The 62265-nt window shown below is 45.4% G+C and overlaps 4 protein-coding genes across 9 annotated transcripts; all 4 read right to left on the bottom strand.

Moving 5' to 3' along the window:
- Positions 1-3625: 3625 nt before the first annotated feature.
- On the bottom strand, positions 3626-6315 carry LOC128116086 (zinc finger protein 664-like). Its single transcript, XM_052747352.1, has 2 exons — positions 6277-6315; positions 3626-6060 (listed from the first exon to the last, which is right to left on the bottom strand). The coding sequence occupies exons 1-2, from the start codon at positions 6313-6315 to the stop codon at positions 4675-4677; spliced, it is 1425 nt and encodes a 474-aa protein (XP_052603312.1). The 3' UTR covers positions 3626-4674.
- Positions 5948-21834, bottom strand: LOC128116085 (zinc finger protein 124-like). The gene is made up of 4 exons (XM_052747351.1): positions 21761-21834; positions 21368-21422; positions 8015-8141; positions 5948-7820 (listed from the first exon to the last, which is right to left on the bottom strand). The coding sequence occupies exons 1-4, from the start codon at positions 21832-21834 to the stop codon at positions 7756-7758; spliced, it is 321 nt and encodes a 106-aa protein (XP_052603311.1). The 3' UTR covers positions 5948-7755.
- Positions 21835-25938: 4104 nt separating this feature from the next.
- On the bottom strand, positions 25939-34105 carry LOC128115711 (zinc finger protein 709-like). Of its 2 annotated transcripts, none has more exons than XM_052746698.1 (4): positions 33919-34105; positions 30518-30644; positions 30266-30326; positions 25939-28091 (listed from the first exon to the last, which is right to left on the bottom strand). In XM_052746698.1, exons 1-4 carry the CDS (start codon positions 33919-33921, stop codon positions 26591-26593), a joined length of 1692 nt encoding a protein of 563 aa, XP_052602658.1. In that variant the 5' UTR covers positions 33922-34105; the 3' UTR covers positions 25939-26590. The 2 variants fall into 2 exon arrangements, with proteins under 2 accessions (XP_052602658.1, XP_052602659.1); XM_052746699.1 differs by lacking the exon at positions 33919-34105 and adding an exon at positions 31271-33572.
- Positions 34106-42355: 8250 nt separating this feature from the next.
- On the bottom strand, positions 42356-54806 carry LOC128115709 (leukotriene-B4 omega-hydroxylase 3). Of its 5 annotated transcripts, none has more exons than XM_052746694.1 (13): positions 54044-54802; positions 53397-53598; positions 50527-50671; positions 47889-48035; positions 47675-47802; positions 47398-47519; positions 45637-45907; positions 44415-44481; positions 44106-44235; positions 43357-43490; positions 43216-43280; positions 42962-43044; positions 42356-42609 (listed from the first exon to the last, which is right to left on the bottom strand). In XM_052746694.1, the coding sequence occupies exons 2-13, from the start codon at positions 53592-53594 to the stop codon at positions 42432-42434; spliced, it is 1668 nt and encodes a 555-aa protein (XP_052602654.1). In that variant the 5' UTR covers positions 53595-53598; positions 54044-54802; the 3' UTR covers positions 42356-42431. The 5 variants fall into 5 exon arrangements, 4 of the variants coding, with proteins under 4 accessions (XP_052602654.1, XP_052602655.1, XP_052602656.1 ...); XM_052746695.1 differs by having other exon boundaries at positions 47889-47942; positions 54044-54800; XM_052746696.1 differs by lacking the exon at positions 54044-54802 and having other exon boundaries at positions 50527-50791; positions 53397-53505.
- Positions 54807-62265: the final 7459 nt, after the last annotated feature.

The raw sequence follows: 62265 nt of genomic DNA, 5'->3' as shown, positions 1-62265 counted from the left end.
TTAGATGGGAAGGTTAACATTTGTTATTCTAGAGGTGAATGGAAAACCGTTCAAAACTGAAGACAGGTAGGCAAGTAGCAGAAAACATCAAAGCCATCCAAGAGAAAAATAAACATACACATAACAGAATGGATATAAGTCAATACAGAAATAAAAGTGGTTTAGGGCTGGGGAGATGACTCAGTGGTGCTGTGGGATGTTGTGTATGGCAAATGTGTTGCTCTGATTGGTTGGTAAATAAATCACTGATTGGCCAGTGGCCAGGCAGGAAGTATAGGTGGGACAAGGAGGAGAATAAAGCTGGGAAGCAGAAGGCTGAGTCAGAGACACTGCCAGCCGCTGCCATGACCAACAGCATGTGAAGATGCTGGTAAGCCATGAGCCATGTGGCAAGCTATAATTTATAGAAATGGATTAGTTTAAGATATAAGAACAGTTAGCAAGAAGCCTGGTACGGCCATACAGTTTGTAAGCAATATAAGTCTCTGTGTTTACTTGGTTGGGTCTGAGCGGCTGTGGGACTGGCGGGTGAGAGAGATTTGCCCTGACCGTGTGCCAGGCAGGAAAACTCTAGCCACACAGTAGGTTAAGAGAATTTGCTGTGCAAGCATGAGGAACTGAGCCTGAATCCCTAGTACACTACCACATAAAAGGTGGGGTTTCATCACAAGCCTGCTTTTATCCTCAGAGCTATAGTAGGTAGAGGTAGGTGATAGATCACATCTTCCTGACTGCCAGGCCAGCTCCAGGCTAGGACCCTGTTTCACGGAAGAAAACTGGTGTGCTAGAGCAGGAAAACATGTTCATAAGTCACTAACACATATACCACACATAATTTTTTGAGGTATTAAGATGTTGTTTAAAATTAAACATAGATTAACAAATTTAAAGAATTGGATGCTAGAAAAATGGTCCTGATGTCTAGCTTGTATGAATGTATCCAATATTGGTGTCACTATATGTGGCAGTTTCTTGGGCAATGATTACAAAGAAGTACTATTATCTTGTAGGTACATATGGACATGCATAATCTTACACATGTCCAAGCAATGTTACTCATGAAGGCAATAACTAATGAGGAAATTATTCAAATGATTGATAAAATAAGTACTAAGTTATAATATTTGACCATACAGCCCTGAAAAAGGACAGCAGATACATTCAATATTTTCATGATAAATTCTTAAGTGCAAAAAGCAAGTCACATGCCAACACTAACATGTTTGTAAAGCAAATTATGTGTGTGCAGGCATATGGATGTGTCAGAAAAAGTGCATTGCATGCCATCAGTCTTCCAATGCTGGTGAGTGCAATTGAATAGATAAAAATATGCTTGTTTTCCTCTGTTAGTCTAAACTTGTAACAAAATGTGTGATGTTTTCACATATTTCCTGTGATTCTTAGAAATCCAATATGCTTTCGTCAAATGTATGAAAGAGGACTATTTACAACATACTAAACTATGTTTCTTAAATTTATTTTTGTAATTAAAATATAAGATGAACCTTGACATATATAACATCAGAGCAGCTTGCAAAGACTTGACATTACATATAACTCATACAAATTAAGTCAACATCCACCAAATTAAATAAGCATAATTTACTGCCATAATTTTAGGCATTGTTTGTATAAAACCCATGTATCAGAAAGTAGGCAAAGTAGGATGTTTGGGTTGTTTTTTTTTTTAGATTTATTTATTTATTTATTATGTATACAGAAGAGGGCGCCAGATCTCATTACAGATGGTTGTGAGCCACCATGTGGGTGCTGGGAATTGAACTCAGGACCTCTGGAAGAGCAGTCGGTGCTCTTAACCTCTGAGCCATCTCTCCAGCCCATTTTTTTTTGGGGGGGGGGGTTTCGAGACAGGGTTTCTCTGTGTAGCTTTGCGCCTTTCCTGGATCTCGCTCCATTGACCAGGCTGGCCTCAAAAGTAGGATTTTTTTTAGAGAAAAGGAAATACTCTGAAGTGTGTAGAATAAAACTAAAAACAGTTTTAGAAGTTTAAATTAGATTTTTAAAATTTATTTAAAAATTTTTTTTTTTACATACCAACCAGTTTCCCCTCCCTTCCCTCCTCCCGCTCCCCACCACCTCCCATCCACTCCTCAGAGAGGGTAAGGCCTCCCATGGGGAGTCAACAAAGTCTGGTGTATCAAGTTAAGGCAGGACCAAGCCTCTTCCCTCTGCATCAAGGCTGAGCAAGGTATCCCTCCATAGGGGATGGGCTCCAAAAAGCCAGTTTAAGCACTAGGGATAAATCCCGGTCCCACCGTCAGGGCCCCACAAACCGCCCAAGCCATAAAAATTTTAAACTGTTTTTTTTATTCATGAAAAACAATGAGTTAGACATTCATGAGGCATAGGTAGATGGATCTCTGGGAGGTCAAGGCCAGACTGCTCAACATAGTGAATTTTAAGTTATCCCATGCTATACAGTGAGAGCCTGTCTCAAAAACAAAACAAAACAAAAACCCCAACAACAACAAGAGCAAAGAACAATGGGACTACAGCTAAGAATGTCAGACCCTGCCGTCAAACCAGTACAATAATCCAACATTCATAAAAAAAATTCAGTGGCCCATTAGTCACAGTGATGGAACAAAGTACTTTTTTGTTTGGTTGGTTTTTTTTGAGACAAAGTTTCTTTATGTAGTTCTGGGTGTCCTGGAACTTGCTTTGTGGAAGGGGCTGGCCTTGAACCTAAAGAGGTCCACCTGCCTCTGCCTCCCAAGTGCTTGGGGCTAAAGGTGTGTGCCATCAATGCCCGGCATAACAAAATATTATTAATGAATATTTTTATATTAAAATATCAATGGGCTGCTAAATAAAACACAGAATCAAATGAAAGATAAAAACTAACTCATGTAAAAAAATACACCATTCATTAAACTTACACATTAGTTCTGCAACACACTTGACAAAATTATTTCATTATACTTTCCTTTATTCTCATGATTTGCTTTTGAGATGAAGGTTTCACCTCCTGGGAGTAAGGTATCCTTCTTCCACTTCACCCACGTGGATTAGTGCTAACTTTCTACAATAAAAATTAGAAATCTGGACATGGACCTTTAAAAATGAACTGCTGTTGCTGCTTGTGGAGGCAGACACCTTACATGGAAATATCGAGAAAGCTAACACCAGCAGACTACCAATTCAGGGTCAACTTGGAATAGTAAAATATGACATTTCGTTCACAATATGTATTTTTTGGATAATGCAAACAAATAAAAAACCCCAAAACCCAGTATGCAGTCCGTCATATTGCTGGCATTTACCAGAATGAGACTGAGGAGTTTTCAAGGGACTTGTCCAGTATTTGCTTTCACACTTGATACGTCACTGCTTTTTGTTATTTTTGTAGCAGAAAATTAGATCTGGACTGTTTGAACATGTGTGCCAATAAATACCAATTGTCTCTCTTTCTTTCTCTTCTTTTAGTTTTTCAAGGCAGAATTTCTCTGTGTCGCCATGGCTGTCCTGGAGATCCGCCTGCCTCTGCCTCCTGAGTGCTGGGATTAAAGACCAATTTTACCACCACCTGACCACAATTGTCTCTTTTTTTTTTTTTTTTTTTTTTTTTTTTTCCGTTTTTCGAGACAGGGTTTCTCTGTGTAGCTTTGCGCCTCTCCTGGAACTCACTTGGTAGCCCAGGCTGGCCTCGAACTCACAGAGATCCACCTGGCTCTGCCTCCCGAGTGCTGGGATTAAAGGAGTGCGCCACCACCGCCCGGCCACAATTGTCTCTTTTAATCAAACTTGTTTGTTTCCCCAACCTTACTATTTCTCAATTTTTTGTTTGTTTGTTTTTTGTTTTTTGAGACAGGGTTTCTCTGTGTAGTTTTGGTGCCTCTCCTGGAACTCACTCTGTAGCCCAGGCTGGCCTCGAACTCACAGAGAACAGCCTACCTCTGCCTCCCGAGTGCAGGGATTAAAGGCGTGCGCCACCACGGCCCAGTTATTTCTCAATTTTTGAGTTGAACCAAAAAATGTTCCCACATGTTTTCCAATGATGAATTCTCAAGATTCATTCTTCTAAATGCTATGAAAGTGGTAATGAAGACTTCACAAATTCTATATTTTAGAATTAACCTGTACTATATTCATGTCTGCAAAAGAACCTGGGATAATTGAAAAATCTGGACGATTTCTCATGTATGAAAGCTTTCTCTCCCAAATATTAACTTCAGTGTCTGTTGGGGCCCTGAGAGAACTAAAGGCTGTCTACATTGCGTGCACAAGGTTTCTCTCCAGTGTGAGATATTTCACATCTTCTTCACAACGAGAAGATTGCAGACGACGTTCTCTCGTTGCTTGCAGCCTTTCTCCAGTGTGTCTGCTCCCATGTATTTGAAGGCAACTACTAGTACTAAAAGCCACATTGATTAAAAAAATAGCTTTTCAAGCCTGGCAGCGGTGGTGTGCACCTTTAATCCTAGCACTAAAGAGGCAGAGGCAGGTGGATCTCTGCGAGTTCAAGGCCAGCCTGGTCTGCAGAATGAGTTCCAGGACAGCCAGGACTACATTGCAAAACTCTGTCTCAAAAAACAAACAAACAAACAAAAACTTATCTCTCCACTATGACATTCTCCCACATTTTCAGCATTAACTTTCGCTCTCCTGTAGTTTGATTTCTATAAGAGCTAACTAAAAGAAGACTTTCTCTTGCTACTTACAAACATCTTTATTTGTTCTACTATGAATCAGTGCATGTCTTCCCAAACGGTATGATGTCAAGAAACCTTTCCCACACTGCTTACACACATAAGGTCTCTCTCCAGTGTGAGTTCTTTCATGTATTTCCAGTTGATTAGAAGCTATAAATCCTTTCCCACACTTCTTACATTCATAGGGTCTCTTGCTGCTGTGGATTCGTTCATGTATTTGAACATAAAAAGCATAACGAAAGGCTTTCCCACATTGCTTACATTCATAGGGCCTCTCTCTTTTGTGGATTTGTTCATGTCTTTGAACATAAAAAGCATAACGAAAGGTTTTCCCACATTGCTGGCATGCATATGGTCTCTCTCCAGTATGGATTCTTTCATGTGTTTTAAGGGTACTGGAATAACCAAAGGTTTTCCCACAGTGCTCACACACATAGGGCCTCTCCCCAGTGTGAATTCTTTCATGTGTTTTTAGAGAACCAGAACAAGTAAAGCTTTTCCCACATTGCTTACAAACAAAGGGATTCACACCACTGTGAATTACTTCATGCTTTTGCAATTGGATCAAAAGCCTAAAGGCATTCCCACAATCCTTACATACATAAGGTTTTTCCCCAGTGTGAGTTCGTTCATGTACTTGAAGGTTACTAGAAGTAATGAATCCTTTCCCGCATTGTTTACATACATAGGGTTTCTCTCCAGTGTGGATTCTTGTGTGTCTTCGAAGGGAAGTAGAGCGAGAAAAACTTTTCCTACACTGATTACATGTGTAGGGCTTTGCACCACGATTACATACAAAAGACTTCTCAACAGTGTGAGTTATTTTATGTCTGATAAGGTAACCTAACCTAACAAAGCCTTTCCCACACAGTTCACACACATAGGTATTTTTACCACAATGAATCTTTTCATGTGTTTTTAAGAAATTGAGATATGAGAAGCATTTCCCACATTGCTTACATACGTAAGACTTCTTTGCTTGGTCATGTTGTTCATAGCTTTGATCAGGTCTGAAACAAGGAAGGTCTTCTTTGTAGTCCTTATTTTTAGGTTCCTCTCCAGTGTGAGCACTTTTGTGTGTCTGAAGGGACAGAAGAGGACTGGAGCTGCCCCCAAACTCCTTATGTTTATACAACTTCCATCCATATTCCTGGTCTTTATGAGGTTTGTGTCCTACCTGATGATTTAGGGGTGCACCTAGAGATGAATGGCCAATGCTTCCTTCTCCACACACATGCTTCTCACATGTGGAAAGTCCTGGAGAAGATTTCAGGTTCACAGGAGGCTCTGGAATACAGCTGAAGAGTTCTGTACTCTGAAGACTTTCTTCATATTCACAGAATTTCTCTATCAGTTGGCTGCTACAAAACAAGTGGAGAGTACATGACTAAGACTTGGTTTATTAATGACTGAACAAAAGGAATGTTGATTTCATGCTGAGAAAAAGTTTGAAACATGTTTGGACTGCAATGTTTTCCAAGACCACTTGAGGACAGTTAAAAGAGAAACAATGGTATTCATGTATGATGGGGTATATCACCTTGAGAACATTAGGTAGTCCCATAGCATTTTAACACAAATTTGAATCCACAATATTATACACTTTCTGGATGTACTTCAAATACACTGGATCCACCAGCATATTGGAGATACCAGCAGGGTGGAATGACCACTGGGGACAGGAGCAGATATGGTGTGATGCTGGCCTGAGCCTAGGAGACACCAGCAGGGTAGAATGACCACTGGGGACAGGAGCAGATATGGTGTGATGCTGGCCTGAGCCTAGGGGACAATCTATGTGTGCTACCAGTGGTAGACCTAGAGAAGTGGAGCTGACTAGGGTCTTGGGAGCCCAGAAACAGTGAGTCTCCACCAGATATGAGACATTAGATTGTTTACACTGTCGGAGGCTGAGTTTGCCTTGATTTGATTATTACTATGATTTGATTATTACTATGTTCTTCCTCTTGGAGTATGAAATTACGTAACTGACTTTTTGTACCTACACTTCAAAGACTCTTCACTTTTTTTTTTTTTTTCCTTCGAGACAGGGTTCCTCTGTGTAGCTTTGTGCCTTTTCTGGAACTCACTTGGTAGCCCAGGCTGGCCTCGAACTCACAGAGATCCACCTGGCTCTGCTTCCCAAGTGCTGGGACTCTTCATTTTTTAAAAAGATACTTGGATTTTAAGGGAACTTCGACTTTTAAAGTATTGAAATATCTTAAGACTATTTCTTAGCTTTTTTAAATTAATTTTTCTTTTCTTTCTTTTTTTTTTTGGTTTTTGAGATAGGGTTTCTCTGCATAGTCCTGAAACTTACTCTGTAGACCAGGCATCCCTCTGTAGACCAGCTGGTATTGCTGGTATTAATAGTAACATGACATCATGGAGACAAACAAAAAGGACAGCTAATGGCTTAATATGGGGTGTTTGTGTCTCACGTCGACAAGGAGTCAATTGTGCTGGTATTTTGTCAACTTGACAAAACCTAGAGTCTTCGTAGGGAACTTCAATTGAGAAAATGTCCCCATCACACTGGCCTGTAAGCAACCTGTGGAGCTTGATTGACAAGCAGTGTGGAAGTGCTTAGTTCTCTGTGAGCAATGCCACTCCCAGGCAGCTTGTCAGGAGGTGTATAAGAAAACAAAGTAAGCAAGACAGTGAGCAGCAATCCTCCATGGCCTCTGCTTTCTGTTCATGCCCTTGACTGCCTGCTTGAGTTCATGCCCTAATTTCCCTTGACTGCAAAATACAAGGTGAAATTAACCCTTTCCACATCAAGTTGCTTTGGCTCATGGACTTCATCCCAGCAATACAAAACCAAACGAAGACACTCTGTATGGCATAAAGTTTGTATATATGAACTACGATAACACATCACATATGACATCATCATATTCTAGTTGTCCTCAAAATTGAAATGTTTGGGATGTACTATTGCTGATGCTTAACACACGAATTTTAGGAGAGAGTTTCCTGAAAGTGGTTTGATGCTGGATATCAAATGCATCTTTTTCCTCTTTGTAAAATGTTCTATCGCACCACCAGCACTCTAGAATATGGTTATCTTTTAGGAAACAAATTACCTTAGTTTTCTCCAGAGATTTTCACACTCATTTACAACCTTCTGGTTCTCCAACTTGTTTCCTAAAATGCAGAATCAGAGAAATAGTTAAGAATTATTATTTACAGAAAAAATAGATAACACCTAAAGTGAAGGTATAAGTGATCTGACACATGCACCCCCCCTTCCCCTTCCCATATTCCATTTCATACATCAACACTGATAAGCTAGAAACATTGTCCTATAATGGGCTAGAAAAGGCAATGCTCATGTGTACCTATAGCAGCCAGGTTCCTCAAGGTTTCCTGCATCACATCTTTGTACAGCTTCTTCTGGGATGGATCCAGCAGAGCCCACTCCTCCTTGGTGAACTTCACAGCCACATCCTCAAAGCTCACTGACTCCTAAAAGCACACACATATATTTCCCGGAAAGTGAGCCTCATGGCACTGGAGATGCACACAGAATTAATGAGAAGTTGACACGACACTATGTTCCACAAGTTGTCTTGGTCATCACACTCTACTGCTCATATAGGCTAGGATTCCTCCAAACACAAACTGGAGCTTTCTGGGAAGGAAACATGAAGATAGCATGAGCTCTTGTGCACACCACTGTGCTAGTTTCTCTTTCTGTCCTGCATCTTTCTAACAACTTTCATCACAAATTCTGATGGTCTAATACCCTCCAGGGAGTCAATATCAGCAGTCCTTAGAATGTGTGTGCTTAGAAATGCTGGACAAAACAGTCTCCTGGTATCTGGGAACTGAGATCTCCAATGATTTCTTCCCCCCATAGCTATAAGAAGTCAGGTAAATTTCTTACAGAGTTGATGACAACTATATCTCAAGTTAAAAAAGCACAAGAACAACATCTGTTCTCCCTGGAATAATCTCATAGGCATCAGAGAAATATTATCTGATTAAACCTGAATATTTTCTCTCACTGATGACTCTTTATCACTTAGTTTGGTAGACACTACTTATGCATTTTTTTATTTACTATGTGTGTGCATGGGGGTGGATGAGCATGCTCCAGTGCTCTTATGGAGGTCAGCAACAACTCGTGGGAGTTGGTTCTCTCTTTCCATCTTAACAAGGGTTCTAGAGATTGAATTCAGACCATCAGGGTTGCATAGTAAGTGCCTTTACTGCTGAACCATCTCAGCAGACCTCTAGTTAATACTTACAACTTGTTAGGAAGCTGAGTATATCTCCTGTGGTTGCACTAAAGGCCAGTATTAGAAAGTATATAGCTGGGTCCTCTGGACCATTCTTAATCAAACAGCAAACCAGACTCATGATGAATAATAATTTATTTCATTTGTGCCTTAAGTTGATTTCTATTGCTATGATAAAACATGATCAAGTGCAACTTGGGCAGGAAAGTATTTATATGGATTACAGGTTATAGTCAATCACTGAGGGAAGCCAAGGCAGGAGACTCAGGAAAGACTTGCCCACAGGCCAATCTGGTGGAACCAGTTCAACTGAGATTCCCTCTTCTCAGGATGTCAAGGTCACAACCAACTGAACCATCTCACTGGCCCATCACACCATTTTTATTTGGGAATGTCACTGAACTATTAAACAATGGAAACATGTTCTTAGACAAAGCTCTAATTTAACAACATGTCACCTCTATAATCTGTAAAACATGCTTTAAAGTAAAATACTTGATTTAATCTATTACCTGCAACTAATATCTGTAATAAATGTCTAAAACCAGTCCCCTACACAGGGCACTATGCTCCCTCATTGAAGGTGGCCATGTCAGAAGAGCAGCAGATGGCACTTGAACTTTGGGAATTCAGCCCACCAAGAAGCAAAACACTGATAGGTGAATCTGATAGGCAAGGCCCCGAGGGCTTTGGCTCCAGAATGTCTCTTGCTCCAGCTGTGCCCTTACATATTTGCCACTGCCTTTTTCTCTGGTATCTGGTATGGTGTGAATGGGTGTGGGGGATCCCCACTGCCCTTAATATAGTGTGATTATCTCATGGAAAGATTCCATTCTACTGGGCCTTTTTACCTGTGGATTATTATGAAGATAATTTCCTCTTAAGTTGTACTGTTTAACTGAGGTAATGATTTTATGCAATAATAGTTGTTAGTTTAAACAGAATTTTGATGATTAAGAATTTCTAACAAATACAGTAAGGGTTATTATAGAGGTTAGTTTAGTTTAGTGGGAAAATTAATAGAGGTAAAGGTAGGATATAGTGTTCTCCCAATCCTTGATAAAGTAGGAGCTGCAGAGTATACAAAATAGAACCAAGGAAGTGTCACACAGGTAGGACTTTTGAGTTTCTTTGGAGGAGCTGTATAGACTGTGGCTTAAGTTAATGACTGAGGAAAAGAGTCCGAGGCGTTAGCTCAAGTTCTTTTTGATATTGGGAATTGTGTTCACAGGTTTCGGTGTGCACCATAGCTAAAACAAACTTTTTTTCTATACACCTGGTCTTTTTTTTTTTTTTAAAGATTTATTTATTATGTATACAGTGTTCTGTCTGCATATATGCATGCAGGTCAGAAGAGGGCGCCATATCTCATCACAGATGGTTGCTGAGCCATCTCTCCAGCCTTTAAACACTTGACTTCAGGTAACTAGAAAACAAAGAACTGGATGGTTAGTTGGACTGGACTCTAAAATAAAGTGAAACTACTAACCTGTTTTTCTGGCAATTATAAAAACTACTGCCTATATAAACAGTTATTCCTGAAAGGCTCCTGATTTATGAGAAGTCTAAAAGATAAATGTTTAACTGTATGTGGGTTCTTAGGGATAATTTGTTTTTCACCTGTAATATATAAAATGTTTAATCATATGAGGGATATGGAAAACATGCTGTTTTTTACTTATATTCATTGTAATCACTCACTTAAAAAATAGAATGTAACCACATTGTAATTTTTATATGGCTTAGAAAATTTTGCTGGGGTATATAAGCTGTAAGGGAAAAAAAAGGAACAAAAGGAAGAAATCTGGAAGTTGTGGAGAAGTCATCAGGAAAGGAAAAGAAAGGAAATGTCAAGGTTGGAGAATAGAACAGAAAAAGAATAGAGTATAACAAAGACTAAAAGAAAAATAAAAAGAAGAAGAACTTTATCCCTCAGAAAATAAGCTTGTGTGTTTCTTCTCTCTGACTCTGCATCTTATTCCCAGTCTCTCTGACCTGCAGAAGGCTGGATCCTCTGTACCTCCTAGAAGCCACAGGTTGCCAAGTAAAAAGCCCAGTGACAGATGTTAGTTACTGTTGGTCTGAGCTGTCCCCAAAGCCCCTTCTCCCCAAATGAAAACCCCAAACAGGCCCTCATCACAGCTCTTGGCTGCCCACTACATTGTTACTGCAGAGGTAGAAAAGTCACTACCACCCTTCACTTCCGTGAGCCCTGAGAGCCACAGTAACAACCAGCCTGGAATATAAGTCCATGGTGTGATTGCATCAAGGTTATAGGGTAAGAGATCACATTCTGATTGAATTTAAGGCCCACTCCACACAAGGAAAAACATATCTGTTCCTGTAAATCTGACCCAGAGCTGGAGAATTCACAGTATTAATAATACTAATTTACAAATTGTAACAATCTCAATATCTATCTCTAGACTCATAGATAAGTGCAACACTTATCCTTGTGAGAAATTTTTCTGTGTGCAGTGGACAGTGATTAATGCAGAAAAATTCACCACTTGTGAAAGTGAAACAAATAAGTGTCTACGGAGTGCTCAGGTATAAACAGAACATCTACATTATACCTCTATCTCCCACCCGGGTCCTCCAGGCTCACGAAACATTGATCAGTAAAGGACAGAATGATTGTAAAAGTCAGACACTGGGCTGAAACAATATCTTCTAGACATGATAGGACTACAGCATAAAATAACAGCAATTATGTTCATCTGCAGGAGATGAAGCCAGTCAGCATTTTCAGCATGCATGAGGGATAAGCTGATAAACCACTCACCATTGTTTGAAGAGTTATGTCTCTTGGTAAATCAACTGTGCTCCGGAACATGGCCTTTGAACCTTGTACATAAGAGCAGCAAAAACTAGCAGGGTGGTGGTGTTCCACTAACCCCAGTGCTCTGGAGAAAGGAAGCAGGGGAATCTTTGTGAGTATGAGGCCAGCCTGGTCTACACAGCTAGTTCCAGGACAGCCAGGGCTACACAGAGAAACCCCATCTCAAAAAACAACAAAACAAAACAAAAAACAAACAAAAATAACCAAGCAACCAACTAACCAAATAGATAAATAGATAAACAAACAAACCAACCAAACCAAAGGGTTACTGCATGTTTTTAGAGATCAGTGTTGCATCTAAGTTGTCTACTTAGTTTCCATTAGAATTCCTGTCTTTATCCATACAAGGTTTAGGTTAAAGACTAATTAAAAATTTTAAAACAATCAAGTTAACACTGTAGCATAAAAATTGACAAATCATAGCTCTAACTAAAAGTTTAAAAATCTTTGATTAGAGAATTATCTTTATGGCAGCTATATGTATATAAATACTGTCTACATGTCCATATTATTCTGTATACATAGTATCAAATTTGTTTATGAGTGAGTGCAGGTGGAGAGGCAGCTCAATTGTATCTCTCCAGGCCCAGAAAACACAAATTTAAAACTCAATGTGGCCTTCTTGGGGTAAACTACAAAGGGAATCCGATGTCTCCAGGCATATGTTAGGGACTGATGTGGTCTTCACATTATACAATTCAAAGAGAAGTTATGAAGTACACATACTTGTATCTTTTTGATAGGGTGGCATCTTTTTGATCATTATCCCAATGGTCTTTGTCTTAGTATTGGTTTGCGAGATGGTCAATACAAATTCTTATCATTTAAAAAATAAGCTAGCTTTTGTAGGTCATCTTTCTCCAAGTTGAAACATTCTCTCCAAATTGAAATATTTGCCCCAAGGAGGAGGCTTCACTAGCTTCAGGTGGTAAACAGCAGGTAAAACCAAAGATAACATATCCAGAAAGAGTAAAAACTTGGAAGATTGCTGCAGATCCCTACCAACAGGCTCAAATGGAGTAAACAGTTCCTGGGTATGGAGCCTCGGCCCAGCCAAACTGCTGGAAGGCATGTTGGGACTATGGAGCTACATGGAAACTGAGTAGAAGAGTCGAAGGGTGGCAGTGGCTGAGAGACAAGATAAAGATTTTCCCCTTAGCTCTTTAACTTTACTTATGTCCCTGGTGTATATCTGTTCCAGCAGATTTCCATTCAGTTAACAGACACTCTCCAGAAATCAATTGCGGCGTGTAAACTGCTCCAAAGAGACCTACATCATGCTAGCCCCAGGTAGTATACTGCAGAATCAGCCAGACCCGGACTTGCAGAAAGCCACTGTAAACTAGTCCAGCCACTGTGATTGCTTGCTGTCTCTTCAGGCTGGGTCAGCCCACCAGCTGCTTCCAAATGCACCCTACCATTGCCTGAATCTCCTCCCTCCCTCTCCCAGGCTTTGATCAGCATTCTGGACTTCCTGGGCCCCCAATTTCAGCTGAGAAGCATTTACAGAAGAGATTACACGTACTCTTACCATTAACAAAAGGCTGGGATGTCAGATCCAAAGGAAACACCAATACCCAAACTCCATAAAACAGTCCAAGGAGCTCAACCTGGACAACAGGAGCATTTCTGGTGATGAGATCAAAGCCAGTATTTCTTAGGAACTTGGGAAGCCAGTTCCCCTCTACCAAAAGGAGGCGTTTCCCTTACCTCTGGCAGGCGTCTGGCTGCTTGTCGCACCGATTAGCATATGAAAGGCATGCCGGTGTCGTAAGTACCTGTTACACATTTCAAAGTCCAAGCTAGCACCTGATCCCCACCACCTCCCTTATCCTAAACTTCCTGCAGTTCATGGGCTTCCCTTCCTCAACTGAACCTCTAAACCAGCTATTCTTGCAAGGAATTTTCTCTCTCTATGCTATGATCCCGCTTCTCTCACTATGGTCTCTCTATTCTGTAACTCTGTTATTCTCCCCTCTCTCTCAGATAGCCCTGGCCATGTCCAGTCTGCTGGCCATGTTCAGTCTGCTGGTCACGTCCAGTCTACTTTCTCTCCCTGCTCTGAACTCTTCCAGATGCCCCAGGCTGTTCTTTCTCATGTCTACAATAAAAACCTTCCCCTTAATCATACCAGAGAACAGTCATGTGTCAGTTTACGCAGGAATCTCTGCACCTGCACTGCTAGCACTACTGACCTGGTCCCTACAGACTTCCCCTTAGGCCTGCCTCCGCTCTCTGCCTGTGACTTCAGGACAGACTGTGATCTCTGCAGCCTCTTCAACCATTTCCTAGCCATTCTGTAACCTGAGCTGTCTATCATTGTGTGATCTGCTGGGTAGTGTCAGTGATCAAACTGGGATAAAGGGCAGGAGTGGTAGTGCACATCTTTCATCCCAGTACAGGAGGCAGAGCCAAGCAGCTCTGGGAGTTCAGTGCCAGCCTCCTCTACCTACATGGGGAGTAGCAGGGCAGCTAGTACAAAATAGTTACACGGTGTCTCAAAAAACAAACAAACGAACACAACAACCATACTGGGATATATGGGCAAGAGTGGGGGCACGTAAGTTTTAGCCCCAGTACTCTGGAGGCCCGGCGGACGCGGACGGACTTCCCTTGTTTCAAACCCAGGACAAATGACCAAGGAGCTTATTTAACACATCGAAGGGGACCTGGCCGCCAGGTTCTCCCAGCATCTCACAGTCTACCTGTTACAGGGCCCTCCTGCCTCACAGTCCACGTCCCCTACCCAAAACTCAGCAGCCCTGGGGCTGGGTGCCAGTCCCTTCTTGCCAGCTCTCTTTGTACCTTCCCATCTCCTGGCGGCTGCACCTGGTTCCCCTCTCTCCTTTCTCCCTTCCCCTCCCCTCTCTTGTCACATGACTCAAGGGACCTGTCCACTCCGGACTTTACCAGATGTCCCTGGGTCTGACTCTGGCTATGCTTTCCCATCTATAATAAACTTTCTCCCCCACCACACCTAGAAGCAGTCATGTTTTCATTTTTTTTTCATTCAATTTCCACAACAGTGTTGTCTACACAGGTAGTTCCAGGCCAAGCATAGTGAGACTTAGTGAAAGATTTACAACAAGCCCCCATGGTCAGGCCTGTCTGCATATGCCTGGCGGACACTTCCGCCTAGCTAGGTCCAGGTCCAGATAGCCATTTCCGGGTCAGGGCATCTCGCGTGACCAAGATCCATGACGTCCCACTAGCCACGTAAGTGCGCAACGTGGCCATGTGATCTACGCGCTTGCGTGTAGTAGTGACGCTGATCTGTCCACGCCCAGCCTTTAAAATCAGGCGCCATGTTCCCGGTTCCTTCTTCTTCTCTACACACGTGTTTCCCGCAGGCCTGTTCACTCTCTGTCCCTTTAATAAAACTCTTGTTAGCGGATTCTGTCGTGTTTCGTGGCATTTCCTTGCAGGGTAAGCACATAACGCAGCCGAAAAACTAACTTTTTTGGTGCCGTGCCGAGCGGGCGCTTCCGGGCGCCCGGCGCCTGGGAACCCGTAAACCGGGGACTGCAACACTCTGCTCCGTACGCGACAGACCGCTCTCCATTTCGCCTGACCGCAAAAATTCCATGCAACACCGCTTTCTCCGATTGGTGAGTCCCCCCATTTTTCGGCCAGCGTAAACGGTTTCCTGAATCGTCCGGCGCCTCACCAGTATTCTTGAGACCGGGGAACCCCCGACCACGGTCTTCATTGCCTACGGTCGGCCCCTATCGCAGGCCTGAGATTTCTAGCCCTCTCCCACGTCTGCAGCCTGAGATATTTCTCGCGTTGGAACCACCGCCGTTGGGTGCGTCCTGGGGGCCACGTGGTGCCAACACGTTCATCCAACTTGACGAAGCGGCAGACGCTGTCCGGGTTCCTGGGGAATCCTTTCCTCGCGTGGCAGGGGTCCCTGTTTCTGTGGCTGACAAGCCAAGGAACAGCTTGTGCCCAGTATCTGTCCTTGGCCTTGGGGACGCCTGGGGCCGTCTGGTCCCTGTTTCAAGTGTGGGAGAGAAGGCCACTGGGCCCGGGCTTGCACCGCCGGCCCACGAAGGGCACCGAGAAAGCCTTGTCCAAACTGTTACCAAAAGGGTCACTGGTCAGCTGACTGTCCTAATGTCCCAAGCGACGCAGGAACGCCAGATGAAGACCACCCTCCAGCTGACTTTGTAGGCTTGGCTTACAGCGAGGACTGACGCTGCCTGGTTTCCGCCCCGGCCACTCCCATCTCACACAGGGAACCTAGGGTAATTATAAAGGTCAATGGGCGCCCCATCTCGTTCCTTTTGGACACCAGAGCTACCTACTCTGTCCTGAGAGAGTTTTGGGGGCCCACCTCTCCTGCTCGTCTCCCTATTGTCGGGGTTGGGGGACAGCCTTATCTACCTCATCAGACACCACCACTCAATTGCATTTTCAGAGGCATCCCTCTCACACACACATTCTTAGTGGTGCCAAGCTGCCCTGTACCTTTAATGGGGAGGGATCTTCTAGCTAAGGTAGGAGCGTCCATTTCTTTCGCTCCACACATTCGCTCCATCCCAGACGCGCCAGCAGCTCCTTTACTTCTACTCCTAGCCACTCACTCTTCTGACTCTAACAATTCTTTTCCCCTACCAGCTTCTCAGGTAGACCCAAAAGTCTGGGATACCCAGAACCCTTCTATTGCTAGACACCATCAGCCTGTTATTATCCAGCTACAAGATCCTGCAAGGTATATCACCCAAGCTCAGTATCCTCTCTCACTCCAGAGCCTGAGAGGACTTAAGCCTATCAATTCTGACCTTCTCAGGAAAAAGCTGCTCCGCCTAACTTCTTCACCTTTTAACACTCCCATTCTTGCAGTTAAAAAGTCTAACGGAACCTACCGCCTGGTTCAAGACCTCCGGCTCATTAACTCTGCAGTGGTCCCTCTCCATCCTGTAGTGCCTAACCCTTATACTCTCCTGTCCACTATCCCTTCAGGAACCTCTCACTTCTCAGTTCTAGATCTCAAAGACGCCTTCTTTTCTATTCCTCTCAGTCCTCAGTCTCAAAATATCTTTGCTTTTACCTGGACTGACCCTGACACCCACCGGTCCACACAGCTGACCTGGACTGTTCTGCCACAGGGATTCAGAGTCAGTCCACACCTATTTGGTCAGGCTCTGGCCTCTGACCTGCTTTCTCTGTCTCTCCCTGGCTCTAAACTAATACAGTATGTAGATGATATTTTACTCTGTAGCCTATCCTTACAGGTTAGCCAAACTAACACCTCTGCTCTCCTAAATTTCTTATCCAGCTGGTGTTACAGGGTATCTCCTTCTAAAGTTCAGCTGTCAACTCCCCAGGTCACCTATTTAGGTCTATCCATTACTCCAACTCACAAGGCTATTACTGTAGACAGGAAGTGTCTAATCTAGTCCCTCACAGTCCCTTCTACTAAACAGGAGATTCTGTCTTTCCTAGGAATAGCGGGCTTTGTACGGTCCTGGGTTCCATCTTTTTCTCTCCTTGCTCGCCCCTTATAGGAGGTAGCTCAGGGCTCACCACACGAGCCCCTCCTTCATCCTGTCACTAAACCTTTCCAAAAGCTCCAGCAGGCTCTTCTTCAGGCTCCAGCGCTCCATCTCCCAGACTTAACCCGTTCCTTCTCCCTCTATGTAGCAGAGAAAGAGGGATTTGCCCTGGGAACTCTAGGGCATCAGCTGGGACCCTCCTTTGCACCTGTAGCCTATCTGTCAAAGAAGCTAGACCTTACCAGTCAGGGCTGGGCACCTTGCATCCGTGCCTTAGCAGCTGCAGAGCTCCTTATTTGGGAATCAAAGAAGCTAAGTTTTGGGTCATCTATTACTGTTTTCTCTCACCATAATCTGTCCCATCTTTTAACTTATAAAGGCTTACAAACTTTACCTCCTTCCCGAGTTCTTTCTCTCCAGGTGGCATTACTAGAGGATGCGATGCTTACTTTCCGGACCTGTCCACCTCTCAATATTTCAAGCCTCCTTCCTCAACCTAATACTGACTATTCTCCTCATTCCTGCACTGAAACTTTAGAAGAGCTGCTACCTCACCCTTCACACATACAGGAGGGCACATTGCCTCAGGCTACTTATACCTGGTACACAGATGGCAGCTCCTTCTTATATGAAGGGACCCGTAAAGCGGGTTATGCCATAGTGTCAGATACTGAGATAGTAGAGGCACAGGCATTACCCACACACACCACCAACCAACAGGCTGAGCTGATAGCTCTCACCCGTGCCTTCCAATTGGCACAGGGACAATCTCTAAATGTTTACACAGACTCCAAATATGCTTTTCATATCCTCCTGTCCCACACTGCTATTTGGAGGGAGCGTGGCCTTCTCACAACAAAAGGGGGATCCATATCTAACTCAGGCCAAATAATGGCCATGCTGGAGGCTTCCCACCTCCCCAGGGCTATAGGAATTGTCCACTGCCCGTCTCATCAGACCGACAGCTCCATCATCTCTAAGGGAAACAACCGGGCTGACCAGGCAGCCAGGACAGCGGCCCTCCAGGGCTGAGTCTCACCTCACCCACCACAGGGAATCCATACAGTACAGCCTACACCCTCACAGGGAATTCCAGACACTAGACAAATTCTTTCCTATCTACACCAGCTCTTTCATCCTAATAATCTTGCTCTGTCTCAATTCGTAAAAGCTCACCTGCAGCCCACCGCTGAGGATCTACAGTTCTTAAGACCTATTACTGCCTCTTGTGAGATCTGCCAAAAAACAGATCCCAATACCAAGTACAGGAGTCAGCCTTTTCCCACCCACCAGGCTAGAGGTTCCCTTCCAGGGACTGACTGGCAGCTCGATTTTACCCATATGCCCACCGTCAGGAAAGTTAAGTATCTCCTCGTGATGGTGGACTCATTTTCAAATTGGGTGGAGGCATATCCGGTTTCTAATAAGCGGGCTCAGACAGTTGCAGACCTCCTTCTCTGAGAAATTATTCCTCGGTTTGGAGTCCCTGCTTCTCTCCAGTCTGACAATGGCCCAGAATTCACTTCTCAGATTTCTCAGACACTAGCTAAGGCGTTAAATATTCCCTGGAATTTCCATATCCCATACCGTCCTCAATCCTCAGGAAAGGTGGAGCATACCAACCGGTCTTTAAAAACTATTCTTACTAAGATGTCACAGGAACTTCATCTCGACTGGGTAAGATTATTGCCTCTAGCTCTCCTCAGGCTCAGGGCTCTTCCTAAAAAGCCTCTTTCAATCTCTCCGTTTGAACTAATGTATGGAAGGCCAGTTCTAACACCAGGTCTTCTATCCAACCCTCCAACTGTTCCAGACAGCCTGTTAACTCCTCTTTTATGTCACCTAAGGTCTATTCTATGGAGCTACGCAGACTGTTCATTACCTCAGCCGTGTGACAATAATTGTCCACCTCCAATACACATTGGGGATCAGGTTCTTTTCTTCCCTCCAGGCCAGCGCCCTTCACCCCTTTCCCCTAAGTGGCAGGGACCCTTCAAGGTAATTCTTGTGACTCCTACAGCTGCTAAACTCGAGGGTTTTCCTCACTGGGTCCACCTGTCTCATCTAAAACCTTTTATCTCACCTCCATCCCAGAAAAATCTCTCTTCATATACAGTGAAACAAACAGGACCTCTCACTCTCAAGCTCCAGAGGACACCAGGATCCACTGCCTTGTCACCAATTCCAGAGGAATAAGGTATCACCCCTTCATTTCCCAACCAGGGCCACACAGAGCCGGAGGCAAAAAGGACCATCAAAAATATCCAGGCGGTAAGGAATAATGTAATACAATAATCTATCATTGTTCAATACTCAGCACCTGATCACCTGCGTTTCCTAAATGCTAACCTAATAAGGGAAACCGGTGCCTTAAATAAACTACCTCTAATAAGGCTTGTCTCAGATAGAGATTAAGCAGAGTACTAAGGCCAGATCTACCTCAGGTAAATATCACATGTCTCTATCTGGACAGACCAGATCTACCTCAGACAAATGCCAACTCCAAAATAAAATAATAATGATTCTTTCTCTCTAAGCCTTTTCTATGTCAACAGTATCTTGTCAAACAGAAGGTTCCTAGCCACAGCACGGAAGGTTCCCAGCCACAGCACGGATGGACAGCCGCAGAACGAGGGGATGGCAGAACTTCATTCCAGGACCTGCCCACCACCATCCTAGGACTTCACAAGATACCCTCTCATCCCCCTGCTCCCCAAGAGCCAACCAACGCCCACTATTCAGCTGGAAGCAGTCTTTGAGAGAAACGTCGCCCCCATACCCAGTCAACCACAATTTTTTCTTTTTTTTAAAAAGAAAGAGTCAGGGATGAAAGATTTACAACAAGCCCCCACGGTCAGGCTTGTCTGCATATGCCTGGCGGACACTTCCGCCTAGCTAGGTCCAGGTCCAGATAGCCATTTCCGGGTCAGGGCATCTCGCGTGACCAAGATCCATGACGTCCCACTAGCCACGTAAGTGCGCAATGTGGCCATGTGATCTACACGCTTGCATGTAGTAGTGACGCTGATCTGTCCACGCCCAGCCTTTAAAATCTGGCGCCATGTTCCCGGTTCCTCCTTCTTCTCCACACACGTGTTTCCCGCAGGCCTGTTCACTCTCTGTCCCTTTAATAAAACTCTTGTTAGCGGATTCTGTCGTGTTTCGTGGCATTTCCTTGCAGGGTAAGCACACAACGCAGCCGAAAAACTAACACTTAGTCTCAAAAAAGAGATGGAGAGATTGAGAGAGAGAGAGAGAGAGAGAGAGAGAGAGAGAGAGAGAGAGAGAAATGAAACAAAATAAACAAGAACAAAAAACAAACAAGATAAAAGATTGGAATAAAGCACTTGAATTGCCACTGCCCAGGTAGAAAGCAAAGTCAGGCTTATTTGACAAATTACCAACAACAATGCTGGTGAATTTGAGTAGTCAATAAATTCTCACACTGTAACCTGCCTGGCAAAACTGAGGATATTTTAAAGACTGAAACAATGGACTCCCACCCCATCACCACCACCCCGCCCGCCCCCAAATGAGAATTTCTTCAGGAATCTCATGCTGAAAGAAGGAAAAGATGCCAATCAAAGGGGGGGGGGGTTGTCTCTCAGAAAGAGATTTCACACCCTTCTAACACCTTGTCAGACACCCTGCTGGGAAGAAGCTGAATCCCAGCAATGACGGTCTTTGGAGGGCGGGACCACACCTTGACCAGCACTGCAGGCATTTGCATGTCCTTGGTCCTCTAAACTTTCTCACTTCAGGACCCTGAAGACAGACTTAGGGGCCTCTCTCCATTGTGCATTCACTGAATGAATCTTTTTCTGTTTTCCACTAATTACTTGGCTCTCTTTATTGGCTTATTGAGAACAGGCCTGACTTAGGGCACAGCTTGGGAATGTCAAGTTCAAGAACACAAATGTGCCTATTTGTTGCTCATATAACAGCCTCAAGGCTCTTGGGGTCATTGTTAGACAAACGATGTTACAGGATAAGCAGAAAGGGAGCTGAGGAGAGCTTCTTTGGACAGTTACAGCATCAAGCCACAGGCAGCCATGTTGAAGCCCTGAAGGGAGAAACAGCCTTCAGTTCCTGAGGAGTGAGGGAAGTTACCTGCTCAAAAAGGTTTAGGGTGGGGACAGGAATAATCAGTGTTCCCAGACCTAACCTAAGAACAGGCAGTGTGAAAGAGCAGTGGGGTGAGAACTCTTAAAGACCAGAGCCCAGGAGCAGGGTATGGTGGTGCACCCCTTTAATCCCAGCATGGGGAGCAGAGGCAGGCCGATTTCTGAGTCTTAGGCAGCCTTGTGTACAACACGGGTTCCGGGACAGCCAGAGCTACACAGAAAAACCCTGTCTCAAAAACCAACCAAAAAACAAACAAACAAAACAAACAAAACAAAAACAAAAAACCCGAAGACTAGTGCCTTGACTCTAAGCCATCCTGCATCTAGTTATGACAGAGGGAAGGCAAGTAAGAGTCCACAAAGGCTTGGTTTTCCCCACCTGAAGTGCAGTTGCTCCTTGGATGGGTAAAAGCCTCGGGTCATGAGGAATTGTGTCGGGCTGTGCAGGGCCATAGCCCCTAGCCATAAGGAATTGCTGAGCCTGACCATTCATTCCTCTTCACCTGCAGAAACAATATGCCTGGGTCCCACCCTGACTCCACTCCCAGCTTTAACTTCCTGGCGGCTACTTAGGTATAAATACAGACTCTCTAAATGCACTCAACCTTCATCCCGGAAAGGTTGGGGTCCCTTGCTGTCCCAATAAAGTGGTCTCAGCACGTTGTGATCATGTCTGGCTGCTTTTCTGTCTCATTTATTTTTACGTTGAGACTCACAGGTGCTCTGGGTGGCTGCGCCCTGAGACACTGCATGGGATGCGGCGAGCTTTTGGGGAGAACGGGCCAGTGACCAAACAGTCACCATCCACAAAGATTCCAGTTCCTCACTTTAGCACATGAGCCCCAGTTCAACTCCTAAGACTGCCCACTCCCAACCCTCTGGTGTCCAGACTGAGAGACACGGACTGCGGGCGCTAAGCTAACAGACACGCCGCAGCACGGAGCCGTCAGGTAAGGACAGGACCGCGGCACTGCCTGCTGGTCCAGCTCCACCACGCCGGGTCTGAGCAGCGTGGCCCCGAGGAGCCAGACAAGGCTCAGCTGCATGCAGGAGGTCAAGTACCCATTACCGCCTCGAGATTACTGCTGCCTCCTCCCCATACCTGGGACGAGTCAGCATGCACCATTTCCAGCCTTTGGGTGTCCTGGTGTCCGTCTGACGCTCCTGAAGTCAGTGAAGGCGACCTGGATACCCAGGACTGGGATATGGGATCTACTTCCAAAGAACACACACGTGTCGGAGAGTGGGGGAGGATGGGGAGAAAGGAAGGAAAGTAACAGACCTGATAGGGGCAGATTGCTTCACCTATGGAGCAAACTCCTTGTTGGGCAGTACGTGCATTCAAATAAGACCGTGATAGGCTAGCAAGCCTTAGGCCCGCCTCCTGGAGCTCCGGGGACAGGAGAAGCAACTTTCACTGAGTAAGGTAGAGATCAAATTACAGACTCTTGGCCTCTCCAGATCCCAGAATCCTGCTGTCACCCATGCCTGAGCCCCATGAAGGGCTAGTAAGGGGTGCTGAAGAAAGCTGGAAGGTGTGAAGGCAATTGTAGACCTTGGGGTTGGGTGGAAAACGCCTTTCAGAGCTATAGTCAGCGGCTGTATCTGCCTCCCTGCTCTGGGGCTGTTGTGGTCTCCCTCAAAGACCAAGTACCTTCCAGGAAGATGTCAGGGCTAGATAAGCATCTTTGTGGTAGAGCCTTTGCTGAGCAAATGTGAAGGCCTGGGCCCAGCCCTCGACCCCATTACACCTGCATTAAAAATAAGACAGGAATAAAACTGAAAACAAAGTACCTGAAACAAATAGTCATTTTTAATTATGTTTACGTGTACCTGTGTGGGGGTTTGCTCGTGTGAGAGCAGTACCCCCAGAGGCTATTGGATGGAATCCTGTGTGTCATCCGTGCTGCTGTACAAAATGTCGTTCCTTGTTGTGGTGAAAACAAATGTCAGGGTTAAAATGGATGTTAGGATGCTGGGTTGAGGAGCTGGGAAGATAGCTTGGTGACTAAGAGCACCTGCTGCTCTTGGGCAGGAGCAGACTGCTGTTCCCAGCACTCACTGCTGTTCCGTGGCAGCTCACAACTAAATCTATCTCTAAAGCAGTGATTCTCAGCCTTCATGTTGTGGTGACCCCCAACCATAAAGTTATTTTTATCGCTACTCCATAACTGTAGTTCGGCTATTATGAATCATCATGTAAATATTTTTGGAGATAAAGGTTTGTCAAAGGGGTCACAACCCAGCATCTACTACCCTCTCTGGCCTCTGGGGGTTACCTTCACACACATGTCCATACTCACACATATACATAAATAAATGTAAAAAAATAAAAATTTTGTTACACCTATACACAATTAGATATGTAAAAATAATTTTCTAAATGTTGGTTGAATGTGGCGAGGTTAGGGACACTGAAGAAAGAAGTAGGAAGCCTTGCTTCTGGACATAAGGTTGCCAAGCTGATCTCAGGAGGAAAGCCAAGCTGATCTTGACGGTCTCAGACTGGCATGTGTGAAGCTCACCCCACCCGGGAATCACACACAGGCACTGGTGTCCTTTCACATGTCCCTGCACTGTTCTAGCTAATTTTATGTCAAGCTGACACAGACTAGAGTCATCTGAGAGGGGGGAACCAAAGTTGAGGAAATACTTGATAAGACTGGCTGCAGGCAAGCCTGTAGGGCATTTTCTCGATTAGTGATCAATGGGTCAGGGCCCACCCCATTGTGGGGCCCTGGGTTAGTGGCTTGGAAAGCCAGGCTGAACAACAGTGGGGAGCCAGCCAGTGAGCAAATCCCCTCCATGGTGTCTGCATCAGCTCCTGCCTCCAGGTTCCTGCCCTGTTTGAGTTCTGTCCTGACTTCCACTAATGATGAACAATAATATGAAGTGTAAGCCAGGTAAACCCTTTCCTCCCCAAGTTGTTTGGCTTATGGTGTTCCATAAGCACTCAATGCACCTAACCGCAACAGACTAAATAGTGGGAATGGATTTTTTTTTTTTTGGTTTTTCGAGACAGGGTTTCTCTGTGTAGCTTTGCGCCTTTCCTGGAACTCACTTGGTAGCCCAGGCTGGCCTCGAACTCACAGAGATCCGCCTGGCTCTGCCTCCCAAGTGCTGGGATTAAAGGCGTGCGCCACCACCGCCCGGCGGAATGGATGGTTTTAAAAAGCTTCCACCTTTCCAGGAAGGAGAACAACCCAGACAAACCAATAGGCAAGGAGGTAACCAAGTCAAACTGGAGCAGTGTCCAGATGGTTGAATGCCCATTTGTGACTAAATAAACTTGACGCTGCACTTAGGCATTTCCACTACTAGAAACTAATAAAATATGTGTGATAGGGTTACTATATTCAAATATCTTCCTAAGTAGACTAGACAATAATATGGTGTGGGGGATGTTTGCTCAAAATGAAGTAATGGGAAAATGAATATTCTTTTGCCTTGTATTTTTAACGAGGACATATACTTCCTGTCAAAATACTACTTCAAAATGTGATTATAGAATAAGACAGGAGTGTTGTAGTGAATGTGAGGTCATCCTGGGCATCATAAGAATCAAGTTAGCAGCTATTACCTAGCTATAGCCTACTTCAAAGAAGCCAAGAGGTGCTGGAGAGATGGCTCAGTGGTTAGGAGCACAGGCTGCTCTTTAGAGAACCTAGGTTTAATTCCCAGTCCCACAACATGGAGGCTCAAAACCATCTGTAACTCTAGTTCCACGGGGCCCAGTGCCCTCTTCTGGCCTCATCAGGCATCAGGCACACATATGCAGCACAGACATAGATGCCGGCAAAATACCCACTCATGAAATAAATCTTTAAAAGTTAGAGGGGAGGGGCGGGGAAGGAAGACGAGAGAAAGAGAACAGGAGAGGTGCTAAGGGTTTGGGGGACACAGTATAATACAACTGCCTTCTGAGACGTGTAGCTTGCCTGGTGTGCCGCTATCCACTCAAACTTGTTTAAATCGTCCGTGAGATTTCTTCTGGGTTCAACTGTTAAATTCTATGATTAATAAGACATAATCCCCAAAAGGGGAACCCAGTTTCCCTGGGAATATATATATATAGTCAATATATATATATATATATAGTCCAGATGGCTCTGGAAACTTGGAATCCTTCTTACTAGCTTCCCAAGTAGGATCTCATGCTCATGCAATCACACCCAGTAATAAGTGATATTCATAGCGGATCTCAGCCCAGGGCATGGCTGATCACCCAAGACAGCACACAGACTCAGTGGGTGAGATTGTCACATTAAAGTCAAGTATCTCTTTTAATGAAACTTATTTCCCAAACCTTGCTGTTTCTTAAATTTTGAGTTGAACCAGTGAATGTTCCCACAAATTTTCTAATGCCAAGAGTTCTCTCAATACACTCTTTTTAAGTGCTGCCAAAGTGATAATGGAGACCTCACAAATTCTTTACTTTAGGCTACCCTCGATAAGTTCTTTCCTTTCTACAAAAGGATGACTGAATGATTTGCAAGATTCCCTATATGTCTTAGTCACTGTACTATTGCTGTGAAGAGACATCATGACAAAGACAAATCTCATAAGACAAATCATTTAATTGGGGGCTTGCTTACAGTTTCAGAGACTTACTCCATTATTATCATGGCTGGCACTATGGTGCTTGAGCAGTAGCTGAGAGCTACATCCTGAACCACAGGCACAGAGAAAGAGTGACTGGATCTGGCACAGGCTTTTGAAACCTTAAAGCTGACTCTCAGTGTCACACTGCCTCTAAAAAGTTCACATCTACTCCAACAAGGCCATATCTTGTAATTCTTTCAAACAGTTCCACTCCCTGGTAATTGACCATTCAAATATATAAACATGTTTGGAGCATTCTTACTCAAACCACCATATTATATTTGAAGGGTTTCTCTCCAAAATGACTACCACAATGTCTTTTGAGGGCCCCTAAGAATTAAAGGCTATCTACATTGTGTGCATAAGGTTTCTCTCCAGTGTGAGCTATTTAGCATCTTCTCCACAATGAAAAGAATGCAGAAGACTTTATCACATTACTTGCAGATTTTCTCAAAGCGCTTTTCTCCGTGTTTACTTCCATGTCGTTGAAGGGAACTTCTAGTATTAAAAGCCACATTGATTCAAAAGAACTGCTTCTCTAGAAATTTGACATTTTCCCATGTTGTTTGATTTATGTGAGAGCTAACTAAGACAAGACTTTCTCACGTTATTTACAAACATCCTTATTTGTTTTACTATGAATTGGTGCATGTCTTCGCAAATGAGTGGAACTCGAAAAGCCTCTCCCACATGTCTTACATTGATAGGGTCTCTCACTGCTGTGGATTCGTTCATGTACTCGAACCTCAAAAAAGCGACGAAAAGCTTTCCCACATTGCTTGCATACATAGGGTTTTTCTTCACTATGCATTATTTTATGTTTTCGAAGAGAACTGTCAGAACTGAAAGCTTTCCCACATTGCAAACACACATAGGGCTTCTCTCCAGAATGATTCCTTTCATGGCTCTGAAGGGAGGAAGAAGAAGCTAAATCCTTCCCACACTGCTTACACTTGTAGGGGTTCTCTCCAGCATGCATTCTTTTATGGAATTGAAAGGAACTGTGATTATTGAAAGATTTCCCACATTGCTTGCATACATAGAGTCTCTCTCCAGTGTGAGTACTTCCATGTCTTTTTAGGTTACCAGAACTACCAAAGGTTTTCCCACAGTGCTTACACACATAGGGCTTCTGACCAGTGTGAATTCTTTCATGTGTTTTTAGGGAACTGGAATAAGTAAAGCCTTTCCCACATTGTTTACATACATAGGGATTCACACCACTGTGAATTACTTTATGCTTTTGAAACTGATACCAAAACGTGAAGGAATTCCCACACTGCTTACATACATACGATTTTTCCCGAGTGTGAGTTAGTTCATGTGATTTAAGGTAACGAGAAGCAGTGAAGGCTTTCCCACATTGCTTACACACATAGGGTTTCACACCAGTGTGAATCCTTCTATGTATTCGAAAGTAAGTAGAATCAAGGAAGGTTTTCCCACACTGCTCACACACATAGGGCTTCTTAACACTGTGAATTCCCATACGTCTTCGAAGACAAGCAGAACGAGGAAAAGTTCTCCCATTATGATTCGGCAGAAAAGGATTCTCGCGTGTGTCAGTTGTCTGATGTCTTAAAAGGTTACCAAACCGAGCAAAGCCTTTCCCACACAGTTCACACACATAGGGCTTCTTAACACTGTGACTCTTTTCATGTCTTTGTAAAGGACTGGGGTGAGTGAAGCCTTTCCCACATTGCTTGCAAACGAAGGATTTTTTTGCATGGTCATGTTCTTCATTCCTTTGGCCAGATTGGAGACAAAGAAGGTCTTCTTTGCAGTCCTTATTTTTAGGTTTCTCTCCAGTGTGAGCACTTTTGTGTGTTTGAAAGGACAGAGGGGAACTGGAGTTGCCCCCAAACTCCTTATGTTTATACAACTTCCATCCATATTCCTGGTCTTCATGAGGTTTATGTCCTACCTGATGATTTAGGGGTGCACCTAGAGATGAATGGCCAATGTTTCCTTCTCCATGCATATGCTTCTCACATGTGGAAAGTCCTGTAGATGATTTCAAGTTCACAGAAGGCTCTGGAATACAGCTGAAGAGTTCTTTACTCTGAAGACTTTCTTTATATTCACAGAATTTCTCTACCAGTTGGCTGCTGCAAAACAAGTGGAGAGTACATGACTAAGACTTGGTTTATTAATGACTGAACAAAAGGAATGTTGGTTTCATGCTGAGAAAACGTTTGAAACATGTTTGGACTGCAATGCTTTCCAAGACCACTTGAGGACAGTTAAGAGAGAAACAATGGTATCTATGCATGGTGGGGTTTGTCTCCTTGAGAACATTTAATATTCACCTATCATTTCAACACAATCCAAATCTTATGTACATTTTGGATGTAAAATAGCATCAATCAAAATCATCTTGGTTTTTTTTGTTTTAAATACTTGCATGTCCATGAAATAAGCTGACAATAAGTAATTCCCAATTTGCCCTTATGGCTGGTGGATAAGTCAATACAACATTAAGTTTCAAAACTGTGTCCATTTACTGTGTTTGTAGGTGTGCATGTGTGCTATGGTATGAGAGGAGCTCAGGATAGCTTTCAGGAGTGCTGTTTCCTTCCATGTCAGTGAAACAGGGTCTCTGTTAGAAGTGTAAGTATTATAGATATATGTCATTTTATGTGGGTTCTGGAAATTAAACTCAGGCCATTATGATTGCATGGTCAGCCCTAATACCAGTTAGGCAATCTTTTGGTTCCCCTGTATAACATTTGAAATGATGAGGTGTGCTCTGGTTAGTTTTCTGTCAACTTGACACAATGTAGAATCATCTTGGAAGAGAAATCTCAGCTGAGAAAATGTCTCCTTTAGATAGTCTTTAGGCAAATCTGTGGGGGCATTTTTGTGATCATTCATCAGTGTAGGAGAGACTAGCCAACTGAGGATGGTACAGTCCCACCCTTACCTCTGGCACCGGCTGGTCCTGATTATATAAGAAAATAGTCTGAGCAAGCCGTGGAGAGCAAGGGTCTCTGTCTCAGTCCTTACCTCTAGGCCCCTGCCCTGCCTTGAGTTCCTGCTTTGATTTCCCTTAATGGTGAACTGTGATCAGGACATGTGAGCCAAATAAACCCTTCCCTCTGTCTACATAGGAGAAAGTGGAGCCTCAGTTACAGTGGACACCACAGCATGTTGGCGATACCAGTAGGGTGGGACAACCCCTCAGGACAGTGCATGATGATGTGGAACTGGCATGAGCCTGGAAGACTATCTGTGTGTGCTGCCAGTGGGGGAGTTGGGGAAGTGGAGCTCTAAAGAACTTGGGAACCCAGGAGACGGTGTTTCAATTCCAAATGTGACACACCAATATGTACACTGCTGGAAGTTGGTTTTAATTCGCTTTGATTTTGACTATGTCCTGGTTTCTTCACTCCTCGAGAAAGAAAGCATATAGCTTGCTTTTTTTTTTTTTTTTAATATTGTCGGGACCCACCATTTGGTAACTTTTGACTTTTAAAAGAAACACTGAGTTTTTAAGGGGAACTTGTACTTTTAAACTGTTGAAACTTCTTAAGACTGTTAATTGTGATCTCAATATCAACATGACATGCTGTGGACAAACAGAAAGGACAGGTTATGGTTTAATACTGAGGTGTTTGTGTGGAATGAAGACAAGAGCGCAATTCTGCTGGCTAGTTTTGTCAGCTTGACAAAACCTAGGGAACTTTAGTTGAGGAAATGTCCCCATTGACCTGGCCTACAAGCAAGCCTGTGGAGCATTTTCTTGATTGATCATCAGTGTGAAAGTGTCTAGTTCACTGTAGGCAGTGCCATTCCTAGGAAGGGGGTCATGAGGTGTATAAGAAAACAAACTGAGCAAGCCATGGGGAGCAAGACAAGAAGCAGCAATCTCCATGGCCTCTGCCTTCAGGTCATGCCCAGAGCTTCCTGCTTCAGCTCATGCCCTGACTTCCCTTGTTCAGGGACTGCAAACTGCAAGCTGAAATTTACCCTTTCCATTCCATGTTGCTTTGGCTCATGGACTTCATCCCAGCAACACAAAGTCAAACTAAGACACTCTGTATGGCATAAAGTTTGTATATATGAACTACGATAACACATCACATGTGACATCATCATATTCTAGTTGTCCAAGACTGCTGTATTTGACATCTTCTAGTGCTGATGTTTAAGACAGAAATTTTAGGAGAAATTTTTCTGAGATGAAATTGGTTTGATGCTGGATATTAAATACCTCTTTTATGTCTTTGTAAAATGTCCTTGCACAACAGCACTATAGAATGTGGCTTGGGAAACAAATTACCTTAATTTTCTGGAGAGATTTTTATACTCATTTACAACCTTCTGGTTTTCCAACTTGTTTCCTAAAATGTAGAACCAGAGAAAGTTAAGAATTATTATTTACAGAAAAAATAGATAACAGCTAAGTTGAAGGTATAAGTGATCTGACATACCCCCTCCCATTCAGCTTCCCATACTCCAATTTATACATCAACACCGATAAGCTAGAAACACTGTCCTGTAATGGGCTAGAAAAGGCATTGCTCTTGTGTACCTATAGCAGCCAGGTTCCTCAAGGTTTCCTGCATCACATCTTTGTACAGCTTCTTCTGGGATGGATCCAGCAGAGCCCACTCCTCCTTGGTGAACTTCACAGCCACATCCTCAAAGCTCACTGACTCCTAAAAGCACACACATATATTTCCCGGAAAGTGAGCCTCATGGTACTGGAGATGCACACAGAGTTAATGAGAAGTTGACACGACACTATGTTCCACAAGTTGTCTTGGTCATCACACTCTACTGCTCATTCAGACTAGGATTCCCCCAAACACAAATGCTAAAAGTGAATTAGAGCTTTCTGGGAAGGAAACATGAAGATAGCATGAGCTCTTGTGCACACCACTGTGCTAGTTTCTCTTTCTGTCCTGCATCTTTCTAACAACTTTCATCACAAATTCTGATGGTCTAATACCCTCCAGGGAGTCAATATCAGCAGTCCTTAGAATGTGTGTGCTTAGAAATGCTGGACAAAATAGTCTCCTGGTATCTGGGAACTGAGATCTCCAATGATTCCCCACCTTCTCTTTCCTTCTGTTTACGCATATTTAGCTCCATTTCCTCCTCCCTAAGAGAGAACAACCTTCTTCACCTAACCTCTAGAGAAGCTTGCGGATCTACCACGAGAGGCCTACTCCTTATGGCAACACTCCTTTCGCATACAGGCATGGCCTAGCTCTATCACAAATTTGCTTTTTAAAACAACATTTGGGAAAAAAAAAATACAGCCAAGTGTAGTGGTGCACACCTTTAATCCCAGCAGAGGCAGGTGGATCTCTGTAAGATTGAGGCAAGCCTAGTCTACAAAGGGAGTTCCAGGACGGCCAGGGCTGTTTAACATAGAGAAATCCTGTTTCAAAAAAGCAAAAAAAACAAACAAAAAAGGACAATGACAATTATGACAGAGGCCAAGACCACTCACTCATCCCTTTTCAGTGAGTTTGGCCATATCAGAAACACTTGGAAAATTAGAGATTTATTTTTAGTCCTAAGAATCATAGAATTTAGAGGAAGCATTCCTTGAATCTGTGACATTCCTAGGCACCAAGAGGGGAAAGTGGGTGGGGACTGCTCTTGGTTACTGTTGTATAGAATATCACCTTTGTGACAGAGCCTAGCCTGCGTTCTTGACCTGATTGGTTACACGTAGAGCATCAGGGCCAGGAAAAGGGGACTGTTTACAGAAGAACAGCTTGTTTACCTAAGTAAACACCCACCACCTGCCAGAACACCAAGACACATTAGCCATATCAATAAGTAACAACACCTGAAAATATAACAAATCATAACAGAAACGCCAGACACAGGAGCTTTTGATCCACAACAGATGGAACCCCCTTCCTGAGACTGTAAAAGACCAAAGTGTGGCAGGCATGAGTCATGACAGGGTCAGTTGTCAAAAGCCAGGAAACTTCTCACCAACCTGCTAACATGTCCCCCACCCCAACCTTGCTCCAGCAGTTTCTTCATGGCCAAACACTCAGCCCACTTCAGACTCACCATCCGACAGCCTGCCCTCCCAGGGCAGATGCATTCGGCATCTCTGCACCTGCACTGCTGGCACTTCTGATCTGGTCCCTACAGACTTCCCCTTAGGCCTGTCTCCGCTCTCTGCCTGTGACTTCAGGACAGACTGTGATCTCTGCAGCCTCCTAGCCATTCTGTAACCTGAGCTGTCTATCATGTGTGATCTGCTGGATAGTGTCAGTGATCAAACTGGGATAAAGGGCAGGAGTGGTAGTGCACATCTTTCATCCCGGTACTTAGGAGGCCTCCCTAGATCTCTCTGTCCCTCTTTCCATTGTGCATACTGACTGATCCTAAGAAATTCACTTTCCCAAAATTTGGCATTTAGACAAAAGTCAGCATTACCTCAGGAACTTGATAAATAGTTCATACCCGCTAAAACTTGAAATCCTCATTATTGCTGGCATCAGGATCCTATGGCTCTTCTCATAACATATGCCTCTGGTGGCTATTACCATACCAAGGTCTATGCTAAGCTCTAGGCTCCTTCTATTCCTGTTCACAAGTTATATACTTCAAAGCCCTCTATCGCAGCTCAGAGGCTCCCCTCCTCCCAGACACCTCTTCCCTTAAAACCCTGGAACATTATCTCCCTTAGGCTCTCTGCTTTCCTGAGAGACAGCCTGGGCAGTTTGTAATGAACGTTTCTTTCTCAGAGCAGCTGTTCTGGCTTCTTTACTGCGACCATTTCACCCACATACACTGAACGTGTCTTTTTCTGCTTTTCACTAATAACTTGGCTCTTTTTATTAGTTTACTGAGAACAGGTGGCTGGGTGTGACGTGGGGCACAGGTTGGTAACGCCAAGTTCAAAAACACAAAGGAACAGTTGCAGGGTAAACAGAAAGGGAGCTGAGGAGAGCTTCTTTGGACAGTTACAGCATCAAGCCACAGGCAGCCATGTTGAAGCCCTGAAGGGAGAAACAGCCTTCAGTTCCTGAGGAGTGAGGGAAGTTACCTGCTCAAAAAGGTTTAGGGTGGGGACAGGAATAATCAGTGTTCCCAGACCTAACCTAAGAACAGGCAGTGTGAAAGAGCAGTGGGGTGAGAACTCTTAAAGACCAGAGCCCAGGAGCAGGGTATGGTGGTGCACCCCTTTAATCCCAGCATGGGGAGCAGAGGCAGGCCGATTTCTGAGTCTTAGGCAGCCTCGTGTACAACACGGGTTCCAGGACAGCCAGAGCTACACAGAAAAACCCTGTCTCAAAAACCAACCAAAAAACAAACAAACAAAACAAAAACAAAAAACCTGAAGACTAGTGCCTTGACTCTAAGCCATCCTGCATCTAGTTATGACAGAGGGAAAGCAAGTAAGTGTCCACAAAGGCTTGGTTTTCCCCACCTGAGGTGCAGTTGCTCCTTGGATGGGTAAAAGCCTCAGGTCATGAGGAATTGTGTCGGCTGTGCTAGGCAATAGCCCCTAGCCATAAGGAATTTGCTCAGCCCTTGCTTGACCATTCCTTTTCTCCTGCTGATATAACATACTTGGGTGTGACGAGATTTTAGGAGAAAGACGAGGTAGTTATGGAACCAGTGCCCTAACCCTCAGCATCCACGCAGCTCCACCTCCACCACCCCGCCCAACCCCGCACAGGAGCCCCTGCCCAACTCCTAGGGCTGGTTCCCCACGACCTTCTGGCGACACCGCCCAGACCGCAGAGACGCGGGCTGCAGGCGTCCCACTGACCCCATACACCGCAGCAGCCAGCGCTCAGCCGCGGACAGGACCGCGGCTCTGCCGGCTGACCCAGCAACATCTAATCGGACCCGGAGCCAGAGGAGACTCAGCTGCCTCCAAAGGCCGGTTCCCACTGCAGCCTCCAAACGCAGCATCCCCCTCTCCACATGCACGATGCCGGCCGAACCTACCATTTCCAGCCACGGAGTGTCCCGGTGTCCTCCTGCCGCTCCTGCTGTCAGTGAAGGCGACTTTGATTTCTAGGCCTGGGATTTAGGACACACTTCCTAAGAAGACAAACATGCCTAATGTTGGGGGTTAAGAAAACAGACCTAGGTCAGGCAAATTCCCTCACCTAAGAAGCATACTCCTCATTGGACAAGTCAGGCACTAAAGTAATAACCTTTATCCTGATAGGCCAGCAAACCCTTGGCTCAGGTCCTGGCGCTCTAGTGACAGGAGACACAAGTTTTCCTAGGCGAAGTAGTGAGGAAATTACGCGCTCTAGGCTACAGCTTTCTGTCTCTATCTGGGGGAAAGTGCATTTAAACGTAATTTGTCCTGGCCTCCACTTGCTAATAGCAGTTCCTATTTCTTCCGCCTCAGTGAGGTGACAGCAAGAGTTTAGAGAATTCCAGACTCAGTTGCCACGGAGACAACTCAAAAGAGCTGCCTTGAACAGACTGGTCCCACTGTATTCGGCTGGAGGGCCTCATTAAAGGAAATCCCCTGTCCCCATAGCCTCACAGCCCATTAACCCACCACCAACCTGCCCAAGACTTCAGGAAACATTCTACCCACAGAATTTACAAAAACAGGCAATCTGGTTTGCCTTTCACCCTGCAATTTACAGGGGAAAAAAAGACAGAAAGACAGGCAGCCAGGCAGAGGAGAGGAGGGGAGGGGAAGGGAGGGGAAGGGATTGGGGGAGGGGAGAGGAGAAGCGAGAAGTAAAGAAAAAGAAAACCAGTTTGTCCAGAAAACCAGGTTCTGGGCCTGCTGAAGCCAGGACCACCCCCTCCCTGCTCTCCACTGCAAAAAATTGATTCTCAGCCCCCCCATGGTGTGTTCAGGTTTGGAGGCCTCAGTTTCTCAGACTAACGAAAGTCTGCTCTCGCTGTACATTAATCAGAATTCTTTAGTATAACAGAACACACACATACCTATATGTATATGCATGTGTATGTGTATATGTGTTTATATACATGTATATGTATGTGTGTATTAGGGGATTTCTTAAAATGATTTACGGGCTGTGGTCTAGCTAACCCAACAATGGCCGGCTATGAACAGAAAGTCCAAGAACCCAGTAGTTGCTCAGTCCACAGGCTGGATGTTTCAGTTGGTCTTCGGGAGATGTTGAAATCACGAAGGAGGCTCCAATGCCAGGGAAGGCTCCAATGCCAGTGAAGGAATGGACTTGTAGCAAGTCGAGAACAAGCAGGCAAACAGCAAAAGCTTCCTTCTTCCATGTCCTTATATAGACTTCCAGCAGAAATGCAGCCCAGATTAGATCTGGGCTAAAGATCTGGATTAAAGACACGTCTGCCTGCCTCAAGATCTGGATTAAAAGCATGTCTTTTCTCAGCTCAAAAAACAAAGAAAGAAGGGAAAAAGAACTAGATTATAGGTGTGCTTTTCTACCCAAAAGATCCAGATTAGGTGTAGTCAAGTTGACAACCAAGAGTAGCTATCACACGATGTTTCAAGGTCAAACTGAGTCTATTCTTTCATTTTCCGTTGCTAACATATTTCTTATTACATTGGCATTTTCTCACCTCGGAATTTGGAATGACAGAGGTTCTCAAGGCTTTCTCAATGCCATAGTCAACAGATAACATAAAAACACACACACAAGCAATGGCAATTATTCCATTCCATTCCATTCAGGCAATTATTCCATAATGGAATTTATAGTGAAAAACTGGCTCAAATAATAGCAAAAATCCCCACACATTAAAAATTAGACCCTTAGATGTGGTGGTGCAGGCCTTTGTCCCATGCACATGTGAGGACTTGGGACAGTCCTAAGCTCAGTGAGTTCAAGGCCAACCTCTTCTACCTAGGTAACTGGGACAGCTAGAGTGCCATAGTTAGACCTTGTCTCAAAAAAATAAAATAAAATAAAAATAAAAAGTTGTACTGCTCAGTTTGACTGCATGATTCATGATGTTGTTATGAATCATGACCAGACTTTAGCTGGTCCCCAGACCTTCACACAACTGAGTCCATGTTGTACGTACCATTCCGGCTGTAAAACTCAGCATGTACACAGTACCACCAAAGTCCATAGTTCTGGGAGAGTCTCTAAATGTACTACCCTTGCTCTTTGGCTAACTGTTTTTGTTAACTGAAGTATATCAACATAGGACATGGTTTTTATACATAAAAGCTCACCCTGAAAAAAGGCTTGGGACTATACTGGGATCCCAAACACCTAGTGTAGTCACTGGCTGTCTAATAAAGACTCTCTATTAGCTTAAACTCATGTTTGAGCAGTCTTCTCTGGTGAATACCCCACCACAATGTCTCTTACAAACATTTACAACTGACCTTCCAATGAATGACACGAGGCACCTGACCCTAAGTGACCAGTGTAAACGGACTAAATGGGGACTGGAAAATCCAGCCTCTCTTTGCAAATACAGGCCCCATACAAATGGTCCAGGCAAAGACTAACTATCCTCTCCCCCAACTGCTGTAAAAGCCTTCCCTATCCTCTCAGTAGTGCACTGGGTTCTGTCCTCTGGCCGTCAGCTGGGGCTGCACAGCAGTGTATTTAATAAATTGTCCAATAGTCTACTTTTCTCTTTGTTAGGTCCAAAGAATCCTCCCAAGATGGCAGTGCTGGTAACAATGTCCTAACAGAAGGACTTTGGCTGAGTAAAAGAAGGAGGTTTATTGGATAAACTAGCCTTGTTTCTGTTTACCAGAGAAACAGATCTCCTAAGGCAGGTTTCTGTTTGTCAGGAAGATCCCTTAATCCATCCCAAAGATCAACTACCTTGGGCAGGAGCATCTACTTCCCAGTCAATCCTAACAACTCCAAGACCCCACATGATGGCTGCCATAGAACATCTGCCAGCTTTCACTCCATTTTGCTTCTGTCTCCCCACCTTTCCCCAACCCTGAGAGATGGCCTTAGCAGTGGGACCACCGATGAAGCTTTCTTTCCACCACGAAGTGGTCCACTTTGTGGTCTCACCGCACCCAGGCTTCAAAGCAGCCCGCATGTTCCTGGCCTGTCAGAATTGTCCACTATGGGCCAAATAGAAGGTGCCAAGGTTAAAAATGAACCAAGAGAGAAAAGAAGGAAATACCTGATGTCATCCAGATAAGTGGGCTATTAAGAAAAAAGGAAAATCCACACTCACAACGTCCCCTTCCCAAGTTGAAAGACAAGATTAACATTGAGAGGCAGAGCCAGGCGGATCTCTGTGAGTTCGAGGCCAGCCTGGGCTACCAAGTGAGTCCCAGGAAAGGCGCAAAGCTACACGGAGAAACCCTGTCTCGAAAAACAAAAAAAAAAAAAAAAAAAAAAAAAAAAGATTAACATTGAAACATCCTAGAGAGGATCACTGGTGAATGGCCAAGGGCCATAGGGATGGGACTCTAAAAGGTTGAAACCTGCTCTTCTCCCCAGTTTCAGAGGTGGATCTCTATCTCCAAACCTACATAATTATCAAAGGGACCTTCTCTCTGTGAGAAAAAGTCAGCCAGTCAGGTGTAGCAGTGCACACCATTAATCTCAGCACTCAGGAGGCAAATGGATCTCTGAGTTCAAGAGCAGCCTGGTCTATAGAACTAGTTCCAGGACAGCCAGGGCTACACAGAAACCCTGGCTCAAAAACAACAACAAAATAAACAGAAAAAAAAAAAGAAAGAAGTCACCAGAGGAAAAAAAAAAAAAGAAGAATAGACTCAGTTCAACCCCAAATAAAAGAGAGCAGACTTTTAAGAGTCTGAGAGTATGGCAGCCCAAAAGCCTGAGCTCAGTGTCCCAGGGTACAGGAGAGTGAGCCTGGCTAGGCCTGTCTGTAGTGGAGAGGAGGGATGGGAAGGACCTGACTCCACCAGACACAGAAACTGCTTTTTATTTTTGTAAACTGCAAAGTGAGAGATATGCCAGGTTTCAGGAGTTTTTGGATCTCTGGGCTCCAGGCACACGATGTAGCTGGTTGCTTTCCAGGAACTCCATGGACAGCACACTTTTGAAGCCTTGGGCCTGTCACATGGCCCTGGTTTAGGGTTGAGGTTTCCTTTAAACATTCTCACCTAAACTTGGGAATACAGACACCTTTTCTCCACAGGACCCACACTGTTGAAGGCTTTCCCTAAGCCTGGCCTTCACAGGAACTGTGCTTTTCAAATCAACACACTATCCAGAAAACACCACCACCCCAGCAGCCACCACTTCAGTCATGTCTGCACCCCAGTTTCCTGTGTCCCTACTTCCCACACATGCTCTACACACAGACACTTGTGTAGACACAAAAAGTTCAAAAGTTAAAAAAGCCAAAACCAAGGAGCAAAATTCCCCTCTTAAGAGCAGACAAGCCCCGAGGGGTCGGAGGCTGATCCAGCAGTTTGTGATCGCTTAGATAAACAGTTAGTGCCTGGTTCATGAGGCAGGGCCTTGCCTCAGTTTGAATACTGAAAGACACCAGTCAGTCCTCAGGTGTGAAGACTGTGTGTGCATGGTACAGGGGCTTGGAGATTTATGGGGTGGAAAGGAGTGGTATGAAAGATTAGATTTACAGGTCAGTTCCCTTCACATCTCAAAGTGACAGATACCAGCCGGGGAGCAGAAGCTTCCACAGGTGTCATCAGTCAAGTCAACTTTCCTGTTCACGGGTTCTCATCAGTCAAGTCAACTTTCCTGTTCACAGGTTCTCAGTCCACTGGAGGGAGGCTCTTCGGTTCTTTTTTTGAAGGGGTGTGGGGTGTGGTGGTGGTTGAAATGGTCTCTCTCCACAGTCCTGGCTGTCCTAGAACTCACTCTGCAGACCAGGCTGGTCTTGAACTCATAGAGAGAGAAAGAGAGAGAGAGAGAGAGAGAGAGAGAGAGAGAGAGAGAGAGAGAGAGAGATCCACCTGCTTCAGTGAGTGCACGAGCCATCACTTCGTGGACCAAGGGCCATTCTTATTCAAACCACCACACCCTGCTTCTGTTTTCCATCATCCTCCTTCAAACATCTGCTGAGATTCAGAGCTTGCTTGCCCTGGAGTTCTTCTGCTAAACTTTAATTAAATTATCCTCCACCTCATTTGCATCCATTCTTTACGTTCTTTTATTAATGAGACTAAGAACCCTGAGAGGGGATGCCAGTCTCAGTGATGGACTCAAATCTTTCTAAGACCACAGCCTAAAATAAAGCCTTCCTGCCCGAGATTACTTCAGTCCCATATCTGGTCACAGGGCTGCCTTGAACATTCCTATACATGTTTGTGTTGCACACACACCCAGTCGACCTTCAGGATAAAATCCTGTGTCACTCTCCTTGAGCTGACAAGCTGTTTTCCATAACAGCTGCAACAGTCGAATTCTCTCTAGAAAGGTGTCAGGGTCCCAGTTACTCAACATCCACCCCAATCAACACTTGCTGCTTCCGCTTTCTGGATGCCAATTTTCCTGGTGGGTGTGAATTGACCTTTGTCATGGTTTTCTCTACGTTCTCCCAATTATTAAGGACATTGAACACCTTCCTAGGTACTCTGTAGCCAACTGAATAACATCTTAAAATAGGACATTGTATGTATGTCATTATTAGGGGCAAATAAAAATACATACAAAAATACGGTTGTAGGGGTTAGAGAGATGGCTCAACATCTAGAGAACACTAGCTGCTCTTCCAAGGACCCAGGTTCAATTCCCAGCACCCATACCCAGTTCCAGTAAACCTGACACTCTTTTCTGGCTTCTGTGGACACTGCACAGATGTGATGTACAGACATACATGCAGGCAAAACACTCATGCAATACAATAACAACAAAATAATTTAAAATATTGTTATAAATAAACACTAAAGATGTGTCTGAGAGAGTATTAACAATGATTACTTAGTATATTACATTCACATGTGATACATTTCTGTTTTGCATCTTCCTTCTTTTATGGGAACGTATTTGAATAAGTATTTGAAGTGAGAAGCCTAGAGGCAAAAATCACAGATGTGATTTTCAGAAGAGAAAAACATTTTTTTTTTTTTTTTGGTTTTTGAGACAATGTTTCTCTATGTAATAGTCCTGGCTGTCCTGGAACTCACTCTGTAGACCAGGCTGGCCTTGAACTCAGTGATCTGCCTGCCTCTTCCTTCCAAGTTGCTGGGATGACAGGTGTGAGCCACCATTGCCTGGCCAAAAACATACTTTTCTTTATCTCTTTTTGAGGCCAGAAGTTAGACCTCACCAAGCAGTCAGGAAGGGGGCTCCTAACCCTGAAGGCTTCCCCTCAATGACAATCCCTTGCCCACCATGGTTGGTTCTTAGAAAAACTACAGAGACCCGGGTGGCTGTGGTGGTGCACACCTTTACTCCCAGCATTTGGGAGGCAGAGGCAGGCAGATCTCTGTGAGTTCGATGCCAACCTGGGCTACAGAGTGAGTTCCAGGAAAAGCTCCAAGGCTACACAGAGAAACCCTGTCTCAAAAAAACAAAAACAAAAACAAAAACAAACAAACAAAAAAGAAAAACCAGAGATGCCTGGTGTGGTGGCACACACCTTTAATTACAGCTCTTAGGAGGTAGAGGCATCTGATCTCTGAATTCAAGGCCAGCCTGGTCGGCTGAACAGGGAGGGGCTGGGCTGTTACACATAGAAACCCTGTCTCAAAAAAACCAAACCAACCAACCAACCAACCAAACAAACAAACAAAAAACCTCACAGAGTTGCATAGCCAATTGCTCTTGGCAGTTCACGTCTGTTTTCTCTAGGGTCCCTGACTCCCTTTGCTAAGTGGACAATGGAAAGCATGCTAATTGGCAGCTCATGACTACATCCCCTAAAGTCACTCTCACTTTACAACATCCTTTTTAAAACCCTAGGCAGGATCCAGACAGCTGCAACTTCCCCTTGGGACTCCCCTCCTTACAGATTTCATTCAGGGACTCAGGATAAACCAACTTAGCCTTGGCCTCTGGTCACTATTGACTGTTCACCCTCTTTGTGTCAATCCCAAGCCCATTTGAATCTCTTCAACAGACTTCTTTGCACTCAAGGAGACCATCTGCATCTCATTTTAAAGTTGTATTTATATTTTTATTTTAAATTATGTGTATGTGGGGCTGGAGAGATGGCTCACAGGTTAAGAGAGCTTGCTGCTCTTCCAAAGGTCCTGAGTTCAATTCCCAGCAACTACAGGGTGGCTCACAACCATCTGTAGTGAGATCTGGTGCCCTCTTCTGGCCTGCAGGGATACATGCAGGCAGAGCACTGGATACATAATAAATAAACAAATCTTTTTAAAAAATTATGTGTGTCTCTATATATGTAGAGGTTGTTGAGAGGTTTTTTTTTGTGTGTGTATATGTGTGCACATGTGAGCACAGTTGCTCACTGAAGCCATAAGAGGGCATCAGAACTTCAGATCCCCTGGAACTGGAGTTAAACCTGAGGTAGGTGCTGAGAACCAAACTTGGATCCTCTGAAAGGGCAGTAAGTACTCTTTGTCACTGAGCCATCTTCCCAGTCCTTACATCTCACTTTTTAAATTATTATTATTACTATTATTATTTTATTTATGTATTTATTTTGAAGCAGGGTTTCTCTGTGTAGCAGTCCTGGTTGTCTTGGAACTCCCTCTATAGACCAGGCTGGCCTCGAACTCAGAGATCTGCCTGCTTCTGCCTCCCAAGTGCTGGGATTAAAGGTGTGCACCACCGCTGCAGCCCGGCCTTCATGTTACATTTTATTTGTTTCGTTGTGTTGTTTTGTTTTAAATGCAGGGGCATTAAAAGAGAAGAGATGGAATACATTGCTTCCCACGTGCTCAGCAAGGGCTTTATCATTAAGCTAGCCCCACTGTGAGGGGCATCTCCAGATACAGCCCTTGTCCGTAGTGAAAAAGGAGTGGATTCCAACACCTCCAGTACCCATTAATTACCCGCAATCCTTTGCTTTCTTTCTTACTAAGGAAAAACCTGAAGACATCACTGCATAACACCCTAGAAGAGCCTAGCACAATGACCCACAGATTTGTAGTGTCAGTTTGCAAGGCCGAGGCAGAGCTTACTTTAAGACCAGGAGTTTGAGACTGCTCATGGTGACATAATGAGACCCTAACTTAGGGGAAAAAAAAGAAAAAAGACAATGAAAAAAATGCCAGGCTTTAGACTGAGTAAGCACAGTAATTTATGCCCACCCCTCCAGAAAAAATAATTCTGAGGTGAGAGAAGGCAGGTCTATCAGGTGATTAAAACGGGGGTCAAAGTAGTGGAAATGGAGCTGAAATTTAACCTTTTCTTGGCTTCCTACGTCCAGAGAGTAGTCCAGCTTGGCTGAAGGAGAATACACCTTCACTATAAAGGTCAATTAGAGAAAGGGTCTTTGGCTCAGACACCAGCCGGCCTCCCTCACCCACGCACTGGATCCGTAGCGACCCCTGCAGGCGTTCAGTAAGGTTCGGGTATGGGTGACAACTCTGTTTATTCTGGGATCCGCAGAGGTAGTTGGGTGGGTAGGGTGGTCCCAGGCCAGGTGTAGGGTTACTTTGTGCCCCTGCTCAGCGGCTCCACCCGCAGCCACAGCCCGCCCTCTGCGCGCAGGATCAGCTCCGGCTTCCGACGCGGTTCCTTGTGGTCCGGCAGGACGCGGAAGCGCAGCAGGGTGAGCGCCAGCGCCACCTTCATCTCGCTCATGGCGAAAGTCTGTCCTATGCAGTTCCTGCGGGAGGGCGGGGTGGGGACTCTGACTGTGCCCGGGACCCAGTTAGGCACCGTAGGACCCAATCTGACCCGGTCCCTGCGGCGCCTGATCAGCCAGAGGGGCAGGAGGGACAGCGCTTGGGTATCCTGCTTCCCCAAGCTCTTGCAGCCTCAGCTCCCAGTTCAAACCAGGGCGGGGCTCTGAGCACAGAGTAGCAACCCTTCACCTTCCAACCCCTACTCTCCAGACCTCAGCAAATAACCTGAGTAGAGGTCAGGAAGGAGACCCAGAACCCGACCGCCCCAATTCCCCACTATTTCCACTGTCAGCCCTAGACCCCACTCCATTAACCCAAGCCCGCTGCTCTCACCTGGGCCCCGCTGAGAAGGGAATAAATGCCAGAGGTGACCTGTCTTTGATGTTTTCAGGGTCAAAGCGGAAGGGGTCATAGACCTGCAGAAGACATTGAGCCAAGGTAGATGAGTGACCTTCCAGTACAACTAGGAGCAGAGTCCAGAGTGTTCTCGGGGAGGTGAGGTCTGATTTCCTAGATCAAAGCCACACCTCTTCCCCTAGTATCCCTACCACGCAATGTGGGAAAATAGGGGATAAGACAGGCAGCACCTCAGGGTCCGGCCACACAGATGGGTTGTGATGAATCCCAAAGATGCTGATGAGGCAGACGACACCTGAGGGAGAAGAGGGAGTTGTACCGACAAGCCTGTGCTGCCTACCCTGGACCCTCCTTCCCTATCCTATGTGCACCTTTAGGGATGACCCGGCCATCTGGGAGCACAACGTCCTGGGTGCAGCATCGGGAGATGACAGGGACCGGGGGATGCAGCCTCAGACTCTCTTTGATGCACATGGTCAAGAAGGGCAGCTGGCTCAGGTCGTCCCTAAGGAAACCCTTTGAACTATTACTCAAGGAGCAAGAGAGAGACTTTTGTAAGTGTGTGTGTGTGTGTGTGTGTGTGTGTGTGTGTGTGTGTGTGTGTATGAGTGCAGGTCAGGGCTTCAGATCCACTAGAACTGAGTTCCTGATGGTTGTGAGCTACCAGATGTGGATGCTGGGAACCAAACTTTTCAAGAGCAGGAAGTGCTCTTAGTAGCTAAGCCATATCTCTAGCTCCAGCACACTTAAATGCCCAAATATCACCTATGAGTTCCTGAACATAGCACTACAGTAAGATCTAGGGTATAGGAGAAGAATAAACACTCATGGAAGAAAACATCTATTGGAAAGAAAAAAGACTAGGGGAAGTACTTTCACTGAACACATGCAAAATATCACCAACTTGTCTTTATCTCTGTTCTCTCAGTAACACAATTTTTTCTGTTTCAAAGCCAACAACTGCTTCCTTGCTAGCCAGCCTTGGTACCAGGTCTCTCCTCTGGGCTCACATTCTGTGCCCGTGAGCAAATATAGGAAAGTCATCAAAATGAGTGACTCAACTCCTACTTGAGGAAGAGAGCCAAGGAGAGAGGAATGTGCCAGCAAGACCTACACTCACCATTCAATCTCCTCAGGCTCTCGGTCCTTCAGCAGCTCCCGCACCTCCTGCCGGCAGCGCTCCTGGTATTCTGGGTGCTTTGCCAAGTTATACAGGATCCAGGAGAGCCCACTGGCTGTGGTGTCATGGCCTGAGGGGCAGATAGGCACGGGTCTCTGCACTACTTCAGCACTACTGAGTGGACAGCACCCACGTTATGAAGTCCGGGAAAGGATGGGAAAGGGTAGAACTGAAGGATTCCAGGTCCTCTCAACGTCTCAAGATGGAGAAACTCATGCCTCCTCCCTAGTCCCACACTGGGACCCTCACCCTCAAACATGAAGGTGTCAGCCTCTGCTCTGATGTCCTCATCTGACAGCTCCTTTCCATCTTCATCCTGAAGACAAAGCAAGACCCGCGAAATCTCAGAAGTTCTGAAAATTTCTGTGTTTAAACTATGACATTTTCAAAAGATCTATTGTTCAGCCAGAAACAAAAGGCCACCCACCACTGCATATCTCTTGGCTATTACTATTGGTACAATCAGAACTTCCCAGGCTTTCTGCTGGTTATCCTGTTTCCTGTGTTGTTCACAGTTGGAAGAGTCAGCAACCCACACATAAATGTCACCATGTTTCTGCTTGAGAGGCATTTAGGAGAAACCAACAGTGACTTGATATGTAGGATGACTGTATGGCAACTTGCCTTGGGAATCAGAAGTAAATCTTTACTCCAAAGACTTCTTTCCATATTCAAAACTGCTAGATCCAGGGAACCTTATCTTATCTGTTGAAACATGGTTTGCAAATCTACAGACTTTGCCCTGGAGAGAACCTGTTTAACTCCAGAACAAAGTTTTCTCTCTCTTTCCTTCCTCCTTTCCTCCCTCCCTCCCTCCCTCCCTCCCTCCCTCCCTCCCTCCCTCCCTCCCTCTTTGTTCACTATTTACCACCTTGAGGGGAACTAGATTCAGGTGTACTTGTTATTCTACATGAACCACAGATGATAATGCACTGCCCTTTCTCTGTGATGTAAACCCTGCAGCACAAACAGGTAAACACTTCATCTCCTGGGAAGGGGGAAAATGGAAAAGCCCAGGGGGAAAATGGAAAAGCCCAGGGGGAAAATGGAAAAGCCCAGGGGGAAAATGGAAAAGCCCAGGGGGAAAATGGAAAAGCCCAGGGGGAAAATGGAAAAGCCCAGGGGGAAAATGGAAAAGCCATTGCTGCATCCTGTTCTGGCTGTGCCTGTTGCCATGTCTAATTAAGGGCTGCTGTGATTATTGATTTGAAGCAGTTGCCAGCATGTGTGTGTGTACAGACATAAATGCCACACAGTGATGTATTAACCTGTGAAGTGCTTTTCACAGTTTCAGCCTTGGCAGTCTCCTGAAGTCTGTATTCCAGGATCATTGATAAACTTTGCCTATGCATGCCATGTCTCTCCCAACCCCACACACCCTGCATGGCTCCACAGTGCCCTCTGTATCAAGCTCATGTTATTTGACTTGACATTTGGCATTGATATTCATCCTGCTTCTCGATAAGCCCACCTTGACCAACAGCAGCACATCAATGAAATCCAAAGTCTTGTTCTCAGCCTTGGACTTAAGGAAATCATCCAAACCCTGATCTGGGAGGGTGCAGCGCCGCTTCTGGATGACAGCATCAGTGAATTTATGCACCAAGTTGCAGGCCTTACGGAAGCGCATCCCATCACGGGTGAGATCGTACAGCAGGTCAATATACAGCAGAGGCTGTTGGTGCCTTTTGGCCACTAGAGCACTGAGCTCCAAGATGGCAGCAATATATTCACTAGGCTTCCTTCAGGATTTGGACAAAGGAGACAGCAATTTAAAATACATGAATCTTGTGCTTTTTACCAGCAGCCAGGAGACATTGGGAATGGAGTAGCCAGGAACAGTTGGCCACAGAAGACGAGTGGAATGAGCCCTGAGATTCAACTCTCAACAAACTCATCACGTCTCTGTGAGCTGCCTCCATGCCCGTAGGCCCCCAAACCACAGTGTGGACAGCTCTCAACACTGACTTGTTATGAAGACACTAGATGAGTCAACAGTGGCAACATTGATACTGATAGGTGAGCTTAACCCTGGGTCCTTTTGAAAAAGAATGAGGTCCAAGCTAGATAAACAGTTTAAGGAAGGAGGTATCATCAGCTCTGCAACTTAGAATTAACTCCCTAAGGTGTGTGTGTATGTGTGTGTGTGTGTGTGTGTGTGTGTGTGTATTCTTGAACTTTATTTATATATTATGTATTTATTTATTTAAAATTTTATATTTATTTAAATATTGCTATATTATTTATTTACATATTTTTGGTATATAATTTATTTATTTTGTTGGGCATGGCAGCACATGACTTTAATCCCAGCACCCTGGAGGCAGAGGCAGGTAGATCTCTGTGAGTTTGAGGTCAGCCTGGTCTACATAGTGAGTTTCAGGCCAGCTAAGGCTACATAAAGAGACCTTGTCTCAAAAAAAAAGAATTTATTTTTATTTTATGTGTTTTGCCTGATGTATGTATATGTACACCAGTGTCCTTGAAGGGCAGAAGAATGTGTTGGGTCACCTAGAACTGGAGTTACAGATAGTTGTAAACTTCCATGTGGGTGCTAGGAATCAAACTTAGGTCTCTGCAAGTGTCAGCTCTCCAGCTCTCCTACAGAATATTCAAGGCCATAGAACTTCAAGATGTGGGGGCTAGGGAGGAATGTCTTAGGACATTAAGTATGTTCTTGATGAGAATAGTCTATCTGTCTGCCTCTTTGTTTGTCTGTCTGTTTCTGGATGCTGTGAGGCATCAGACTCTTTTAACAGGTGCTCCTGGCTGTGATGTGCTGTTATTCAGGCTCAATGGAGCCGACCGACCACTGACTAAGGCTTCCGAAACCATGGGCCAGAATCGGCCTGCCCTCAGCTCAAGCTCTCTCAAGTATGTTGCCACATGGTTGAAAATATGACTAGCACAAGAAATATGACGAACTCTTTCATAGTTTCCCCGGAACCATAGGCTAAAAGTACTCCTGCTTTACACTGGCTGTGTGATTCCTTGAATTTCATTTCTAAGGTGCCTCCTCATTTCCTTTCCCACCAGTTCTGCTTGTCACCATCTCTGTGGCTTTACTGAAACAATCCTACCTCCTGGGAGGAAGAATCACTTTCTCCTTCCCCAGGTCTTTCAGCGTTGGTTCTGAACCATCTCCTCTAGGGAGGCCACTCTAGTTCTCCTGGTCAGTCCTCCCTTCTTTTGGTTCATGACCCAGGTTCTGAGGCCCAGAACAAGGACTCACTCCTGACAGTTGCTGTTAAAACTGAAGACACATTTTTGCAGACTGTCCAGAGTCATGAGGCTGACATGTTCAAACATGTCCAGGCGGGCGCTGCCTTTGGAGATCATGTGCTGCCATTTGGCCTGGCAGAAGGAGAGAGGACTGGGATTAGACCTTGGCTCCTTGAGACCCCGCCTAATCAAAACCCCTGACCCAGAACCAGCCTCTTCATCTTATGCTCCAACCACACAAAACCAGAAATAGCCAGGGTGTGGAAATGAGGGTTCCAGCGACTCACATGCATGATGTTAGTGCTGTCATTGAAAATCTTCACATACGGCTTCAGGATGTTGAAATGGAAGGCAGGTGTCAACATCCGCCGGTGGTGGCTCCACTTGTCACCAGCACTCAGCAGGAGCCCATCCCCTGATGGAGCAGCCATAGTATTAGGCGAGAGTAGACCTTTCCCTGACCCCTAAGGGTGTCCTTTGCCCTCACCTGCAGATACTCACCCAGCCAAGGTTTCAGAAAGCTGTAGAATATCACGTCCTTGAGAGCAACTGCAGCTGACATGAACAAGGACAGTTGGGGGTCATAGAGTGAGTGAGGGCAGACCATGGAAGGCGGGTGGGAATCCCTCCCAGGAGTCTGTCCTTCACCTCCAAAGTCCACATGCCATGAAGAGAACCAAGGACAGAGGAAGCAAAATGAAATTGAAAATGAGAGAAGACTAGACCAGGCAGCAGCAGTAGCAGCAAGTAAGACAAAGGTATGGCCTGACATGCTACATTATGCTGCAGCACCACTTTACATGGCTTCTACATAGTCTAACATGTTTGCCATACCTGATCCCATCACAACACTCTGTGACATTTACTGGAACCTAGGTCTCTGTCATCCAGGCACCCTAGGTGTCTGACATTTCCTGAACAGATATGGGACACATCACAAGGACACATAAGGGTTAACCTGACACATAACTACCTTGACATCTTGACCCCTTATGCTATAACATGGACCAGAGATCATCTGACAGACCTCTGTGTATACCTCAGTCAAGCCGCTGACAAGATTTGAGAATGGTTATGCGTGGTGGTTTGAATGAGAATGTCTCCCAGAGGCTAATGTACACGAGTATTTGTTCTCCAGCTGGAAGCACTGTTTGTGGAGGTTAACAGATGTTGCTTTGCTGGATGAAATGCCTCACTCGCGTCAGGTTTTTGAGAGTTCATAGACTGTAGCTACTCCTGGATTCCTCTTTCTTCTTTGTGTTTATGGTTGAGTATGTGATCTCTCAGTTTCCTACTCTTGTTACCATCACCATGGTGGACTCTCCCTCCAAAACCATAATCTAAAATAAACTCTTCCCTCTATGAGTTCCCTTGGTCATGGCATTTTATCACAGCAACAGAAAAGTTACTAAAGAATTGTGCTTCTTGTCATTTCCAACACTCAAGAGGTTAAATCAAGAAAATCCAGAGTTTGAGGCTAGCCTGGACTGAGCAGCAAAACAGTATCTCAAAAAAAGCAACAGCTCCATTAATATACCAGATGTGGCCCAGATTGTAACCCACTGATCTCACCTGGAGGTTCTTAAAGTCTTGCCTTGGATACAACATAGATAAAGTATCCCTGGATCCCAGACCCCAGATAGCCCTAAAGAGGGTCCAGCGATGAAAAACAAGAAGGCCATCTCCAATAGCTTCTCAGAACCTGTCATGCCTCAAATATTCAGATCTGAAGTGAAGCCCAGACATGACCACTATCATGCATCTCAGTTGCAACAAACACAAATGCAAAAAAAAGGAGATGGAAATGTAATGTAAACTTGCAACAGCTGTGACCACACAGATGACATCACATAATTATGTTCACAAAATAAGCAACACGATCAGACATAAGACAGGGTATGTCCAGGTAAGAAAAATGGGGGAGCATCAGGGCCACAACCCAGCCTGCCTGCCTGATACACATTACATTATCAGCTAGAGGAATCACAGAGACCTCAGTTGTGGGCAAGCTGGAGCCAGTACAGTGTCTACCTGGAGTAAGGAGCATGGACTTCATGAACGTAGGGTGGTTTGGACTGGGGAGGTGACTCAGTGGATACAAGCACTTGCCTCACAAGCCTGAGGACCAGAGTATGAATCCCCCAAACAAGATTTGGCAGCATGTCTGTAATCCCAGTGTTTTTATGGCAAAATAGGAGCCAGATACAAGAGGGTTCTTCACCTTCCCCTGAAGCTTGAGGTCTACTCAACTCGTGTGCATATACTTGAGTAAACAATGAGAGACCCTGTCTCAAACAAGGTGGAAGTCAAGGATCGACACCCAAGTTGCCCTCTAACTTCCACACGTGAGCCATGGCATACGCATGCCTGCACTCACATGCACAAACATGCCCTCCCACAAGTATTTTAAAGAGTAAAGTGGGGTGGTTGGTTTAGATGCTCAAGTTCCAGGACATAATTGAAATAATTTGGCAGGCAGGGGGTGTCAGGCCCATGACTGGCAAGGGACAGAGCTGTGGTGACTCTTCTCTTTCCCTTCTTAGCCTGGTGTGTCCCAAGATGGGAAGATGAGAATGCAGAAGGGGACTAGACTGTGATGGGTGTCCTAAGGAGATTTCTGGGCCTTCACAAGACACCAACCAACATAAGGTGATCAACCAACTCAGTAGAGTTGGGTGGTTTGGAAATAACAGACCAGATTCTCTAACAGCCAGCCACCTGGCCCTGCCTTCAACATTCCTACTCGTGCCTACAGATACAGCTTGAACAACTCCTCCTCCAGGAAACCTCTGCATATAATTCTCACAGAGACCACACGTCTTCACTTAGCTGTCAGGGCCTCTCCCCCTCTGACAACACAAGGTTAGGGATGTCCCTGTCAAGTTCTATCTCAATAACTGACTTCCTCTAGGACAGGACCTTGGGTGGAAGACACCTGGAGACTGAGAAAAGTCCAGAACACCAAGATCCAGGTGAGGGCAGACAATAGAGTCATGTGGGAGCTGGTGAAACCATAAAGAGAAGAGAGAGGCTGACAGGGAAGAAAGGAGGGACTGGACCACTGCAGGAGCTGAACAGAAGTATGTGGTTAGGGAGTGGAAGCCCTTAAGTTCCCACCACCACCAGCTCCCATGGGTACCTGAGGCATTGAGGACAGATCGGACAATGTCAGAGTGGCACAGAGTGATGACGGGGAACATTGGGCCCATCCACATCATAAAGCCCTGGGGGTAGGTGACTACCAACTGAGTCAATGTCTTCATGCCCTGCTCTGTAGGAGTTACCTGCAAGCAACACAGGGACAGTCACCTCCTGAGGTGGTTTATATCCGGGATCAAGTTGGCTGAGTTAAGAGATGCCCAGGTAGGGATGCTCATGACCTCTGGGTGTGTCTGTGATGGTGCCTCAAAAAGAATTATTATTTGCATCGATAGACAGTGTGGAAAATACCATCCAACCCACTGAAGATCTAGAGAGACTAGGCAGAGAAGGGGAAAAGTCAATCCCTTTTCCAGAGCTGGGGCACCCATCTTCTCCTGCCATCAGATATCAAAATTCTGGTCTTTGAGATGTTGAGCTCCAGTGTTGTGAGTCTTTCTCTGTCCCACCTACAAGCTCCCAAATCATAACACAGAGACTTATTATTAATTATAAAAGATTGGCCAATAGCTTAGGCTTCTTTCTAACTAGCTCTTATAACTTAGATTAACCCATTTCTATTAATTTACTTTCTGCCTCATGTCTTTATTGCCTCGTCTCCTTAATGCCCATCTCTCTGCCTTGCTCTGCATTCCCTGGCATTTCCTCCTTCTTCCCAGTGTCCTCTCTGCATCCAAAATCCTGCCTAGCTATTGACTATTCAGATTTTTTGTTTGTTTGTTTGTTTTTGTTTTTTTTGAGACAGTGTTTCTCTGTGTTGAAGCTCTGGCTGTCCTGTAACTCATGTTGTAGACCAGGCTGGCCTCAAAATCATAGAGATCGACCTGTCTCTGCCTCCCGAGTGCTGAGATTAAAGATATGCACCACCATCACTTGGTGGCCATTCAGCTTTTTATTAAACCAATCTGAGTGATACATCTTCACAGTGTACAAAAAGATTATTCCACAACTCTTCAGTATTAACGCTTGAGCCCCTACACACCCCTGGGTTCTCATATTGTTGTTCCAAGACTGAGTTGTTCACAGCCCAGATTCCTGTTTGCAGATGGCATACTGAGGTACTCCTCCATCTCCATAAAGACATAAGCCAATTTCCATTATGCAATGTACCCCCTCTCTCTTCTACCCTGCTTTATATATATGTATAGATATGTATGTGTGTATACATAACTGTATATGCGTGATCATTGCTGCAGAATGATGTCTTTGTCAAAAACAGACAATGAAGCTAAAGAATCTCTGTTGCCTATTATTTTCCTTATACATTTCTATGTTTAGATACATTCAGATGCATAAATACCATGAAACAACAAATCACCTACAATATTGAGGATAGCACCATGATGTCCAGATTTGTATAGTAGAACAATGATTGGTACCATATAGTCTAGGTGTACAGTGAACTACACCTAGTAGATTTGTGTCAGTAGACTCTGAGGTCAGCACAGTGACAATACCACTTTTAGACAAATTTCTCAGAATGTCCTCATCACTTCTCCATATATCACACTCTCTCTCTCTCTCTCTCTCTCTCTCTCTCTCTCTCTCTCTCTCTCTCTCTCTCTCTGTGTGTGTGTGTGTGTGTGTGTGTGTGTGTGTACTATTTGTTCCACTTCTCCAGAAAACCATAACTAAGTCTCTTTCCCAGGAGCATTAGAGGTCCCTTCTGCAGCCTCTGGTAATGACACAGCTTCTGTCATAAGTGAACCTGTGTCTTAGTTTTGCAGGGATGAAGGGAACCCTTGCCTCTTTCTGTTTTGTTCCTCCCAGAGCCATGCCCAAGACCCAAGTGTCCACTCCAGACCCAGTGGACAAGTTAGGATATGTACCTATGACCTTTCATGTCCTGGCTGGTCCACAAGGTCTCCAGTTTGTCCCCTGGGCAAAGGGCCACACACCAGGGACCTCCAGCCTTATCAGGCTCCAGGGGAGCAGGAGTGACCTCTATGCCTCCATTAGGATAGCAGCTCCCACCCACCAACACCAGATGCCCACCAGCCTCAGAGCATCGGGAACCTCTATGCACAGCCCACACTGAGCCATGTGCAGGTGAAGCAGCTGGAGTAAGCCACCTAAATGGGAGATCAGATGGGAGTCAAAGTCCTAAGTGTGGGGTGAAGGGTGGGGTCAAGGAAGGTCCATGAGGGGGGAGTGGGCAAAGGGTGGGGTCAAGGAAGGTCCATGGCGGGGGAGTGGGCAAAGGGTGGGGTCAAGGAAGGTCCATGGGGGGGGAGTGGGCAAAGGGTGGGGTCAAGGAAGGTTCATGGGAGGGTGAGTAGGCAAAGGGTGGGGTCAAGGAAGGTCCATGGGAGGGTGAGTGGGCAAAGGGTGGGGTCAAGGAAGGTCCATGGGAGGGTGGGTGGACACTTTTTATCCAGGTAACACAACAGGGCCCACTGGTCTATCTTAGGGAAGAAGAGCACGGTAAGGAGGAAGTGGCCCAGGGAGGGAGGTGGGAGTCAGCCTGCAGCTCAGCTGTAGCCAGCTGTGCCCTGCCTGTGTGCAGTTAGGGACAGAGATCAAAGATCAATGCTAGAGAACTGTAGGACAGAGATGGACTCACACAAAGAAACTGCCACAGTCCCCGGGAGGCCTCAAGTCCAACAAGCAGACATTGAGGAAATGTCGGGGTCTTCACTCTGTGTCTCCCACCCTGAGAACTCAGTATCCTCCAGTGTGAGGAAGAGAGTTGGAAATGCCAGAGCAGACTGGGGTGGGAGCCCAGGGAAGTGAGAAGGGAAGGCATACCCAAGACCATCAGCTAACCCACCCCATCAGTCTGAGCCCCGTTCCTGGCCCCCAAAAGACCATCCACTCTGACACCCCCACCCATCCTGATGCCACACTTACCATGCCCACATGGCCCATAAGCCAGTTCTGTTTGGGGGGCTGAGGGAAACCACGGAGGCGACGGTAGTTCCCATAGGCAGCATAGATCTGGGTCAGAATTCGGGCCAGGAGCCAGAGGGCCCCAACCAGCAGCAGGAGCTGCCATGGGGAGGCCACCTCAGGCCACAGTCCCAGGGAGGACAGGCTCAGCTGTGACATCCTGCTGGGTGGATAAATGACCAGTGAATAACTGAGGGCTAGGAAAGGGGCAGGGGTCTCCAGAGACACTGGACAGAAGACAGAGCAGAAAGGAGGAGTGAGATCCCAGGAAATGAGGGGAAGAGTCTATAAGAGTAGACAAGAAAATGAGGAGGGGAAGGAGGAGCACGGGGATGAGGGGGAGGACCAGAGCTAGCAAAACATAGAGGAGGAGAGAGATTGATCTGGAGTCAAGACCTCCCGAAATTATGCAAAACTAACCAGGGGTTCAGTTATTCATAAACTACCGTCCCCAAGGCCAGCTGGCTCCCTGCAGCATCCATGCTTGGCCAGCTGGCTTTCTGCCCTGCCCTGGCCTTGGGTTGTGCCTTCCCTATCCCAGACTAGATCCCTGCAATATCACCACCCCCAGCCTGGCACCTCCTCTCAGGAACAGGAATCTACCATACCTTCCCTCTCCTCTTCTGGGACTCTTTTGTCCCTGGCTTCTGGACGCTGGGAGGCTGGGCCTTTCTAAGCCAGCCAATCTCTGCCACGCCTGGATGCCTCCTCCTTGCCTGGGAAAGTGGCCAAGATGGGGGAAGAATCAGCCTGGTGCAGAGAGGAATCATCATAAGCTGGCAAAACATGGACACCTGAATCTTAGGACTACTGTGGGACAAGGCTGATGCTGAGTTACGTATTTCCAGCATCCTTGCTCCTCCATGGATATGGTACACTAAGAAAAGGGTGAACTTGGAAATCCACAAGCTGGGAGATCAGAATCTAGCCAGCATGGTGCCTGATCATTTCCTGAGCTCCTGTCCAATGGGCTGTGAGGATGGCAGGCACCGTTTTTCAGTACAATATGAGAAGGCTCTGGGACTGAAGAGTCCACCCACCAGCTACTCAGCCTGGTGGCGTTCAAGTCCTGCCTTCCCAGCAGAAACAAGACTTTCCAGAGCAGGAACAAAAATGAACCCCAACTGGGGTTTCCATGTCCAAAACCAGGCATCAGGAATACAGTTGAGACTGGGATGGTTAGAGCTGGGAAGTGCACAGTCATGTGCGGGTGAGAGAGACCTTGAACAGATGGGATCCAGGGGAAGGTAAGTGTGTGTGTGTGTGTGTGTGTGTGTGTGTGTGTGTGTGTGTGTGTGTGTGTGTGTGCCTGTGGAAGCCAGAAGAAGACATCTTCTCTCCTATAGCTGGAGTCACAGGTGGTTGTGAGCCACCTGACATGGGTGCTGGGAACTGGTCCTCTGGAAGGGCAGGGACATTCTTAACTGCTGAGCTCTCTCTACTTCCCTCCACTTTCTTCTTTCTTCCTTTTTCCTTCTTTTCTTCCTTTCTTTTTTAATTTCTCTTTCTCTTCCCTCCCTCCCTCCCTTCCTTCTCCCTTTTTCTTTCTTTCTGATTTTTTTTTTTTGAGAGAGTTTCTGTGTAGCCCTGGCTGTCCTGGAACTCACTCTGTAGACCAGGCTGGCCTTGAACTCAGAGATCCACCTGCCTCTGCTTCCTGAGTGCTGGGATTAAAGGTGTGCACCGCCACACCCAGCCCACCTCCTTCCTTTTCTGAAATGGAGTCTAAATGACATTTTAGTTAATATTCACTCTTCTGTATGATCATGATTTGTGCATTTTGTTGTTCTGAGTCAGTGTTTATGCTTTGTAGCTAAAGACGACTTAAGCTTCTAAACCTCCTAATTTCAGCCCTGAGTGCTGGAATTACAGGTGTGCTCCAGAATTCTCCATTTATGCAGAATTGGAGACCAAACCCAGGACCCTCTTCTTTTTTTAACTTATTTTTAGTTTATATTCATTGGTGTTTTGCCTGCATGTGTGTCTCCGTGAGGATGTCAGAAGCCCTGGAACTGTAGTTACAGACAGCCATGTGGGTACTGGGTGTTGAACCCATTCCATTACATCTGGAAGAGTAGTCAGTGCTCTTAACTGCTGAGCCATCTCTCCAGTACCTCCTCCCTTCCCTTCCCAGGGCCTCTTCTATGCTAGGCAAGCACTCTACAAAACCAGCCTTCTGATTTATATTAAGCACAGGAGAGGAACAAGGACTTCCAGGAAGAGTGCACAGGATCAGGTACTGCTTAGGCTATAGGGACAGGGCAGAGAGGAGGAGGGATACTCATGGAAATGTATGGGAAGGGATGAGAGGGGAACAGAGATAGTGAGGAGGAGGAAGAGGAAGAGAGGGAGATTAGACAGCGAAGACATGGAAAAGAGAAACTGATTAAAGTTCCCACCTGTCTAAGTCATATGGGCATTACTTGTGACTCAGTTGCCTAGAAATCCTTATCTCTTGGACCACCTGGCCCCTGCTGCTACATTCCTTTTAGCAGTGTTCACACCCCATCCTGAGCCAGGACCCTGTAGCCCCACCAGCATCAGCTTGGTACCTTCTCATGTGCTCCCCACAGCCTCCTCTCCCCTCTTTTGGGACATCTTTGTCTCTGGCTCCTGGAGGGGTTTATGAGGGGCTGGGTTGGACTAGACCAGCCAATCACTTCCAGACCTAGCTGCTTGCTCCTGGCCTGGGAAGGTGGCCAAGATGTGGGGGTAGGGCTGGCCTTGTTTAAAGGTAAGGCAACCAGGCTTGTAAAGCACTTGATCCTTAGAACTTGGGCACTCCCTTCTGGGATGAGGGGCAAGAATGGAGGTGTGGGCAATAGTAATTCTGAGTTACCACATGTCCAGCACCCATGTCCTTGTAAGGACAGGATACATTAGGCAAAAGAACAGAATCATAGGCCAGGAGTCCAGGATCAGGTAATCACAGCCCCAGAGAGGTTTGCAAGGTGGAAGGATGGTGTGCAACATTTTTTTGGTGTGGAACTAAGGTTCTGTGATGCTCCTGCCTGGCAATCTCACAGCCTGGGAAAATTCATGTCCTTACCCTAAGGCTTTGAATGTAAGCAGACCAGGGCCCAGGTGAAAAGGATCAGTTATAAAGAATCCAGCCCTGTTGGAGATTACCCAGGTCAGATTGCAAAGATAATGAGCCCAGCTGCCAGAACATGGTTGGGGCTGGGCTGAGCTGCAGGGCAAGGGGTACAGGCACTAGGGCACATGTGGGGTGGGACTGAAAAGGGTTCTGAGGAGATGGTGTCCACACAGGGGAGGGCAGAACAAAGGAACACTGAGTGAGTCCTCTTCCTACCCCATCTTTCTCTGACTGTGGGGAGGGCCAGCTCTCTTGACTGTAGTTCTCACAGCTGGGGAAGGAGCTGTCCATAGAGCCTCTGAGGAGAAGAAAGGAGTGCCAACAGAGGGAGTGAAGGAAGAGCCTGGTAATTGCTACTGGAGCTGCTGTGAGCAAACACTGTAAGTAGAGAGTGTATCGCATGTAGGGAAATGTCTTACTTAGCATTTCTATTGCTGCGATGAAACACAATGACCAAAAAGCAAGGTCGGGGAAAAAGAGTTTATTTGGCCTATACTTCCACATTGCTCTTCATTATTGAAGGAAGTCAGGACAGGAACTCACACAGGGCAGGAACCTGGAGGCAGGAGCTATGTATGCGGAGGCTGTGGAGGGTGCTGTTTACTGACTCGCTTCCCATAGCTTGCTCAGCCTGCTTTCTTATAGAACCCAGGACCACCAGCCCAGAGATGGCACTGCCCATAATGTGCTGGGCCCTCCCACACTGATCACTAATTGAGAAAATGCCTTACAGCTAGATCTCATGGAGGCATTTCCTCACCCGAGACTCCTTCCTCTGACAACTCTTTATGTGTCAAGTTGACATACAAAACCAGCCAGTACAGGAAAGTACTACATTGTGCAGCATCTTTCCCATAAAACTTGTTTACTGTACACCAGGTGGCTATATTCTGGATCTGGAATCAACTAAGAGGAATTCCTTCAGACAAGCTTATGAGGCTATTTCCTGGAAAGATTAACTGGAAAGGAAGACCCTCCCCTAGAAGGCAACACCTGTCGATTGCAGCCCAGATACAGAGAGATCTGAAGGAAAAGCAGGGTTGCCTTTTCCTGTCCACCTTTGCTCCTTGCTGGTGAGTGGGTCTACTCTGAATCTGCCACTGTTTGCAGACACTGGAATCTATATTCGTCATTCTTCCAATGTAAACTGAAGACCAATGGTTCTTCAGGTACCCTCAAGGTTTTGAACTGCTGAAGCATCCAGCTTCATGGACTGAGCAAGTACAAGGTTCTCAACTTCACTATATAGACATCTTAACCTCTCTACCATACAGACTCTGCCAGAACTGTGTAAGACATGCTAACATACCCCTTAGTAATGTATTTTCATTGTTTTGGTTCTCTTCCTCTAAAGGACTGTGATGACCATGATGGTATAAGGTGTGTCTATTCTTGCATGCAGGCAACCTCAAGTTTTCCTATAATGAGCTCCTCAGCAGTCTGGGCCAGAGTCCTGGATGTCACAGGGGGAGACACAAGTGATGGAATCCAGAGAAGAAAAGATGTTTATTTAATAGAAGAGCTAACTGCCGCTCAGGAGGACAAGCCCTTAATCCAGATCACATGATTCCCCTTGAACCACCCTGGAATCTGTCCAGACTTACTCTGTGATTGGTCCCAGAGAGCAAGTGCTCAAAGAGTCATATTCCTAGCAGAACTACTATGAGGGAAGGGAACGAGGAGTGTGTGTGTGTGTGTGTGTGTGTGTGTGTGTGTGTGTGTGTGTGCGCGCCTCACCTCCCTCTACCTGCCTCATTGCCACCTTAGTTCAGTCAGCAAGAGCATCAGGAGTCTGTCTCTAAAGCCCTCAGAAGGGTGGTATGTGACTTTCCCAGAATCCCCACTGCAGTCCTGGACACACACATTGAACCCATGAAGACTTCTCCCTTTGTGCCTGCTGTTCTCAAACTGTCCTATAGAGGGAGGCTTTTCCAAGGTCAGGAGACAAACAGGACCCACACTAGCCTGGGAGAAGCAGGCATCTGTAGCAGTTTCAGGTCCCCACAGACCCCCATCCCCCAACTCTTCATGAACATTGTGATGCTAGGCAGAGTCTTCAAAGCCTATCAGAGCAGGAAATGAAACAATGTAGCAAATATTACTCTATGAAACCGTTGGCTGCACCATAAAGAAAAGAATGGAGCATTTCCTGGTGAAATGAATCACTTTTTAAAACTGATGGGCACCATAAAAATGTACTCAGTTGTACAAATATGTGCAAGACATCTATGATGAAAACCTCAAGGCACTGATGAGAGGAATTCAAGGCGATCCAAATAAATGGAGAGACATACAACATTCATGGATAGGATAACTTAATAATGTTAAAATGCTGATTCTGTTCAAATTGACCTATTGATTTAAAGAAGTCTTTAACAAAATCCCAGCAACACTCTTTGTAGAAGTAGACACACTGACTTTGAAATTAATTAATTTTGAGACAGGGTCTCACCATGTAGGTCAAAGTGTCCTGGAACTCCCTAGATCCACCTGCCTCTGCCTCCTGAGTGCTAGGATCAAAGGTACGTACTACCATGTTCCGGTAATTATGAAATTTATGTGAAAACCCAAAGAGCACAGAATTGCCAAAATTTATTTGAAAATAAAAATATTTATTTTATATAGAAGAATATATAATAGAAGAATATTTAATAGAAGAATCCCTATTACTCCCTTCAAAACATGCTATATAGTTATGAGAATCACTAGGCTGGAGAGACAGCTCAGAAGTTAAGAGCACTTGCTGCTATGGCAGAGGATCAGGGTTGTTGTATATTTTGTTTGTGTTCTGACAAATAAAGCTTGCCTGGAGATCAGAGGGTGGAGCTAGCCACTAGTTAACCATAGAGGCCAGGCGATGGTGGCAGACACTTTTAATCACAGCACTTAGGAGACGGAAGCAGGGAGATCAGGAGTTCAAGGCCACTCTGGGTTACATGAGATTGAACCTGTCTAAAAGCGAAATGGAGCTGGGTAGTGGTGGCTCACACCTTTGATCCCAGCACTTGGGATCTCATGCCTTTAATCCCAGAACTAGGGAGATGGAGATAGGAATATAAGGTGGGTGGAGACAGGATCTCCTCGCTTCAGTCTGAGGATTCTTAGAGACAGGACCCCTTCCCCTCCTATTTGGTCTGAGGATTTGCAGAAGTAAGAAGTCTCTGGTGGCTGCTGCTCTGCTTCTCTGATCTTTCGGCTTTCATCCTCACATCTGACTCTGGGTTTTTATTGTTAAGACTAATTAGGATTGCACAGGGTTCTATTCTCAGGACCACCATGGCAGCTCACAACTGCCTGTAACTAGTTCTGGGGAATCCAATGCCCTTTTCTGGATTCTGTGGGCATCTATACTTATGCATGCAGTGCATTCATGCACATAAAATAAAAAGAAATATTTTTTCTTTGAGATAGGAACCCTCTATACAGTCCTGGCTGTCCTGGAACTTGCTATGTAGGCCAGGCTAGCCTTGAATTCACAAAATTCACTTGCCTCAGTTTCCCGAGTGCTAAGATTAAAGGCTTGCACCACCTCACCTGTCATAAAGAAATGGTCAGCCTTGAAACCATTCATATAAGTGACTATCCAGACTGAGCAGGCTATATTTAGGAACGTGTATACATATTCATACATGCACACAGTAACAATGAAAAAAGAGGTCATTTGAAGGAGGAATTTGAAGGAGGGTGAGGAAGGATATATGGGTGGGTTTGGAAGAAAGAAAGGAAAGGGGAAAATGTTATAACTACATTATAATCTTTTTTTTGTTGTTGTTGTTTTGTTTTTTGAGACAGGGTTTCTCTGTGTAGCTTTGCGCCTTTCCTGGAACTCACTTGGTAGCCCAGGCTGGCCTCGAACTCACAGAGATCCGCCTGGCTCTGCCTCCCAAGTGCTGAGATTAAAGGCGTGGGCCACCACCGCCTGGCCTACATTATAATCTTAAATAAATAAATAAATAAATAGATGTCATGGGAATAATGGGTATGATGGCCAAATGTTAGCAGCTGCAGTCACCGAAACAGTCCACCCAGCAACTATCAAAATACTCATTTTCTAGTCTCCTCCCAAACAAAGGACACACAATAACATTCCCAAGGGAATCTAACCCAGAGTTCACCTGTCCCCTTTATTTGCTCAAAGTCTAAGATCTTTCCTGTTGTGCGATGCTTCCCTCAGGTTCTGAAGTGAGTGACTGTGCTCTGAAAAGTATAAAATCAAAGATAACTATCACCCCAACACACCAAAGAGTGGAGTCACCAGTGTAGGAAGACTATTCAGATCTCACTTGATGAGCTGTGGGGTGGCTCAGCAGGGAAGGCAGCCTGCTCCAAACCTGCTGGCTTGCATTCAATCCAGGAGTCTAGGCGGTGACTCTCATTTCTTCATGTTGTCCTCTGACCTTCACTTACGCATTGTGGCATGTGCACCCCGTCCCCCAAAATGACTAAGTCAATGTAGTTTAAGAAGTAACTGCTTCGGGTGGTGACACACAACTTAATCCCAACACCAGAGACACAGAGACGCATGGCTCTCTGTGAGTTTGAGGCCAACCTGGTCTCCATAGCAAGTACCAGGCCAGCCAGGGTTACACAGTGAGATCCTGTCTCAAATAACTGTAAACAAACAAATAAATAACATCCCGTGAGACTTGTTTCAATTCATGGTAAGCTAAGTTATTTGGGTTGTTTCTGGGTGTTTGCGACGCTCAAACCTGAATACTTCCCCAATTCTTTAAGTGAATAAATGACATGAAAAGGCAATAAAGTACAGAGTCAGCTGGGAGGGGAGCTCAGGAGGGGAGAATGTGCTAGGCCCTGGGCCAAACCCAGCACTGTCCCCCTAAAAGCAAAACAAAACAACAAGCAAACAAACAAACAAAAACCAAAGACAATTTAGATGAGGGCAGAAAACTAAAAATAAAATGGATTTGAAATTTTAATTAATTAATTAGGTTTCTTTTAGATTTATTTATTTATTATGTATACAGTGTTCTGCCTGCAGGCCAGAAGAGGATGCCAGATCTCATTACAGATGGTTGTGAGCCACCATGTGGTTGTTGGAATTGAACTCAGGACCTCTGGAAGAACAGCCAGTGCTCTTAACCACTGAGCCATCTCTCCAGCCCTGTTTAGGTTATTTTTAAAACAGGGTTTCTATGTGTAACAGTCTTGGCTGTCCTGGAACTGGCTTTGTAGACCAGGCTAGCCTTGAACTCAGAGATCCACCTGCCTCTGCCTCTCAAGTGCTGGGATTAAAGGCTTGTACCACCACTGCTTCACAAAACTATTTATTTTAAATAATGTTTTTTGGTTTTTTTCAAGACAGGGTTTCTCTGTGTAGCTTTGCGCCTTTCCTGGGACTCACTCTGTAGCCCAGGCTAGCCTTGAACTCACAGAGATCTGCCTGGCTCTGCTTCCGGAGTGCTGGGATTAAAGGCATGTGCCACCACCGCCCGGCTTAAATAATGTTTTTTTGAGGCAGTGCCTTGTGTATCCCAGACTGGCTTGGAACTTGTGTAGCCAAGGATGACCTTGAATTTCTGATCTTCCTGCTTCCACCTCCCATGTGCTAAATTTTAGGCTTGTAACAGCATGTTGTGGGATGCTGGGAATGGAACCTAGGGCTTCCATTCTATCGACAGACCTCTGTCCCCCTTTAAGACTGTGTTGCACTGTGTAGCTCAGGCTGACTTCAACCATTAGTCTCTAACATCCCTCTACTTCAGCCTCTGGGAG

This window comes from Peromyscus californicus, unplaced genomic scaffold (genome assembly GCF_007827085.1).
Source record: "Peromyscus californicus insignis strain IS unplaced genomic scaffold, ASM782708v3 Scaffold_1__1_contigs__length_55948999, whole genome shotgun sequence".
Taxonomy (NCBI): domain Eukaryota; kingdom Metazoa; phylum Chordata; class Mammalia; order Rodentia; family Cricetidae; genus Peromyscus; species Peromyscus californicus.
Note: the sequence above shows the minus strand (reverse complement) of the source record. Positions and strands in the feature narration are given on the sequence as shown.

Bases quoted from the DNA above. Each gene is read 5' to 3' on its own strand.
- LOC128116086 (XM_052747352.1), bottom strand. From the start codon at position 6,315: ATGCTGGTGGATCCAGTGTATTTGAAGTACATCCAGAAA. The intron at 6,061-6,276 runs GTGTATAATATT...ACCAAGTCTTAG, and splicing joins ATTTGAAGTACATCCAGAAA to TCATGTACTCTCCACTTGTT.
- LOC128115711 (XM_052746698.1), bottom strand. The intron at 30,327-30,517 runs GTACACAAGAGC...TCTACATTTTAG, and splicing joins GAGGAACCTGGCTGCTATAG to GAAACAAGTTGGAAAACCAG. The intron at 28,092-30,265 runs GTAATTTGTTTC...CTTGTTTTGCAG, and splicing joins AATCTCTCCAGAAAATTAAG to CAGCCAACTGGTAGAGAAAT.
- LOC128115709 (XM_052746694.1), bottom strand. From the start codon at position 53,594: ATGTCACAGCTGAGCCTGTCCTCCCTGGGACTGTGGCCTGAGGTGGCC. The intron at 50,672-53,396 runs GTAAGTGTGGCA...TGTTGCTTGCAG, and splicing joins TTATGGGCCATGTGGGCATG to GTAACTCCTACAGAGCAGGG. The intron at 47,520-47,674 runs GTGAGTCGCTGG...TCCTTCTGCCAG, and splicing joins ACAGCACTAACATCATGCAT to GCCAAATGGCAGCACATGAT.
- LOC128116085 (XM_052747351.1), bottom strand. From the start codon at position 21,834: ATGGCCCTGCACAGCCCGACACAATTCCTCATGACCCGAGGCTTTTAC. The intron at 8,142-21,367 runs GTAACTTCCCTC...GTGTGCTTTTAG, and splicing joins CCCTAAACCTTTTTGAGCAG to GAGTCAGTGAGCTTTGAGGA. The intron at 7,821-8,014 runs GTACACATGAGC...TCTGCATTTTAG, and splicing joins GAGGAACCTGGCTGCTATAG to GAAACAAGTTGGAGAACCAG.